The 72,089-nt window shown below is 42.7% G+C and overlaps 1 long non-coding RNA gene across 1 annotated transcript; it reads right to left on the bottom strand.

The window, feature by feature from the left end:
* Window positions 1-14,520: 14,520 nt before the first annotated feature.
* Window positions 14,521-51,293, bottom strand: LOC140104713 (uncharacterized). The gene is made up of 3 exons (XR_011850391.1): window positions 51,202-51,293; window positions 49,600-49,746; window positions 14,521-14,663 (listed from the first exon to the last, which is right to left on the bottom strand). It is a non-coding gene; the product is annotated as an uncharacterized lncRNA (long non-coding RNA).
* Between the last annotated feature and the right edge of the window lie 20,796 nt (window positions 51,294-72,089).

Raw genomic sequence — 72,089 nt, 5'->3', positions numbered from 1 at the left:
TGCAGCGCTGCGTAATCTGTGTGCGCTATATATAAATAAAGGAATTATTATATTCAAGGTAAGTAAATCATACATACCTTGCCCATTCCCATGCCCACCCCCCCCCAGCTTACTGTCCACACTACAGGCTGGGTTGGAAGTGTAGGCAATGACGGTGACGTTGGTGTAAATAATGAGCCATGGGAATGGAGAGTCAGAGCAAGGAAAGTAGTGTAGTAGTTGTTGACCTTCCATAAATAGTTAAATAGCCCTTTCATTTAGTAAGGCCCTCTACGACCATCCAGAATATATACTGGACTGTGGATAGAAGATTTCCATCAGTTAGAAAATCACCCAGTGGGATTGAAGCTGTAGGTGCTATTTGGGGCATCCCAGTGGGTGCAATTGCTTGATCTCTAAGTGTTAAACCAATACCTTCTGCTGCCTACATTGGTGAGAATAGCTTGTGTTGGTCTGAATTGCTCTGTAACCCTAGAATTATGGTATCACAGTGATCTAGTTGTACTCATGAATGTATCTATATAATATCTGGGTAAACACCTATCTATCTATCTATCTATGTATCTATCTATCTGTCTATCTATCTATCATCTATCTATCTATCTATCTATCTATCTATCTATCTATCTATCATCTATCTATCTATCTATCTATCTATCTATCTATGTATCTATCTATCTATCTATCTATCTATCATCTATCTATCTATCTATCTATCTATCTATCTATCTATCTATCATCTATCTATCTATCTATCTATCTATCTATCATCTATCTATCTATCTATCATCTATCTATCTATCTATCTATCTATCTATCTATCTATCTATCTATGTATCTATCTATCTATGTATCTATCTATCTATCTACCTATCTATCTATCTATCTATCATCTATCTATCTATCTATCTATCTATCTATCATCTATCTATCTATCTGTCTATCTATCTATCTATCTATCTATCTATCTATCTATCATCTATCTATCTATCTATCTATCTATCTATCTATCATCTATCTATCTATCTATCTATCTATCTATCATCTATCTATCTATCTATCTATCTATCTATCTGGAGATATACTATGTTGATTCATAGCTTTCTAAATAACAATTGATCTATCTATCTAGTCAATCTATCAATCCCACTATTGATTCTAGCTCTATCGGTCTATGGGGGAGATTTATCAAGGTTTGTACATACAAGGCAGCGTTGATAATGTCATGATTTCTGGCTCAGGGTTTCCCCAACTTACGGTACTTTCCGTGGAGGGGCATTTAGTTGGGGCGTGCTGGACTGTGGGTGTTCCTGCACACTAACAATTAGCTGAGCCCGTTCCTGGCGCAGGTTATAGGGCAATTCTAAAGCAGGTCCTGCCATGGATGATCGGTGGATAAATCAGGAGGATGGACCATTGAGCTATAACCTTGTCCTGCCTGGTGATGATAAATAGATTATAGATAGAGATCAATAGAAACATCAACGTATATATATATATAAATAAGCACTAGACGTTAACATCTACTATACGTTAACATTCTATCATTATCTATCCATCAATTTGCATACGTTGATCTGTATCTATCTATCATCTATATATCTATCTATCTATCTATCATCTATCTATCATATATCTATCTATCTATCTATCATCTATCTATCATCTATCTATCTATTATCTATCTATCTATCTATCTATCTATCTATCTATCTATCTATTATCTATCTATCGATCTATCATGTATCAATCAATCTATCTATCTATCTATATCTATCTATCTATCTATCTATCTATCTATCTATCTATCTCATATCTATCTATCTATCTATCTATCTATCGATCTATCATGTATCAATCAATCTATCTATCTATCTATCTATCTGTCTATCTATCTCATATCTATCTATCTATCTATCTATCTATCTATCTATCTATCTCCTATCTATCTATCTATCTATCTATCATCTATCTATCTCCTATCTATCTATTTATCATGTATTGATCTATGTGTATGGTCTATGTTGACCTGTGTCTATGGATATCTATATATTTCATATCAATGTATAAAAATCTTCCGACCCCCCGGGGGACACATAACTCAGTACAGAACCTGATATCATTTCCATCACTTTCTTGTATTCCCAGGATATTTTCTATCCTCTCCGTGTATTTGGGGAGAAGGAGAAGCTTTATATTCCTTTCCCTTATTGCTAAGTATGACTTCTCTAAAGAACAGATTCACAAAGAAACATGACACAGACGGGATTAGTTTCTAGTATCTAAAGCAAGAAACCATATGGGCTGAAAACAAACGATATAATAAAATCTCGCAGCAGGGAATATCATTCTGAGATCTGTATTCTCTTGTCTGGAGGAGAGAATGAGACGCGTTTCGGTCGCCTCCTCCGGTCGCACAGGAACCGGAGTTATTTAAACATAATCATAATGATAAACACAATAGAGAAAAGTCTCTTATTAGAGTCTGTGCAGAATCCCGAAATCTTACACCACATGTAATGGGTTATTCTATACAAAATATTCCCTTTTATGTGCTGAGATGTTCCGCGCTTTACCTGTGCGGCTATTTTACATTCTGATAAGACATTAGCAGCATTCTCTATGTTCAACCACCAGCGGCTCCTGTATTATACACTATTGGATCTGATGGAACAATCGCTAAATCTGGATGAGCTGCAATACCTGCCAAGACCTAGGAGGTTAGTTCTCTTTATAGTGGGTGGTTAAGAGGAAATGCAGCGTAACTTCTGTGCAGGAGCTGAACGGATTGTACATGCAGGCAGCACGTTATAGAGCAGGAGGAGCTGAGCAGATTGTACATGCAGGCAGCACGTTATAGAGCAGGAGGAGCTGAGCAGATTGTACATGCAGGCAGCACTTTATAGAGCAGGAGGAGCTGAGCAGATTGTACATAGTGTCCTATCTATAGGCAGCATGTTATAGAGCAGGAGGAGCTGAGCAGATTGTACATGCAGGCAGCATGTTATAGAGACGGAGGAGCTGAGCAGATTGTACATAGTGTCCTATCTGCAGGCAGCACGTTATAGAGCAGGAGGAGCTGAGCAGATTGTACATAGTGTCCTATCTATAGGCAGCATGTTATAGAGCAGGAGGAGCTGAGCAGATTGTACATAGTGTCCTATCTGCAGGCAGCATGTTATAGAGACGGAGGAGCTGAGCAGATTGTACATAGTGTCCTATCTGCAGGCAGCACGTTATAGAGCAGGAGGAGCTGAGCAGATTGTACATAGTGTCCTATCTGCAGGCAGCATGTTATAGAGCAGGGGGAGCTGAGAAGATTGTATATAATGTCCTATCTATAGGCAGCATGTTATAGAGCAGGGGGAGCTGAGCAGATTGTACATAGTGTCCTATCTGCAGGCAGCATGTTATAGAGCAGGAGGAGCTGAGCCGACACATGCTGTATGTTATAGAGCTGTGGTTGCAGAACAATTTTTGTATTTTTTATTGTAATAAATGACAAGAATTGTGCTTGGATGCTGAGATAGCAGGACTCTCATTTACAACCCACACTTAGATGTCTGAGATAGGGATCAGCGGCCATAGAAGGTTTTGCAGTGTGCGGACCCTCCAGAACACAGTAGATACATAAGAAGCCCTAACCCCTATTAAAATATATTGCACCGTGTCTTGGAATATTAGAAGCAGGAGAAGAATCTATGAAGTCTGTAGCTTTAGGGCCACTTTAAATGATTTTTGGCGTCTCTCTACGAGAAGCTTGTGAGAGCGGCGAGTGAGTCTTTCATATACAGAAACTTCGATTTGAGGCTTAGCGTTGCCTTTACTGAAAAATGATTATGAAATGAGAATCCTCCACTCGAGCATCGCTGCCGAGCCCGAAATTGGCACCAGCTCCGTTTCCCTGATTACCGTAACGCACATTACACTATGTTACAAAATTCATCCCGCATAGAAACCAGAAATCTGACTCTCATACACACAACGCCCCCCCTCCCCTCCACTCACTTTCTATGGAAAAATCATTTTATCCAGGTCCCCGAAAGTCGATTTCAAGCGATTGAAAGCGGCAGCTACCTGCGAGCTCTAGAGAATGGCGTTTCCATCCACTGCGTTGTGTGGGATACATTTCATCCATTGCTAGTTTATAGAGTTATGTTCGGGACCCAGAATTCACCTCTCCCTTGATATTTGGATGAAGCTTGAAACTCAATTATATCCATCCTTCAGAAATCAGCTTATTTCTGCAAAAAAAAAATTCTCTTTGTTCTTTACAAGTCCAGGAAAGCGGCCGCAGAAAGCCAGGGTTTTTTTTTCTTCCTTGGGTTAATATTGAGGAGTTGTTATTTGGGATTTCTCTGGCTGCCGAGGATAAAGTTAATGCAGACCATGTGTTTGCTGATTCGGCAAAGAGGGCAGAATATGGGAGGTTGGGGATCGTCGCAGACAGGAATAAAGTGGACTGAAAAACAAAGTATTTATCCTTTAGGATTTAATCTTTCAAATGCTTTCGTTGTAATTCAATGTTCCCTAATACTATAAGTACTAACATTGTGCTTCTTATAAAGGGGGGGCCGGAGGATACCGGCGAAGTCTCCAAATGAAGTATCAATCTTTTGGATGATAATAATAATAATTCTTTATTTATATAGCACAAACAGATTACGCAGCGCTGCACACAGCTTGATAAATCAGTCCCTGTCCCAAATGGGGCTCACAATCTAATCAACCTCATGTTTTGGAGTGTGGGAGGAAACCGGAGGACCCAGAGGAAACCCACGAAAACACGTAGAGAACATACAAACTATTTTCAGATGTTGACCTGGGTGGGACTTGAACCCAGGACCCCAGTGCTGCAAGGCTGTAGTGCTAACCTTTCAGCCACCGTGCCACACTAAATTCCTGGGGGGTACATGATATTATTTAGGGCTCATCCTATTAGGGCATTGTCAGCAGTGGGTGTCTCGGGGGGGTTGTTCACTTTGAGCTCATTCCAGCAAATAATTGATATTGTTTATGTAATGGAAAGTTATATAATTTTCCAATTCCTTGTGGTTTTCCACATCTCCGCTTGTTGTCTGCTTGCTGTTATGCAAAAGGTGGTTGTCCATCTGTCAGCTTCAGTTTTAGGTTTTGTAGATTAAGGACTTTTAGAGGACCTTCATAGGTCCTGGAAGGGCTTATATACTTGTGTGTTGAGAGCCAAGACACATGTACTAGGATTACAGAGCTGGAGCTCCCTCTCTTATCTCAAACTCGGTGGATGAATTGGGTGGCCATGGACAACTAGAAACCTTAAAGGGGTTGCCCACTTTATAGTACAACTATATAGTACAACTATAAAATGGAGCACTATAAGAGTGCTTTTCAGAGGCTTGATTATTGGGATATTGGTGTAGCGATTGCCCAAAAGACCCCAGTATTAGAGATGCCACATGACACGTCCTTGTTACAGATTTTGCACGGGGGGCCCTGGAGCTACATGTTGCGCCTCTGTACCTGTAGTTGTTGCTTCTCCCCCTTTGTGACCTCTGCTAAATCTATGATCTACATCAGGAGTTACAGGTTTAGGATACGGAGAGAAGATTCAAATTGCAATAAAAAATGCTGAATACATAAATGGCGCCTAGAGGCAGGTCTCTCCTCGCCTCCAGCCATGTGCACTCAGCGCTCCATTTAACTGTTAAGTAGAGAAATATATGTAGAAGAAGCGGAACTGCGGCTGACATGGAAAATGTGATGAGAGAGAGAATTTCTCAAACAATCGGATCGAATCTCCCGGTATTGAATATGTCACCTAAACTGTCCATGTCCCGTATCTCCGCCCATACTAAGAGGCTTGCAATAGAATTTGACATGAAATTTGCTAATATTTAGCACAAAATGCCCCACCTACTTTTTCCAGTTGTGGGTGTGGCGTAGATTAAAGGGCTGTGGTTTATTGAAAAGAGAGTGGGGCAAATGATCCCCGATCCGGACAGTCTGACGAAGATGAAGTCCGGCGTGATTCATGTAGCTTGTGCGCCCGAGTTCCTGCATCCATCGCTTCCCCGCCGAGGGCCGCCGGAGTTCACCTTCTTCTTCCCAGTGCTTGTAAGTGCGTGTCTTGCGGCACAATTTGAAATGTTAAATCCCGCGCGTAGTCCAAATCCGTTGGGTTGTCTGACAGCCCGCCCCTGATTTGTGCCGCGTGCAAGCCGGCGCCAATGCGCCAAAATCCGATCGTGTGCGACACAATACCCCAGCGCGATGCGGCGCGGATTGGAAATCGGCGGAACAACCGACCAAAGTGCGGTCGCAGGACCCTTAGTAAATGAGCCCCAGTGTGTGCAACATTTTGTGCCGAATTTTTGGAGATGTAAATTTTCATGCCAACAGCCTATGCATCTGCATTTTCCCTGCAAGGCTCATCCAGCACCACATTAAAAATATAACACTGTTATGTTGAGGCTCAGATTGGATGAGCTAGAACATGCTGCCGACCTCCTGATCCTGCATGTTTTCTACCTGATCACATCTGAATTCGTCCCAACGACTCGTCGATGTAGAACTTTATGTAACATAAAACTCAAATTTTGTCTCAACCATGTGTCATTTTATCTGAACTTACGACGCCATAGTGAAAATGTGCACAAGGGATGGTAGAAGCACATTTGGGCTGGAATTTACAGCATTGAAGATTACTATGATGTAGAATGTTAGAGGAAATCTACCATCAAAATCCATCATGATAAACCAGGGGCACTTACTCATAGATCCAGACACTGGGGACTGTGGTAATCTCCTTGTATTTGTCATCAATGGCCTCCTTCCTTCTAAAGTCAATGTGTAAAATTATGCTAATGAGCCAGAAGCTGTTACACCATACAGGAGTACTCCGCCCCTCCCATTGTAGGAGATTACAGCAGACAGAAGGGAGGAGGGAGGGGCTGAGGAAAAAGGAGGAGACGCACACCTACACAGTGTAACAGCCTGTGAAACTACAGCATGGAGGGGCTCTGGTAATGCCTCAGATAGCCCATCCTGCTCATTGACATAATTTTAAAGGTTAATTTTAGAAGGAAGGAGGCCATGGATAACAGATCTACGAAGATTACCATAATCACGGTGCTGGGATCTATGAGTAATGTCCCTGGATTTTAATGGTAGGTATACGATAAGGTTGGAAGAATTATGATTCGTCTGGAAAGTGCTACCTGTATATACTAGCAAATGTAGACTGATGTATGTAGTGTAGAACACACGGATGGTGGGTTTCAATACAATTGTTTCTGATTTAATTAAAACAGGATATTCATAAAGTGCAATAATCTGATGAATAATAGCGGGATGTATCTTAAGAGAACATTAAAAGGAGTATCCCGGAATTTACAATTCTCGTCAGCAGTGACTGTGTTATATGCAAATGGAAATATTTGCTAATACATGGAGAGGCTATGGGGGGGGGGGGGGAGGGGGGCAATAATACTTCTGCATGGCACCTTATATATGACGCCTGTACTACAAAAATGATACTATAGAGCAGGATGAGCTGAGCAGCTATAGCCATTTTGCTGTATTTCATAACATATAACTTGTCATTTATTTAGTTATTAATAATAATGTGCCAAGACACTTCAGTCTTATCTACCAAGAACAAAGCGGATTGGGCAGGCGAATTCCAACATGTCCAATCCTATTGTTCTCCAACATCTTCTAGAATAAGAGAATCAGGAGATTGTTGGGAGGCCCCATGCACATTAGAAGGTTCCCCATCCGTTCAGTAGGAACGGGTGGACCCGAACCGCAATGTTTGGGTCTGTTCCAATAACTGCAGGTTCGAGTCTGCAACCATAGGAATTATTAATATTATTTATTTTTAGAGCAACAATAATTCCATGGTTAGTACAAATACAAAAACTACAGAGACCGGAAACAAGCGGGAGAAGGACCCTGCCCGTGAGGGCTCACAATCTATATGGGAGAGTAGATGGGGACATGAGATGAGGGAACGGAGTATTTATTGTGTGTTATAGGGGATGCTAAACAGGTGGGATTTGAGGTTACGTTTCAATATTTGGAAGGTGGGGGACAGTCTTACTAGTTTTGTTAGAGAATTCCAGAGTATGGAGGAAGCACGGGAGAAATCCTGGAGAGGGCTGTGAGAAGAGCGGATGGTAATAGAGTGAAGAGCGGATGGTAATAGAGTGAAGAGTGGATGGTAATAGAGTGAAGCTGAAGGTCCTGTGAAGAACGGAGATTACTCATGGGATGGTATTGGTTGATCAGTTCAGAGATATATGGAGGGGGCAGGTTGTGGACGGCTTTGTTAGTCATGGTCAATATTTCAAATTGAATTCGCTGTATAATGTGTAACCAGTGAGGAGAAGTGCGGAGACTGATGGGTTAGAGTTAAAGATGGATTTGAAGAGTTATCTGGAATAATAAAACAGATAATTCACATTCGGCATTCGGTCTCACCGGTACACCCGCAAGCAGGTGCAAGCAAGAATATCCAAAGTTCACTCCCAGCGCTTGGATCAACAAAAGCCCCAAGGACAATGTACAATCTTAGGCTACATTCACACACATGTATGGGGGGACGTATATACGGCCAATATACGTCCCCCATACATCGCTATGGGGTCTCGACCATGTATAGGAGCGGTGCAACGGTGCAACACACATGCGGCACCATACCGATCCGTACCCTGTAGAAAGATAGGACATGTCCTATCTTTCTGCATGATACGGCGCCATGCGCTGTATACTCCTGTGGAGAGGGGCGGGGTGAGCAGCAGGGTGATACATCGTGTGCATGTAGTGTTAGAAGAATTACCAGCTTGAGCAGACTATTGTTCCAAATCTTCTCACTTTATTATGTTCCCACAAAAGCATATTTCATGGCAATGTGCATAGATGTACATGACACGGCATCTCAGGATAACCACCTACGCGTTTCACTTATGCAAGCTTAGCCATGGTCTGGTCGCAAGAGGTGGAGCATTTTTCCTTGGGACCGTCCTTCCCTAAGGACGTCACAGAAAGTGATGATCCTCTGGAAAATGGCGGTGGTGTTTTGCCAGCTGGCACGATCAGTGCCGGTCCAATTACAGGTGTAATTGAACTTTTGTTCGAGGTCTTCTCATCACTACTGGACACCTCTACTCACAATAGGCCGATTTGTCTTCACACCCTTTTAAAGGGGTTGTCCAAGACTGTAATAAAAACCTTGGTAGCCGGAAGTGCGCTGCTTAAAAACATGAACAGTTACTTACCTCCCGGTGTCCCACGCTGCCATCTCTCAGGTCCATGCCACATGTAAACAAACAGGGGCACGGAAGTTGCACTGCTCTCAGCTTCCGGCCGAACAAGGTGGTCAATCACACCCATCCATCCGTAATCCCAGCACTGTATATGCGGGATGGGTGGGCATGACACCTTCGGCTGGCCGGAAGCTGAGCACAGCGCAGTTTCTTTGACCCTGTTTGTTTGCATCGGGCACAGACCCGAGAGATGACTGCGCGGGAAGCCATAAGGTGAGTAAATGTTTAGTTTTTGTAAGCAGCTCCCTCCCTGCCTGCAATGTTTTTTTTTTACGGTCTTGGAGAACCCCTCTAAGGATTGAAACTTTTAAGGATCCAATTCTTTGCTGAAAATATTCTGTATAAACGTTTATTTGCATAAATTTCCCAGGGTAGATTGCTTGAAAGTCTCCCCCATCTTTACTCAATGTTCTACTAAACTACATGATCAACTCCCGATACCATGTACTCTAATAATTAAAGTATTCATTAAGTCGTCACGGCTTTGGTTGTTCTGAGACAGATTAATTTACTACTTGGCTGTATAAAAGTGACTGATTTCATGTTACTATCTGTCTGTGTACGGAGCGGTGGGTGTTCTCCACCTTTACAAAGCATTGACAGCCCCTTTTGAACATATGACAAATGTCACATCTCTCTGAGCCCCACGTATTATTATTTTTTTTTATTACTTTTTACAAAACTTTTTTTTGCACTTTTTTTTAAAAATAGAAATTACAGCTCAGATCAATTATTATTAAGGCGGGAAAAATATACATTCACCTTCTCGCCATTATTCTAATTATTTTTGATTCAATAATTTGTGACATTTACATGACTAAACACTGGTTTTATGGCTCTTAAATGATATTAGGTGGGAACCGGTGACGTTAATTGTTGTGTTTTTTTTCTTTGTGCTGCAAAATACAAAAAGCTCCTTGGACTGAAGTTACCTGTAGGGAAAATAAGATATTCTGTAGATGAATTAAATATAGTAATTGCTGACAAAAGAACAGAGACTGACATAGAATTTTTTGTTATATCCTTAGAATAATAATAAAAAAAAAATCCTTGGTTATTAAAAAATGCTCCTGGACATGTTAGATTGCATTAGGTCCCCAGGGGTCTGGGTTTAATTCTTTGTTCAGCAGCAGCGGACTCCTGAATTATAGGCTCTTTTGTCTTTATATAGGAAGAGCCCGGCTTAACTAATACACATCGGGGGTCACATAACAAAAAGAACTTTGTACAATATTTTTGCTTCTTTTCCAATACTTGTATTTTTTTTTTTTTAATGTTTAAATCAGGTTGCAGAACATGTCGTCCACGGCCTGACGATTGTTTGCTCCATTTCATTACGAGAAATGGTATAGGATAAATATTATAATTTTACCTGTTTAGCCTCGCCCCCTTATTATCACAATGAAAAAAATAAAATAAAAATTGTTAATGATTTAATCTATAAAGACTTTATTGCATGAATACTTTTCAGATCATTTTTAAGGCTTAAACATGCACATATTTTCTGAAATGTAATGTGAAGTATGTTCAGAAAATTGCAACCCCTGTAGTATATAGCCTGCCAGCCCCTGTAGTATATAGCCAGCCAGCCCCTGTAGTATATAGCCTGCCAGCCCCTGTAGTATATAGCCAGCCAGCCCCTGTAGTATATAGCCTGCCAGCCCCTGTAGTATATAGCCAGCCAGCCCCTGTAGTATATAGCCTGCCAGCCCCCTGTAGTATATAGCCTGCCAGCCCCCTGTAGTATATAGCATGCCAGTCCCTGTAGTACATAGCCTGACAGCCTCTGTAGTATATAGCCTGCAGCACCCCTAGTATATAGCCAGCCCCCCTGTAGAATATAGCCTGCCAGCCCCCTGTAGTATACAGCCAGCCCTCTGTAGCATACAGCCAGCCCCACATAGTATACAGCCAGCCCCATGTAGTATACAGCCAGCCCCATGTAGTACACAGCCAGCCACCCCCATGTAGTATATAGACTGCCAGCCACCTGTAGTATATAGCCAGCCAGCCCCTGTTATATATAGCTTGCCGGTCCAGTTGCGATCCCGCGGCGCGTTGACCTTCTATTTACAAAACAATCTGCAAAAACCTCAGCTCAGACCAGGACAGGAGAGAAGTTTGTAGGATTTTGCAGATGCTATAGAGAAGTGTAGCAGGGTGACCACACTGATGTCTGGCCAGAATTACAGGGGGGCAGCAGGAGACCAGCACTGGGGGATCCCCTCTAGGAGAAGCCCCTGCTGAGGAGATCACTGGGTGCTGGGTGTCACACACCTGGGTGCTGCTGTGAGTGTTATCTTTATTCTGGGATGTGGGAGAAGCAGAGAGGAGCTTGTAGGAGGATCACATGTAACTGCCCAAATCTCACATTGCGGCCATACTGTGCCTAACGTAAAGTGATAAATAAGAAGCAGGAACTCAACTCATCACAGATGGTTGTAGCTTGTGATAATTCTGGCGCAACAATGTGGCTAGGAGCTGCTCTAGGAGTGACATGTACCCTTCTTCTACATGGCATGACCCGCCTCCTCCACGCCCAAGTGACGTAGAAGCCTGAGAAGTGACAATTCCCTGTCCCGGTCACTGGGAATTGCGATAAAACCACAGGGGGCGTGCCTGTTGTCAGGTGTACATGCTGTGATACATATGGCCTACTATCTGTCATTCTTATACATTATCTGTCATTATCTGTCATCTATCGCTCTTAGGTGCATGAAACCATATGGCGATGCTTTAGTAATTTATCTTATATATAAATAAAATAGATATAACATAACTAACTAAGAGAACACCATATGGCTTCACACACCTAGGAGCTATGAGCTGGGGGCTGTACATGGGCTCTCCTGTGGCTCCATAGTGCGGAGACTCCATATGCCTCCATATGGGACTTGTGAGGTGTTGAATGTCAAATATGTAGCCCCCAAAAATATTCTGTGTGAAGCATAAGGAGGAACAGTAGTGAACAGTAGGATTGCATAAATCCTAATTCTGCCTGCCCTTTCATAGCTCTGCACAATTTGGAGGTTGGAGATGGCTAAAGCCACCATGGGGCACATTTACTTACCCGTCCGGAGGAGTTCACAGAAAGTGCATTGTCCGGCGATAATGCACTGTGCCGCAATTTACTAAGATCGTGCGCCCGATATCCTGCATGTGTCGCTTCCCCGCTCAGGTCCGACAGAGTTCACCTTCTTCTTCCCGGAGCATGTAAGTGTATTGTCTTGCGACACAATATGAAAGTTATATCCCACACTCAGTCCTACGAAAGTGCACCCATATGTCTAGGCGTATGTGAGGCGCCCTCTTTTAGCTTTTTATTACTGTATGTGTCCATATGATAGTAGAAGCATGTAGGGCAGTGATGGCGAACCTTTTGGAGACAGAGTGCCCAAGCTACAACCAAAACCCTCTTATATGTCACAAAGTGCCAACATGACAATTTAAGCGGTAACTTATTGATCCTGCTGTATCACAAGTTTTAATCGTATTGGCCTCCTGAGTTCACCAATGCAATAGAAAGATAATGGAAAAATTTGGATTGTAGCCACCGTCCAGGGTGCCCTGAATAGGAAGAATCAGGAGACCCAGAGCAGGAGCTCAAATGACAATCCATCTCTATCCAACCCTTCCCGCTTCTCCTGTAGTCCTGGCAGCCAAATAGCTCTGAGCATGGTACGCCCTGGGCTGTATTGTATCCCCATTAAAGTCAATGGGAGACCCGAGCATTTTTTTAGTAAAAGAGAACATTAAAAGAACAGTGCATATCGGGAGACACGCGCGCACACCTGCAATGTGAAGAATAGTGTTATTTAAATGTGTTCTGCCCTTAAATGTTCGTGTTTTCACTGTTTTTAATGTTTTAATTCTATTCTTCACATTGCAGGTGTGCGCGCATGTCTCCCGATAGGTTCGGAGATACGCGCGCACAGCTGCAAAGTGAAGAATAGAATTAAAACATTAAAAACAGTGAAAACACGAACATTTAAGTGCAGAACACATTGAAAGAACATTCTTCACATTCCAGATGTTCCGAACATCTCCTAACTTAGCGGGAGACACGCGCGAACACCTGCAAAGTGAAGAATAGTGTTATTTCAATGTGTTCTTACAAGTAAAACATCTGCAAACATCTGGGATATTTTATTATGTAATAAAAATACTGTTCTTCACTTAATTTAATGCTCGATCTCGAGCCGGCGAGATACTCTTCCGAGTAACGAGCCGGTCCGAGTATGCTAATACTCGACCGAGCAGTATACTTGGACGAGTATACTCGCTCATCTCTAGAGTTTACCCTTTATAAGAAAAATACAGCAAAAATAATATAAACTAATACATAATAAAATTGATATAGTAACTGAAATCTCTTTATAGAAGCACAGTACATATATATAATTTTTTTTTTTTTTTTGGTTGCTATATGCCTGGAACTTGGACTGATTTGTATTAGATTCCTCAGCTATTAGTGTTTTTGCTTCTCTTTCACTCCTTTCCTTCCTCTCGGTATGGGATAGAAAAGCTGTGGCCTACGTCTGGAATCAACATATATAAAACACTCAGTTGCTGATGGCTAAAGAGAAAAAAAAAATAATAATCACGGGAGAAAATTGTTTTTGGCCGCCTTATCTTGTCCGTTCCCTTGTACTTATCTGTCACACACAGCTGTAAGGTGTCCCATTTATCAACAGTTTATATTAAGGTTACCTTTCAATTTTCACCAACCACATATTGTTCCGGCAGTAATTAGTAGGTACAAGTCAATCCACCTAACTGGGACGTGCGGAAAGACGGAATGACTTACCCTCTTTTCAAAGTCAGATTGTTCCGCCTGGACGCTCTCCGCTTGCCGTGATTTATCTGGTGGGTGAGACACCACTTTAGTGCACATGATAAAGTGTCTGTAAATTACAGCGGCAGGAACACTTTAAGAAATGGGAGAATCATCCATCTTGTCCATCACTGTCTCCGGCTTGTGGAAATCCGACAAAATGTGTCTTTCCCCCCTCCGCCCACGCTGTGTCCTGCACATGTTCAGATCAGAGTAATGGATATCTTACAAATAGAAACATCAGAGACAGAGAGGTTCTTACATAAACTCAGTGTCCATCACATGCAGGGCCCGATTAAAGGGGTTGTCCGAGAGCATAAAAAGAAACATTGGTGGCCGGGAGGGGGGTGGTTACAAAAATAAACATTTACTTACCTCCGGTGTCCCGCGTTGCCATCTCTCTGATCCGTGCCACTATTTGTTAACCTGCCGCACTGTGTTCCGCTTCCGGCCGCCTATGCCCACCCGTCCCGCATTATATATTGGCGTGGGAGAGAGCCCCCCACAATCTCTGGACTCTTGCACTGAGTGATAGGAGCAATAAAACTGATTAAAATTGTAAAGTTAGGGGGTCAACAATTATCTTTATTGTGTAAACATCACTAGGGGATTGAAATTTGAGAACTTTCTTTCATGGGTGGCTCAGTAGTTAACACTACAGTCTTGCAGCGCTCGGGTCCTGGGTTCGAATCCCATGCAGGTCAATATTTCCAAAGAGTTTGTATGTTCTCTCATGTTTGTGTGGGTTTCCTCCGGGTCCTCCAGTTTCCTCCCACACTCCAAAACATACTGGTAGGCTGATTAGATTGTGAGCCCCATAGGGGACAGGGACTGATTTGACAAGCTCTGTGCAGCGCTGTGTAATCTGTGTGCACTATATAAATAAAGAATTATTATGGGCAAAACCCTTTAAAGGGACACTGTTACCAGCTTTAACACCTCTAAGCTACCAGTGCTCTAAGGAACTTCTTCTAGAAACAAGGGATGAGTAGACCAGTTTAGATCCCGGTTCGCTGAATTTGGTTGAACTTAAAGGTTTGGGTGCAATTTTTCCAAAGATCGTCGGCATCCATCAAAATTATGCTCCCCCCTTTATAAAAGTGACTCATCTCAGACAAAAAGTGGCTCATCTCAGACAAAAAGTGGCTCATCTCAGACAAAAAGTGACTCCTCTCAGACATTTGTGAGATTTTTTAATAGGTAAACGCCAGAGTTTTAACAAAAGGGAGGGAACTCTAGAAAGGACATTTCATCCCCTACCTGAGGGGACTAGTAGTTTAATGGTGTAAAAGTTGGTGACAGAGTCCCTCTAAGCTTCCACTATCCAACAATAGTGGGCATTTAGAAGGGGGCACATACATATAGCCAGCACTGTGTTTAGTAGGTGTTTGGTTTCATCATCATTTTCTCCCTGGAGGAACATAAAGCTCCTATTTTTCCATTCTGAAAAGATCTAGAAGTGCAGGCATCTGCGGAAGAACGTAAATGCTCCTTCCTACTTAAAATGGAACATATTCAGTCAAATGTCTCTTATAAAGCTGCGTCTTATTACATCATTAAATTTAAGTGCAATTTTGTGCACCTCTGTTCTGTAAGGTAATGAGGCAAGAAACTTTCTTAATGATGTGACGAGTGCATTAAATCTTAGAAATATACTCCAGGTATTAAGCATCGGGGCTGACGCTAATACCCCATCCTTTATGCCCTGCTCCATAGACTTTCATTCTTGTGCTTTTCACTGACCTAACACTGCAATTTATATGGTAGAGTCTGTAGCGGGACAGGATTGTGTGTAACTTTGACTACGTATCCACATGCCTGTGTGCTGTTGAAATCCAATTTCCCCACCGATGTCCATAAGAAGTGACCGGTGGTGCCGCAAGTCCAGGCAGGGATTGGGTCTTCTCTATAATTTGTGGTGTTGCTGGTTGGCACATTCACGGCACGGTAACACACCCGATGGGGCAGATTTACTTACCCGGTCCTGTCGTGATCCAGCAGGGCGTTCTCTGTGGAGGATTCGGGTCTTCCGGCGTTTCACTAAGGTGGTGCACCCGATGTCCACCAGGTGTTGCTGCTGATGTGCTGAAGTCCGTCGGAGTTCACAATCCGTTGCTGGGTGCAGGTAAGTGCGTGTCAAGCGACACTTTTTTCTTTAAATACGGCGGTTTTTCCGAATCCGTCGGGTTTTCTGATGGCCACGCCCCCCCGATTTCCGTTGCGTGCATGCCGATGCCGATGCGCCACAATCCGATCGCGTGCGCCAAAAACCCAGGGCAATTCAGGGAAAATCGACGCAAATTGGTAATATTCGGGTACCCCGACGGAAAAATGCGATTCGTGCCCTTAGTAAATGATCCCCAATGCATGTACCGTGGCCTCACTGCACCCTGAACATACACAATGGGGGTCATGAATTAACCACCATGGGCTAGCTTAGAGCCCCCACATACAGTCGTGAGCATGAGGATTAAATTTGGTGCATCCTCAAAATAACTCAACATACAGCCATCAATGTCTAAACTGCTGGCAAACAGTGGGAACTCCTCTAACTAAAAGTGGCCGAATTCTACCCAAAGTGCCGATATTTTGTATGGCCACCATTGTTGTCCAGCAATGCCGACATGGAGTTCATTGGAGCTTCACAGGCCACAGTCTCAGGAATCCCCTGATGACATCGAGCTGCTCCTCCACCTTCTGTTTGAGGAGGCCCCACAGATGCTCCATAGAGTTTCGGTCTGGGGACATGTCCTATCCAGCACCTTCACCCTCAGTTACTTTAGTGAGGCAGGGGTGGTCTTGGAGGTGTTCGGCACTGAAATCATGTTGGATACTACCCTGTGTTAAGTTTCCGAAGGGAGGGGATCATGCTATGCCTTAATATCTCACGGGACATGTAGAGATTTATGGTTTCCTCAGTAGCTCCTCACAGCTGGCAGTACTCATGGAGCCCCAAACCATGACAACCCCACCATCATACTTGGGTGCCGCCACAAACACTTGACCCAATCTGAACCTGATAAGTTTTAATCTTGCTCTCGTCAGACTGTATATTGGTGTATTAGTATATCACGATACAGAGTTGCCATTCAGAGGATACGGAAGCAATGGTAGCATCGTATGGATAACTGGATTTTCAATGATATGACTCCAGGATTAAGAGCATAGATAGTATGTGACGCTGGGTTTATACCATCCATCATGACAATGAGTAGAGGATCTCATGTCATAGATCGGGATTATAAAATGGCTGAACACGAGAGAGCGGACAATCCAGTGTTATTCCGGCTTCTTATATAAATCAGATTATTTTACATTTGTTGATGGTGTCACTGCACAAGGGCATAGCACGTAGTCACCTTCAGCACTGGCATTGACTAGTTGTCTGCTGCCCATAATTTATACACAGGCTCCAGCCTGGCACGGGGCCATGTTTGTAGAGAGAACCCAATGACTGTCTGTGGATCAGGACATGACGGGGCTAAAAAACCTGGTGAAATCTCCAAGTCTCCGGAATTATAATGTAATAATGTGTAGTAACAGAGAGGCCGTGATTCCTTTACTGCTGCGTTACTCCTGTGGTATCACGGAAAGTCATTTCTAAGCCCCCACAACGTTGGATTTCATCTCCAGATTAAAATAGAAGAGATTGTTTTTTTCAGAAAGAACGCCGCTCTGTCTCACAGGTTGTCTCTGGTATTGCAGCTCACGCAGATCCATGATGATAAAGTTTCCTACATATGGCACTTCCAGTGGGGGTATTCTAGTAAAAAATTATGCGGATAAGAGATAGCTTGTGGATCAATGGACACCCAATGAATTACCGTATAAGATTAGGAGTGAACTGTCCTCCTTAAATGAACAGAGCACCTGGTCACGCATGCGCCTCATCTCTATGACATTGATGGAGACAGTCAAGCGCACTACTACCACTTCCATCATTGCCATAGACAGTGAACTAAGTGCCTGTGGCTCAACCTGCTGCCCCTTTGATTAGGAGCACATGTGATCCATGGGGGTCAACTTTTGGGTCCCCACTAATCAGCAAGTTGACCCCTAGTCTGTGGATAGGAAATAACTAATTGTTACTGTAAGACTACAACTTTGTGCCCCCAAACTCTCTGTTTCTCTGCAATGAACTGCTCCGTAGCTCCATGGCAGGCTTCTAGTTGACTCGTGGTGCACCAGCCATGAAGTGAGTTGAGCCTCTTGCATCAGGCAGCACCTCTTGCAGCAACATGTGGGGACAGCATGAGGGGTTGAGGTTTACATCTGGGTTGAATACTACAGCAGTCAGAGCAGAGGGGAGGGGCTGTTGAGCAGTTCCTCGCAGAGAGCCAAGAGCAGTGTGGGGGGCTTTACCCAATGCACTCAGAGAAGCTACAATCCTGGAATGTAAATCCATTTTTCACAGTCCTGCTACTACCAACAACTCACACAGGTATAATGCAGCAGTCTATCAGGACTATTACCATCTGCATGGTCTAAACTGTGGGCAAATTCCCTTTAAGCTTTATTTATATCCTACAAGAAAACTCCTTTAAGATCACGCATGCTGGTAAAAGAAGTGATTTTACTAGCTGGAGGGTAATTACAGATAATGGAATTCTCATTATGTTGTCTAATCCAATGATACTAATGACCACAAGATAAACAAAGTCACAAATAACGACCAAATAAAAGGGAAAAAGGGTCAGCGGAACAGATTTGTATCCATGGATAGTGACTAGAGATGAGCGAACATGCTCGTCCGAGCTTGATGCTCGGTCGAGCATTAGGGTACTCGAGACGGCTCGTTGCTCGGACGAGTATTTCCCCTGCTCGAGATCGAGCATTTAATTAAAAAAAACACAGTGAAGAACAATGAAGAATAGAATAAAAACAGTGAACACAGGATCATTTAAGATAAAAACACAGTGCAGAACACAGTGCAGAATAGATTACAGATGTTCGGCACATCTGCTTACTTGTCGGGAGATACGCGCGGAACGGCGCGAACAAAATAGCATGTGAAGAACAATATATATGTGTGAAGAACACATTGCAGATGTATTTAAACATCTGCAATGTGTTCTTCACACAAATATATATTGTTCTTCACATGCTATTTTGTTCGCGCCGTTCCGCGCGTATCTCCCGACAAGTAAGCAGATGTGCCGAACATCTGTAATCTATTCTGCACTGTGTTCTGCACTGTGTTTTTATCTTAAATGATCCTGTGTTCACTGTGTTCACTGTTTTTATTCTATTCTTCACTGTTCTTTACATCTGCTAACTTGTCGGGAGATAATATACGCGCGGAACAGTGAAGAATAGATCGCAGATGTTTGCAAATTATCAGAAGACATTATTTTTCAATTAAATAACACATTTTATTCCTGAACCATGGTCCCTTTGAAAAATGCTCGGGTCTCCCATTGACTTCAATGGGGCTCGTTACTCGAAACGAGCACTCGAGCATCTGGAAATGTTCGGCTCGAGTAACGAGCACCCGAGCATTTTAGTGCTCGCTCATCTCTAATAGTGACCATTATGTCACTGTATAGAACAATGATAGAAGTTTTCCATTAATAGTGACCATTATGTCACTGTATAGAACAATGATAGAAGTTTTCCATTACCCGTGCAGTCCTGCATCATATACCGTATATCTATAACTTCTTTTATTTTTATTATGAAAAGATATTGCAATATTTTTTCCCTTTTTCTATATAACCCTATTACCCTACTATAATAATTAATAATAATAATTCCTTTATTTATATAGCGCTCACAGATTACACAGAGCTTGCCAAATCAGTCCCTGTCCCCAATGGGGCTCATAATCTAATCAACCTCCCAGTATGTTTTGGAGTGTGGGAGGAAACCGGAGGACCCGGAGGAAACCCATGCATACACGGAGAGAACATACAAACTCTTTGCAGATGTTGACCTGAGACTTGAACCCAGGTTTCCAGCACTGCAAGTCTGTAATGCTAACCACTAAGCCACCGTGCTGCCCAATAATCATGTGAGTGGGAATTACTTTATTTAGTTATTGCTTTCCATCTAAAAATTTGTCATTACTTGCCTTTCTGTATATGACCAGAGGTCTCATTTCTCTCTTCCTGAAAAAAGCACAAACTTCTATTACAGCTTAAAAGCTACACAGCTACAATGATGGAGATGACAGATCAAAACACAGATATTCTCCACATATGATCTGTTGTAGGAGAATATCTAGAGAATGGTGATCACACTGTCCTACCAGCAGGCACAGAGGGCACAGTCTCTAGTTGCTCATGTGATGCTCTACTGATGCATCATGTTTAGTGTAACTGACAGAAGTAATAATGGTGTCTAAATACAGCAGACAGGACTAGTATCATATTTTTATTTTCTTTGGTGTATCATTGAAACTATTGGAAGATCTTTTTTACACCTTTTTTCTTGTGATACAGGTTTAGTTTTTTCTTTCCTGGTAGATGCAACTTTTGGCTTTATTTTGAGACTTTTTGTTGCAAATGTCTCAAATCCACATGGACCCAAGCCATGTGAGGGGGCTATATACTGGAGTGGATACTACAGTAAATTTTGAATTTGAGGCCATGGCCTGCATTTTTAAGTTCTCTAGCCACACCCCAGGGAGATGACGGCATATAAGGGTGTGGTCACATGCGTTTTACATCGCTTTTGTTGGTTTTAATTGTAAGCAGCAGTGTTATCATTTTCACAGCTGCTTACACTACCAACAATAAAGAAAAAACACTTTCTAACAAGCCAAACGCACCCCTGGACCAGGTGGAGGTATGACCTAAAAATTTTTAAAAAACAGAGAAAAAAGATACATAAGTGAAAAGTTGCATGGAACATCTGGAAAATAAAGATAAGGCACAAGGTGCAGACAAAGGTGCACCTGAGAAACAACAGCAAAAGTTGCAGTGAAAAGTCACAAAAAGGCAAAAAGTGGCAAAAAAGAAAGAAAAAATAAGTAGAAATAAAGATACATATCACCCTAAGTATTTCTTATATCTACTCTGTGCAATCTGGTAAGGGGTCAGGAAGTTAGAGTTCTCCTTATGGAGACTTTACCAATTCAGGCCACCTTGTAGGTGTGTGGAGACTTACAGCCATTGATGCTTCGCTAGGAGATTCTGGGAAATATACAAATACGTTTTCCATGCTGAAACAAGGAAAACAATGGGGGTCATTTACTAAGGGCCCGATTCGCGTTTTCCCGACATGTTACCCAAATATTTCCGATTTGCGCCGATTTCCCCTGTTTTGCCCCGGGATTTTGGCGCACGCGATTGGATTGTGGCGCATCGGCGCTGGCATGCACGCAACGGAAATTGGGGGGCATGGCCGAACGGTAACCCGACGGATTCGGAAAAACCGCCGCATTTAAAAAAAAAAAATTGGTCGCACGGGCCATACTCACATGCACCACGATGAAGACGATGAACTCCGGGGCATCTCGGCGGACCTCGCCGCAGCAGCGCCACCTGGTGGACATCGGGCGCAGGACCTTCATGAATCGCCGGAAGACCCGAACGCTCGTCAGAGAAGCCACCGCTGGAACGCGAATGGACCGGGTAAGTAAATGTGCCCCAATGTGTCCTTTTGGTGCTGCCTTTCAAGTTAGGACAAAGAAGCATTGTTATTTTTCCAGCATGGGAAACCTATTTGCATATTTCCCAGAATCCCCTAGTGAAGCATCAATGGCTATAAGTCTCCACACGCCTACAAGGAGGCCTGAATTGGCAAAGTGTCCATGAGGAGAAATGCCTGTCAAATGTATCAGTTAAGAGGAGCAGGGATAGAAAAAAAGTTTTTTTTTTGCTGAATTGAAACTTTAAAATGATCCTATTACTACAGAGAATTATAAAGAATACATGATACATGCTCCCAGTATGTGTCCCAGACCCTCTCCAAATTCTTTAAAAGTTTGGAAAACTTTTCGATACCAAAAACAATATCACATTCTGGAACAAAAAAAAATTCTCATGCTACAGAATCCAATAAGGTTTTCCAAAAATGCAGAAAGGACCACAGAGGGCCAGGGAGAAAAAACTGAGTAAGTCTTGTTCGTGAATAAGTGGAGAGGGTGTTCCTCAGCGAAGCTGGATTCTGTTTGTATTGAGGCGAAATAAGACGCTCAGTGCAGACAGAAGATTGTACACAGCATAATAGATGTACAAGATGCAGGACTGACATCTCAAGACACCGCAGGCAAAACCTCCAGAGGAGCAGACATTATCATACTACACTTTGGGCCACATTTATCACTTTTGTGCGCCTAAGTGTAGTAGTTGCGCCTAAATTCTGGCGCACTGTTTTTCCAGAATTATCACCAACTGTGATAAGGTAATTTCCTGCCTCTTATTAATCACTTTTCTTTAACACAGTTTAGGTGCAGTTTTGGCGCAGTTTAGGCGTAATGTTAGATTCAGGCACTTACATGTGATCCTGCTACAAGCTCCTCTCTGCTTCTCCCACAGCCGAGGATGAAGATAACACTCACAGCAGCACCCAGCTGCAGCACGGCTAGTTTGGCGTTTAGTCGAAAAATGGCGCAAAAACGGTGCGCCTGAATGAAAAGGCGCAAAAACAACAGAAAAAACGAGTGATACATGTGGCCCATTGTTACTGAGAGTCAGAGAGATAGATGATAGATAGATAGATAGATAGATAGATAGATAGATTTTCCTCCGCAGGGGGTGTGGTTTTACATATCAAAACAGGGATTACAAACATCATATTATAATAAAGTGCAAAAAATTGATCCAACAGGATCCACTGCTGGAGTGTCCAATGATAATGCACATCTGCCGCGATTCACTAAGATCGTGCGCCCGATATCCTGCATGTGTCCCTTCCCCGCTCAGGTCTGACGGAGTTCACCTTCTTCTTCCTGGTGCATATAAGTGATTGATCCCACGCTCAGTCCGAATCAATCAGATCATCCAACAGCCACACCCCCCTGATTTCTGTTGCATGGAAAGCTACGCCAAAATCAGATCACATGCAACACAATCCCAGCCCCAATATCTATTGTATGTATATTTTAAAAAGAAACCTTTTTGCATGATAAATAATCTCGCATATGTTGAATAATTGGATACTTTCCCATTGGAAGAACACCCCACACCAGCCACTGAGCTGCTGGCCGTGCCCCCCTGCACCCATTTGATGTGGAAAAATTGGTGCAATTCCTGTAGGGAGTTTGGTGCCCCTGAATGACAAATTTTGTGGACCTCTCCCTCACCTCACAGAATGATCCAGGGGGTTTTCTGTGACTTGGGGCCCCTTCTCTTCCTTGGCCCCCTGAACACAGTCACATGAAATCCCCCCTGATGGCGGCCCTAAATGTGTCTATAAAGAGAGGCTGCAAGAATGACCGACATAGATAATACATAGATAACATGTGATCTTACTCCATGGTTATGTGCACTGAGTAGATTATGATTAGAGATGAGCGAGCACTAAAATGCTCGAGTGCTCGTTATTCGAGACGAACTTTTCCAGATGCTCGAGTGCTCGTCTCGAATAACGAGCCCCATTGAAGTCAATGGGAGACTCGAGCATTTTTCAAAGGGACCATGGTTCGGGAATAAAATGTGTTAATTAATTGAAAAAGAATGTCTTCTGATAAGTTAGCAGATGTATGCAAACATCTGCAATCTATTCTTCACTGTTCCGCGCGTATATTATCTCCCGACAAGTTAGCAGATGTGAAGAACAGTGAAGAATAGGATCATTTAAGTGAAAAACACAGTGAAGAATAGATTGCAGATGTTCGGCACATCTGCTTACTTGTCGGGAGATACGCTGTCTCCGTGCCCCGCTGTCTCCGTGCCCCGCTGTCTCCGTGCCCCGCTGTCTCCGTGCCCAGCTGTCTCCGTGCCCCGCTGTCTCCGTGCCCAGCTGTCTCCGTGCCCCGCTGTCTCCGTGCCCCGCTGTCTCCGTGCCCCGCTGTCTCCGTGCCCCGCTCTCTCCGTGCCCCGCTCTCTCCGTGCCCCGATGTCTCCGTGCCCAGCTGTCTCCGTGCCCCGCTGTCTCCGTGCCCCGCTGTCTCCGTGCCCCGATGTCTCCGTGCCCCGCTGTCTCCGTGCCCCGCTGTCTCCGTGCCCCGCTGTCTCCGTGCCCCGCTCTCTCCGTGCCCCGATGTCTCCGTGCCCAGCTGTCTCCGTGCCCAGCTGTCTCCGTGCCCCGCTCTCTCCGTGCCCTGATGTCTCCGTGCCCAGCTGTCTCCGTGCCCAGCTGTCTCCGTGCCCCGCTGTCTCCGTGCCCCGATGTCTCCGTGCCCAGCTGTCTCCGTGCCCCGCTGTCTCCGTGCCCCGATGTCTCCGTGCCCCGATGTCTCCGTGCCCCGATGTCTCCGTGCCCCGATGTCTCCGTGCCGCTCCGTGCCGCTGCCTGATGTCTCCGTGCTGCGCTGCCCCATGTCTTCGTGCTGCCGCTGCCCCATGTCTCCGTGCTGCTCCCCGGTGTCTCTGTGCTGCTCCCCGGTGTCTCTGTGCTGCTCCCCGATGTCTCCGTGCTGCTCCCCGGTGTCTCTGTGCTGCTCCCCGGTGTCTCTGTGCTGCTCCTCGTTGTCTCTGTCCTGCTCACCATGTTCTGCAATGTGTTCTTCACACATATATATTGTTCTTCACATAGTATTTTGTTCGCACCGTTCCGCGCGTATCTCCCGACAAGTAAGCAGATGTGCCGAACATCTGTAATCTATTCTTCACTGTGTTTTTCACTGTGTTTTTCACTTAAATGATCCTGTGTTCACTGTGTTCACTGTTTTTATTCTATTCTTCATTGTTCTTCACTGTGTTTTTTTAATTAAATGCTCGATCTCGAGCAGGGGAAATACTCGTCCGAGCAACGAGCCGTTTCGAGTACCTTAATACTCGAACGAGCATCAAGCTCGGACGAGTATACTCGCTCATCTCTAATTATGATGTATACCGTTATATTTATGACACAGCTTCTTACCCCTCGGATGTAGCATCCTGTAGACCCTGTAGAGTACAATGGGGGCAGATTCTAACCATAGAGTAATGTCTAGACGTCCCCTTCTCCTGCAGCAGTAAAACAGGCATTTCTGGGCGATTTTGCTTACTGGGAAAGTAGACAAAACTTTCTGGATGTTTTCTGCCAATACTCACTTAAGAAAGCCCAAACTTTTATTGCCAGACTATAAAATTCTTCTGTTAGTAAAAGTCAGTGATTCAGACTCGGTTTATATTCTGTTTTCCAAATGTACACTTTCAATCTAGTTCCCTTTAATCTGAATCTGGATGGATTTTACCCAATTTTGCTGTCGGAGTAGATAACATATTACTAGTCAGGACATAATTCTACAAATGGCTGCAAGTCAAAGCCGCAGAATGAAATCCACACAAGGTACAACAACACAATAAACAGGCAGCAGAGATCCTCCAGGTAACATGACCTTGATTGCCCTTCACCCTATAAATCCACTTCTCACAACATCCTGGCTGTTACCTTCATCCGACCCTCACAGATTGGTCTTCATAGACTGAACATTGGGAAACAAAAGCTTCTTTTATTAAGTGAATTTCAACTAGAGCTATCTATCTATCTATCTATCTATCCATCCATCCATGCATCTATCTATCTATCTATCTATCTATCTATTATCTATCTATCCATCCATCCATGCATCTATCTATCTATCTATCTATCTATCTATCTATCTATCTATCTATTATCTATCTATCCATCCATCCATGCATCTATCTATCTATCTATTATCTATCTATCCATCCATCCATGCATCTATCTATCTATCTATCTATCTATCTATCTATTATCTATCTATCCATCCATCCATGCATCTATCTATCTATCTATCTATCTATCATGTATCTATCTATCTATCTATCTATCTATCTATCTATCTATCCGTCTATTATCTATATAACTTATATATATGTCTATCACAGAAAACAAATACTGTGCAGTTGCCCATCAGGATTTCTCAGGAGCTTCTGATAGACCTGGTGAGGGGTCGGGGACACTATGCTACGCCGGCGTAGTGTGCCCCAATCTGTTCCAAACATAATTACATTTAACATTCAGCAAATGGCAAGAACATAAATAATAACAATTACCATCAATAGTTGTTTTTTTTGCAAATTAAAATGCATATTATTCCGGTGAAATGAACCAAAAAGTTTTATGACACCACAAATCCCCCTAGAGATGTAGAATTGCAGAGAATAATTGCTCTAAGTTTTATCCACTGATAAAAAGAGTCAGAGTTTGCAGCCAAGATTTCAGAATCAAATACAATAAGACACTTTAGATACTTGGCGAGTATTCGGAGACGCCGCGCTTATTGTTTACTGACCTATAGTCCCATATCTTGCAAACAATTCTGTTGTTAAAAGAGTAGGCTTGCTTTAATGAGCGCACGTCATATAAATGCTGTTATTGGGTGCAAGGTTCACTAAAGCTTGTGACTGATTTCAGCTATTTGGTGCCTATTCTTAAAGGTATAGTCACCTGATCACCCCATGTTAGGGCTACCTCTGAAAAGTTCTCCTTCATAGAGAGGGGGTCGCTAAATTTTTCCTCCACTTAGGGAACTACTTATTCCCCCCATGACAAGAACAAGCAACCTATTGGCCTGAATGAAAGGTTCATACAAGTTGTGCAACTGAGGCTAAAACCAGCAAAGGTTTTTGGGTAAGAATAAGTATCCTACAGCAGGGGTTAAACTTCTAGATCTGAGCTGACCCAACTGCTGGGACCCCTCATGATTTCCAGAACAGAAGGTCTGGTTTACCAAAGTTTTACCAAACCCATGTGTCATCGGCCTCTCAGATCTCCTCATGCTACGATGCCGGTACACTCCCCGTTGATGGGCAGGAATAGGACCTGCTCTGAGCGCTGTAGCTCGGTAGTCAGTTGACTTGTGTCCATTGAAACCTCAGCCCTATATGAGCCCCTTGAATTACATGGGGACATGTGCTTGTCTTGAAACAATGGCCAGTACATGGCCCAAAAATATGTTTCTGCCCCACTTCCACATGGGAATCAGTAAGTGGTCTAAATGGTCAGATAGATAAGAACTTGTTATAACTAAAATATCCCTTTAAGGTGGCCTTATATGAGCGAAATCATGTTGCTGAGGAAAGTGGAAGTAAGCTGCTCATATACATCTTTTGGCAGCTTGTTTCTCTTGAGAACGAAAAGACTTGGTACAATAAATAAAAAAAAAAACATGCCCTAGCTTCCCATTCCCATACATTTTCCTATGCAAGTATTCACTCTATGCCCAATACACAATAACCTACCTCACCCCTAATAAAAACGCATAAAAACTGGACAGACAAACAGTATGTATGTATATAAATATTAGAATAAGTCTGGCCCATGAAGGATGAGTAGACCCAAACCACAAAGTTTCATTAGAAGTTTTGGGCCAGTACCAGCTTAACCCCTCTTGTCATTAACCAATCACGGGTCATAACTTTACTCCTTTGATGTTTAAATTAAAGTGCTCGTGCACAATGGCACCCACCTACTGGAGGTGCAGGGCTTCGTCATTTTACATCCTTGCTCCTCTGTGACACCTGCACCATTCGTGGTTGTTACTGGTCCCTACATGGACCCTACATGGATCACTACATGGACCCGAACAGCTATTTAAAATTTGGGTTCAGACAAGGTTCGCTCATCACTAGGTGAAACTACATCTATTATATAGTAGTAGTTTTTAAAATATACTTTTTATGGTTAGAATGCTCTCAAATTACTAAGTGTTAAGAATGGCCCCAAAGAGAATCAAAGAGTCATATGATGGGTCAAGCAACCATGGAGACCCTGAGGACTATCAGAAGTCAGCATATTTGATCACTACTAGAGATGAGCGAGCACTAAAATGCTCGGGTACTCGTTATTCGAGACGAACTTTTCCCGATGCTCAAGTGCTCGTCTCGAATAACGAACCCCATTGAAGTCAATGGGAGACTCGAGCATTTTTCAAGGGGACCAAGGCTCTGCACAGGGAAGCTTGGCCAAACACCTGGGAACCTCAGAAAAGGATGGAAACACCACGGAAATGGACAGGAAACAGCAGGGGCAGCATGCATGGATGCCTCTGAGGCTGCATAATCGCACCATTATGCCAAAATTATGGGCAACAGCATGGCCATGACAGAGTGACAGAATGAAGCTAGATAGCATCTAAAACATGCAATAATTGACCCTGACACTATAGGGGACGGCATGCAGAGGCAGCGGCAGCAGGCTAGAGAGTGGCATGGCGACATACCCTAAATGGACTCAGGCTTCAAACCAATGGGTGTCAGAGAGGAACCAAAGGAGGTGAGCAAGAAGCGCTCAAATAATATCGGTACATGATAAAAGTTTGCCAGTATATTTTGTGGATTACACAGCAGGGTGGCGACAAAGTTAACATGGAAGCCATGAAAACAACCCAAAATTCTGCCTGACACAGCTCGTTTGATAAGGGGACCATGTATGGAGGCAGTGAACTAGTAGTAGATTAAAGGTGCTGCAGTTAAAACTATGTTAGTTGGATCTTGGCATGGAGCTGGCGCTCCGCTGCCAGGCGAGCTTTCGCCAATCCAAGCCCCTGTCTCTAGGCTACTCCCCAAACAGCACTTCTAAGAACCTTTTATATAAGATCAAGTGTAGTAGCGTTCTTATAAGTTTAGGATATGCCGGGTGAGGGGAATGTAAACAGATGCGCAAGAAGCGCTGAAATAATATCGGTAAATGATAAAAGTTTGCAAGTATATTTTGTGGATTACACAGCAGGGTGGCGACAAAGTTAACAAGTTTGATGTGGAATGCCCTGTAATAGCTCTTGGGCGGTGTGCCTTTTATCGCCTAGGCTCAGCAGTTTGAGCACCGCCTGCTGACGCTTAGCGACGGCACTGCTGCTGTGCCTAGAGCTACCGACTGATGGCGCCGTGCCCACGGATGGTAGTTCGGAGGAGGAGGTGGAGGAGGGGTGGGAGGAGGAGGAGGCATAGTAGGCCTGAAACACCTGGACCGAGGTAGGCCCCGCAATCCTCGGCGTCGGCAGTATATGACCAGCCGCAGGGTCAGACTCGCTCCCAGCCTCCACCAAGTTAACCCAATGTGCCGTCAGCGATATATAGTGGCCCTGCCCGGCAGCACTCGTCCACGTGTCCGTGGTCAGGTGGACCTTGTCAGAAACGGCGTTGGTCAGGGCACGGATGATGTTGTCTGACACGTGCTGGTGCAGGGCTGGGACGGCACATCGGGAAAAGTAGTGGCGGCTGGGGACCGAATACCGAGGGGCGGCCGCCGCCATGAGGTTGCGAAAGGCCTCGGTCTCTACTAGCCTATAGGGCAGCATCTCCAGGCTAAGCAATCTGGAGATGTGCACATTAAGGGCTTGGGCGTGCGGGTGGGTTGCACTATATTTGCGTTTCCGCTCCAGCGTCTGGGGTATGGAGAGCTGAACGCTGGTGGATGCTGTGGAGGATCGTGGAGGCGACGATGGGGTTTTTGTGGCAGGGTCCTGGGCAGGGGGCTGACTATCAGCTGACACAGGGGAAGGAGCAGTGGTGTGCACGGCCGGAGGTGAACGGGCTTGTTGCCACTGAGTGGGGTGTTTAGCATTCATATGCCTGCGCATACTGGTGGTAGTTAAGCTAGTAGTGGTGGAACCCCTGCTGAGCCTGGTTTGGCAAATGTTGCACACCACAGTCCGTCGGTCATCCGGTGTTTCCTTAAAGAACCTCCAGACTTCTGAAGATCTAGCCCTCGCCGCAAGAGCCCTCGCCACGGGAGCTTCACTAGTTGACACATTTGGCGCTGATGCACCAGCTCTGGCCCTGCCTCTCCGTCTGGCCCCACCACTGCCTCTTCCAACCTGTTCTGGTCGAGGACTCTCCTCCGTCTCAGAAGCACTGTGTTCACCCGGCCTCTCAACCCAGCTTGGGTCTGTCACCTCATCATCCTCCGATCCCTCAGTCTGCTCCCCCCTCGGACTTCCTGCCCTGACAACAACTTCCCCACTGTCTGACAACCGTGTCTCCTCATCGTCGGACACCTCTTTACACACTTCCACTACGTCAAGAAGGTCATCATCACCCACAGACTGTGACTGGTGGAAAACCTGGGCATCGGAAAATTGCTCAGCAGCAACCGGACAAGTGGTTTGTGACTGTGGGAAGGGTCCAGAAAACAGTTCCTCAGAGTATGCCGGTTCAAATGCCAAATTTTCCTGGGAGGGGGCAGACTGGGGGGGAGGAGGCTGAGGTGCAGGAGCTGGAGGAGTGGCGATTTCGGTGACATGGGTGGACTGCGTGGAAGACTGACTGGTGGACAAATTGCTCGAAGCATTGTCAGCAATCCACGACATCACCTGTTCGCACTGTTCTGGCCTCAACAGTGCTCTACCACGAGTCCCAGTAACTTCAGACATGAACCTAGGGAGTGTAGCTCTGCGGCGTTCCCCTGCTCCCTCATAAGCAGGTGGTGTCTCACCCCGCCCAGGACCACGGCCTCTGACCCCTGCAGTAGTTGGACGCCCACGTCCCCGCCCTCGTCCTCTACCCCTAGCCCTCGGGTTAAACATTTTTAAAATGAGAGTTATAACTTTAATTTTTTTTTAACTTTTTTTTGTGTTTTTTGGTTTTTTTTGTGTTTTTGAGTTTTTAAAACCAAACGATGCTATCCTATTGCTATGGCTATTTTCTAGCCAAGTATGAAAGCACACTACTATGCCAGATGAGATGACGCAGAGTTATGAAACAAAATAAACGTAAAATAAAAAAGGAAAAATGGCAGACTGTGCCTAATTGAAATCCAACCCCTACTAAATTTTCCCACTTCGGTCTTTGCAATGGATATGTGCGTCACTAAGCGCAAAACACACCGGTCGCAAGTCTCACTACAAATTGCTCACAATTGGCTAGTAGATGCACTGCAGTAAGTACAGCCACCAGCAGATCAACCAGAAATCAAATATATATAACGCTACTGTAGGCGTAAGTAAGCCGTTTAGATTCTCCTATGGCTATTTTCTAGCCAAGTATGAAAGCACACTACTATGCCAGATGAGATGACGCAGAGTTATGAAACAAAATAAACGTAAAATAAAAAAGGAAAAATGGCAGACTGTGCCTAATTGAAATCCAACCCCTACTAAATTTTCCCACTTCAGTCTTTGCAATGGATATGTGCGTCACTAAGCGCAAAACACAGCGGTCGCAAGTCTCACTACAAATTGCTCACAATTTGCTAGTAGATGCACTGCAGCAAGTACAGCCACCAGCAGATCAACCAGAAATCAAATATATATAACGCTACTGTAGGCGTAAGTAAGCCGTTTAGATTCTCCTATGGCTATTTTCTAGCCAAGTATGAAAGCACACTACTATGCCAGATGAGATGACACTGAGTTATTAAAAAAATAAACGTAAAATAAAAAGTAAATGGCAGACTGTGCCTAATTGAAATCAAACCCCTAATAAATTTTACCACTTTGGTGTTTGAGGTGGATATGTGTGTCACTAAGAGCTAAACACAACGGTAGCAAGTCCCCCTGCAAATTCCTCACAATATGGTACTAGCTGCAAATAAAAAAAAAAAAGTATAACGTTATTGTAGCCCTAAGAAGGGCTGTTGGGTTCTTGGAGAATCACTCCTGCCTAACAGTAAGCTAATAGAACACCCTAACGCTTTCCCTGACCAGCAGCAGCTCTCTCCCTAGCGGCATCCAGACACAGAATGATCCGAGCAGCGCGGGCAGCGGCTAGTCTATCCCAGGGTCACCTGATCTGGCCAGCCAACCACTGCTATCGACGTGTAAGGGTACCACGTCATGCTGGGTGGAGTGCAGAGTCTCCTGGCTTGTGATTGGCTCTGTTTCTGGCCGCCAAAAAGCAAAACGGCGGGAGCTGCCATTTTCTCCAGCGGGCGAAGTATTCGTCCGAGCAACGAGCAGTTTCGAGTACGCTAATGCTCGACCGAGCATCAAGCTCGGACGAGCATGTTCGCTCATCTCTAATCACTACCATTCATTTCAGAACAGGAAGACATGGGAATCGCTAGCTCGTTGTCCCTTCCCATACCTGAAAAAATAGATTGATCCATGTGGTAGTTTCCTTCTTCCTTTTTGCCAGGGCTCAAAAGAGATGATCAGGCTATGTACACAGTAGCTATGAGGAAGTTCTTAGAGGAAGTCGGTCTACTCAGTCAGTTTCTCCTTATTTGACCCCATAGCAGTTGTTGGAACTAATTCTATTGAACAGTAGGTATGTCTATAATTAATATACAACTAGTAAAATTTACTTTTTACTATAAAAATACTCTCAATTTTTTCTATGACATAAGTTGAGAGGTTTTGAAGGCCATTAAGAGAATCAAACGGTCAACTGTTGGGTCTAGCAACCATTAACGTCTACACATCGGAGGTCAACAAACTGGAAGGTGGATGTGGTGCAGATCTCTTATGCTCGGGATTGAAACTTTTGAGATGTCATCCAAGATAAGTGATAACGACAGAGTTTATGATATAATTAAAGCGTAAATTAACTATGAGGGATGACCCGAAGATGGTCCACCACTAGTGGTATGCACAATAACAAAGCCTTAAATAATTCCGTGCCGGCTGTGATCATCGGAGATGAAACAAAGGCAGACGTTTTATTGACTTGACAATTGGGAGAATGAAGGAACCATCTGATGACATCATGTGTCTCAAGTACAACATTATTTTTCTTAATGTGGAAAGTAAAATTAAAAAAAACAAATTGTATGATTCAGGGTTGCTTAAATTATGATGTCTCATAAAAAACACAATTAGCAAGCAGTTGTTTTAGGATACTATTAAATTGTGTTAAAACACTCATAAAAATGGTTTATTTCACTCACATAAAATTAGTCTCTCCATAGTAATAATACTACATATTATAGTGTCGGGTTGGATGTTTCTTAATGATAAAACATGTTGTTCTTTGATTCTTTATAAAATTTGCGTTTGACGTTTAGGCATCTTGTGTCTTGCCTTGACTCTGTATTTAAAAAGGAATGTAGTATTCTGGTCAATAAGATATATAGGATCTCATGTGTAAAATGTGTAAAAGTGACCCTCATCCTACAACCATCAACCAGAGATAAGATTATCCTAAAGGGGTTCATAATAGATTACCATTGATGGATTTAGTAGCTGATATGTGGGGTTTCTGCATTGATCAGTTCTCTGGAACCATGTAAACATAGATACATAGATATGAAGGCTATTGGCTCCATATCCCTTTAACAGCAGGAAGGTATTCTTAAAGCTACATCCCCTCACTTTTAGTTGAACACTACAAGAACCTGGAGTCAAGTGCTTCAAAATCTGTTTCCTAGATCTGAAAAGCTGAGTGCTATGGTGGCCTGCTGTTGGTCCCCCATAATCAACTATTGATTGTCTATCCTGTGGTCACTCTAGGCTGGGTGGCAACTGATCAAGGATGCTAATGATGAAGAAGATTTTATCTACAAGGCCCTATGTTTAGCTCAAATGTGACCCAAGGGTCTACAGGCTGAAAGGGTTGAATGCTACAGTTGTTCAACCTATAGATTTCCCTACTAGCTCCCGTCATAGTACACAGGTGTGCTCTGCTTGGCCACACTTCTGGAAGACCCTTATGACAGTGGATTACTGTATATCCCCTAAAAGCAAAAGGATTTGGCATGTTTAGGTCCAATAGCCTAATTCTGCTTAGGATGAGAAAGTTGGGATATGCTCACACCGAAATGAGTTGGCATGTTTAGGTCCAATAACCTAATTCTTCCTAGGATGAGAAAGTTGGGATATGCTCACACCGATTAGACGGTTGGCAGCCATATCAAAATCGAATGGATTGGCCAATGAATATCTGACGTATATCTGCATGGACATCCCCCTTCTTTATGCTGCACATTTTAAAAAAGTGTCTATGTTGATGAAGAATGTTGACAAAGGAGATTTGGACCGTGAAATTCTGTTGATAGGTTGATTCATTGACTTCAATAGAGCAGTACATATTACACATTACTCCTGTACTACTTCTTCTTCCTTACAATTTGCTTTATGGCTTCCAATGCAAAAAATCTTTTGCTGATCAACTAGAGCATTTCCAAAAACACTGCATACTTAATGTGTGTTATAGGATTAGATGACTAAATGAATCATGTTCGGTTCCCCGATGTCTTAGCAAAACCATGAATAACAAATTTACTTCTCGAAGTACTTTGCGATTTATGCAGTGCCAAGTTCTTTTCCAAGTGTAAAGTTTGGATCCCGTTGCGCTGGAGAAACAATCATTAGTGGCGGCTTATATTGTATGTGACATTTTCCTATAGTGTGCTTTGTATCGTTACTCTTCCATCCGAGATGTTTTGATGTCTGCGTTTGATGCCAGTTGAATGATGGACTTAATGCTTAACATTCGACGTCTCTGAACATATGTTTTGCCTTGCTAAGACAATCACAATATTTTACGTTGGCCGGGTGTCTGAGCTGATTTATAAACCCCAATTTTGGCTAGGTAGATTGATTTCACAGTGAGAGATCTATTCATGAGAAATGTCTTCAGTAGCTGGTTTTACAAAAAATGGTGTGAGATTATGGTTCTGTACAATCTCAGAATTCAATGGAACCATATAATGGAACCAGGGAAGTCTATGGGGCTTACTGTGTGTCCGTATGCCTCTGACTTCATACACAACTATGCAGAGGTTTTTTGCTCTTTGAACATGGTGGTTTTCCAGGGAGTTCGGAGAGTAGCCTCTTCAGCCACTGATTGACCATTTGGACCACAGGAAAGTACTTCCTCTGACCACGGGATGCCATTTTTTTTGCATTCACCTCGTCTAAGCAGGCCACTCATTAGCCAAAGCAAATCCTATGACCTTGTGGAACTCCAGGCCAGGTGCAGGGCTAAAAAGCAGAAGAGCTGGAGCATGATGGGAGCTGGAGCAGGGTATGTATGTATTCATTTTATTTTCCTACCAGGGCCCTGCAGTCCCATTAAATCCAGGATTGATGGCAAACACCTTCTAGGTATTATTTTTCTCTATCAATGTATGGAATTTCATTAATTAATGGGCGTCTATGAGGCCTAAAGTGTAGATAAGGTCCATCCCGATGAGGATTTAGCCACATAAGATGGTGGGAGGAACATTGAACATCTTCAGGACTCAAGGACAACTCTTCAGACACTGACTGGCCACCTTTGAAGAGCACTTCCTGTGACCACCGGATGTCACCTTTTTAGCTATCAACAGGTCCGAGGAGGCCACTCATTAGCCACAAAGCTGTAACCTTGTGGAAGTTATGTTCTGAAAATCAGAATAACTTCCATATTTTAATGTTCTTCTGTTGACAACCCTAGAAGACAGAACCAACTATGGTGATGGGATATAGCCTGTGCGGTCTGTTCAGATACACGTTTCCAAATAGAAGCCAATATGGGGGCCCACACAGACTAGAAATCTGTTAAGTGCCCTACACATTGATGTTTTATGTGTAGGTAGCTGAAGGTTTAAAAATAATTCTTTGGCCATAAATCACAATATATTCTTTGTGTGCACATTTAAAGCCAAAAAATAGATCCAGACGTCGACCATGAAATGTACATGGAAATATAACTGAGTGATACAACATGGTCCCGTAGTTGATAATAATCTCTGTAGGGAGCGAGTTAAATATTAGACAAGGAATGTCTGTTTCCTGTTATAAATGCAGCCCGATTATAAATATCAACTTTTTATTTCACGGTCTAATGAATTAGGACAATCATCTTGTGAAATGAAAGGTTAGTAAACATTTCGGGTTAAGTAGAGCAAAGGTTGAGTCGTTTGTACAGTAAGAGGAAGAAATATTTCTATAACCTTCTGTAACCAATTACAATTTTTGATTGGGGTTAAATTGTGCCAGTCACTTAGCTACATGGACTGCAGTTCTGTGAGTGGAACCGATGTTCAACAGAACGAAACCAATTGAAACAGCAAAGTATGAACAAATAACCTCGGTGAGGATCTTGGCACATATCTACTTTATTTTCGATTACAAAAGGGTCAAGGTGGTCCAAGACCTAAGTAAAAGCCCTCAATTGACCTTGTAGAATCAAAAAACAACTAATTTTTCAAAAGTTTAAAGAGGACCTTTCACCACCTCCATTGACTCCCACTTTTTGTATCTTATAAAAGACAATTCTCCATTTTAGTGTCGGTGGAATTTTCTCTTTGTCCAACACTATAAGGGACAAATGGACTTGAACTGCAATATTCGGGACCATAACTGGACTTCAGCCAGAATTCGGGTTCGGCGTTTAAGCTCACCCCCAGTGGAAACACTTTAATTGCTTCCACCATTTTCATTGCTTTCCCGCTCCCCGATGTTGTCACCATTTATTGTCCGCATTTAAATGGGTGTTTGGGTTCAGTTACCTGAATCAAACTTTTGTTTGTCGTTCAGTCAAATTCAGGAAACCTGGACACAAACAGGTCCACTCATCACTACTCCAGAATAATCAATGCCATTATTTTCAGATCTCTACTGTTTGCTATCTACTACAGCCATGGGAAATGTGTAACAATTCCGCCAGCATGTCCCCCACAAAATATCTTGAATCAGATTTATTTTATGTTTTAGACATGTTTTGCCTATGAGAACGTTTATTGAGAAAGAATTGAAAAGGGGGTTGTGTATATATATAAAACTTCAGCAAAAAAAATCAAAAATTCCTTTTAACCCACACCAACCCTGAGCAACAATCCCAATATTTTCAATATCTATGGAAGATGGATGATTACTGGCCATTGGCTCCCTACATGGAATATCTATGTGACAAAAGTGAAGCTTATTACCTTATTAGCTAAACTATGCTATTTAGGCTATCTACTGTTAGACAGGTGGTACTTGTCTGGAAAAGAAGGTCTTTCAGAATCAGTGGATCAAGGCTTAGTACATGATGAAAAGTTGGGGTTGGTGGAGATGGTGAAAGAAACCCTTTAAAATTAGATGAATTATGGAACATTCACAGTGCAGATTTTGTGCATCTTGCTCAATATTTTATGCCACATATTAATTAGTTTATTGTGTTTTATTTTTATTTTTTTAATTTTGTACATCCCTTTCTTCTAAGACAGCCCCTTTGACACATCCTTTGTCTAATAATCAAAATGAAGTGTCTAGAACATTAAATAAATCTAACTCACAATACTGACACCATTTTGCCTTTATCATGCATTTATCGTAGAAAAATACCAAAAATTACAACATCAATAAAAAAAAAATGATGTAGGAACTTTTTCGTCAATTTACTTGACATTGGCTTTTGACTATTGTCATTGCTAATCATTGGCTATTAAAAATAGTTTTTATGTCGATTGCATATATTTTTGGACAAATGGAACATCACTCTACTGGTTGATTACATTTGAACTCTCTACTATATCAACATTCGAAGAGAGCAGGATCCGGACATGGATCTATTGCCACTAGGCTGCATTAACAAAACTTAACTTGAGGTTCTTAGTTAGATTTTGATAAATTTTAATAAACTCACTTCACCGTGACCTCTTCCTATTGGGTTGGGCAACGCATGGTGTACACTATTACTGCAACAAAGCTCCAACAGGGACCAAGACCCAGCAGTCCCCAGCACCCATACTGGCAAACTAAGCCCCATGGCTCTAGGCTCCGGGTCCACACATGTGCCACACCACAAAAAAAGTGGACACCATCCAGTACGGCAGTGTGTGATCAGGTCTTGAATGCTCATCATTTTAAGTGGTCTTAGAAACTGATCTTTTATCTCTTAATTCTATGGCCATCCGAAGTTGGAAAAGATCATGTCAGCATGAAACAAAACAGATCTCTCGACCTATTCAGAGCTAGACTTATGTTTACCCAATTTTTTCTTTAGTCTGATAAACTTGAGTGAGTGGCATACAGGATGGTTGATGTGGAAGGAATGCAACCAGGTCTTTCCCCTACTTGAGTTGTACTTACTTGAGCTTTGTTGAAGATAAAATCTTCTGTCTCTGACATGCTTCAGGATGGCAGTACACCCTACAAATCAGGTCATATGAGGAAAGACTCTTTTTTGTGTGAAGACAAGATACAAGTAGACCTGTTTCTCAAAATGTCACTTTCTTCCCCAGTGTTGGACAAGGGTTACCTGTACATGCCAGCTCAAATCATTTGTGGAGCACATCATCCATCCATAACTAGAAAATAATTTCTAGTAAACATTTTGCTGGACTTCTCAGCTATTGGCTACTGGCCAAAAGACTGTCTCTTGTTATGGAGAGTCTACCTTATTGTGCACAACACAGACAATCCATTGATGCAGATGGATTGCATCATGTAATGCTCTTTTTTCAGTTGGGGTGCTTTAGGGAATTTGAGAACTTTTTTAGCTGACTTGTTGGATTCCCTGGATGGCAACATCTTGGGGCAATTTTACTTACCTTGTCCTGTCACGATCCCTGATTCTGACGGTCCAACGAAGAGGAAATCCGTCGTGATTCACAAAGCTCGTGCGCCTGAGTTCCTGCATCTGTCTCTTCCCTGCCGATGTCCGCCGGAGTTCACCTTCTTCCTCCCGGTGCTTGTAAGTGCATGTCTTGCGACACAAGACAGCCCACCCCCGATTTGTGTCGTGTGCAAGCCAGTGCTGATGTGCCAAAATCCGATCGCATGCGCCAAAATCCCCTGTTAAATGCGGTGCAAAACGGAAAACATCGGGGAACCCGACGAAAATGCGCTCCGCGGACCCTTAGTAAATTAGCCCCATTGTGGTCAATGATTCTTTAATGAGTCAATCTTAGTGTCAATGGATCCTTTAAGTAAGTAAGTAAGTATTGTACCTGGTGCTGACTACCAAGTACATGGGGCTATAGGTTGCAGATGGAGGGGTCATGAAATCTAAATGTGCCTAAAGGTTACTCTGCCACATAAGAACCTACCAGTACTATGAATGACAGACAATAGATGGGGCCCCATTATAGATTTCTGCATTGGGATACAGTTACACTTGAGTCCCTTTTAAGCCCAAAGATGTTTGAATCCTCTAGTGTAGACCTAAAATCCTCTAGTGTAGGCCTAAAACCAAAAACATCCATCCCTAATCCCTTATAAGAATATTTGTGCATTCATTTTTTCAATTTTCTAGCAAATTTTTCCCATTTCAATTGCTCATGAACAATAGTATTGTGATTACCGTAAAAAAATTTAATTATTCTAAAATCTATTAGACACAAATCTGACAAATCTCAAAATTTAGAACTTATCAAAATGGAGAATTTTTTGTTATCTTTACATCAAAAAGTAATTCCCGACCTTCCCGTCTTATTTTTGGAGTAACATAGTAGTAGCCTCTCTGTAAGACTACAAGGGTATATATACCATTCGGAGGTTTTGTTCTCTGTGTGCAGTCTCTAAATAAGCAAACACTTGAGAGCCGGCCCTGTGTCTATTCTATATTTTCCTATTATCTTTCAACACGTCAGAGCTGGAGCCCATTAGTGTGACACCACACAAGCTCGCTGCTAATTCGGTGGTGACGGCAATTTTTGGAATTCTTCGCTGCAACTCCAGCGTGGAAAGCATCTGAAAACAGAAGTCCGTCTTAACAATTATTGCTGAATAAACCATACAGTTATCAAATTTCCTAGGTCATTAGCAGTGGAACACTGAGCATATTCTTCTCTTCCTCTTTTGTATTCAGAGCTATGGAAATAACAAAAATGGCATTTTCTTTCCATTTGGGAGAAGGATGGAATTTACCATTGTGCAGTAAATATCCAGGGAAGCTAAGTAAATGGTAATAGTTTAATATTCTTTTGTCCGTAGGGATCCAAACTGCTAAATACAATAGATCATCGGCTTGTCGCTGAATATAATGAATTATAGTACTTTTGGAGAAAAGTACTTAGAATGCAAAAATAGGAGCGGTGGATTTTTATTCGGGTTGAATCATAGTTTATCCAAGTGTTTCACCGAATTTAAAGCATTGTATTATTCATATTCTCATACCTACAATGAGATTTTAGCTTCTTTTTTTTTTTAAGCACTACCTCCTATTTTCCCCCAATGTTTGACTATAGAAAGGTCCCCCCAAAAATTTGATAGGACTGACTGGCTATCTAATAGTGTATGGGATTTGACTTTGTTCTGCCAGATGAAAGGCAAAATTGAAACAAAAATTACATTTTCTCCATGTATTGGACCATAGGTCCTTAATAGAGATGAGCGAACATGCTCGTCCGAGCTTGATGCTCGGTCGAGCATTAGGGTACTCGAGACGGCTCGTTGCTCGGACGAGTATTTCCCCTGCTCGAGATCGAGCATTTAATTAAAAAAAACACAGTGAAGAACAATGAAGAATAGAATAAAAACAGTGAACACAGGATCATTTAAGATAAAAACACAGTGCAGAACACAGTGCAGAATAGATTACAGATGTTCGGCACATCTGCTTACTTGTCGGGAGATACGCGCGGAACGGCGCGAACAAAATAGCATGTGAAGAACAATATATATGTGTGAAGAACACATTGCAGATGTATTTAAACATCTGCAATGTGTTCTTCACACACATATATATTGTTCTTCACATGCTATTTTGTTCGCGCCGTTCCGCGCGTATCTCCCGACAAGTAAGCAGATGTGCCGAACATCTGTAATCTATTCTGCACTGTGTTCTGCACTGTGTTTTTATCTTAAATGATCCTGTGTTCACTGTGTTCACTGTTTTTATTCTATTCTTCACTGTTCTTTACATCTGCTAACTTGTCGGGAGATAATATACGCGCGGAACAGTGAAGAATAGATCGCAGATGTTTGCAAATTATCAGAAGACATTATTTTTCAATTAAATAACACATTTTATTCCTGAACCATGGTCCCTTTGAAAAATGCTCGGGTCTCCCATTGACTTCAATGGGGCTCGTTACTCGAAACGAGCACTCGAGCATCTGGAAATGTTCGGCTCGAGTAACGAGCACCCGAGCATTTTAGTGCTCGCTCATCTCTAGTCCTTAATAATAATAATAATCAAAATAATAATAATAATTCCTTTTTGTTATATAGCACACACAGAAAACGCAGCGCAGCACAGAACTTGCCAAATTGGTTTCTGTCCCCAATGGGGCTCACAATCTAATCAACCTACCAGTATATTTTTTGAGTGTGGGAGGAAACCGGAGGACCCGGAGGAAACCCACACAAACACCTTCTGGAAAATTACTGCTCCACTCATATAAGATTGTTGGAAATAGCCAAGTACTAAATTTGCTATGAATTCAAGTAGGGAAAACCTAACACCTATTTTCTTGATACTGATACTACCAAGCAGATCTGTTTTGAAGAAGACGCTGTTTGAGAGTTGAAACATGATCCTTGATCCTAACATTAGCCTGCACAGACCCAAAACATAGTTAATAACATTTCATCTTGAGAAAAACTTTAAAGGTGTATTTTAAACTTGGATATTTATGACAAACCTACTATATTTTACTATGAAGCCATGATAGATATGTCAGCGCTTTCGGAGGCCCTCCTATGTTACAAATGGTTGTCCTCCAATCCACCACACGTGGCAGCTTATGGCCACAGCATCCGGGGCAAGATGATCTACAGTGACTTTTAAGAAACTTCTAGAATCACAAGGTCAACTTTCATGCAAGTGAATGGCCAGGACTCATTTATGGCATATAAGCTATATTGTAAATAATATTTTCCAAGTATGACTTAACCCATTAACTCCCTGACCCAGTTATATAGAACATTGGGCCACATTTATCACTTTTGTGCGCCTAAGTGTAGTAGTTGCGCCTAAATTCTGGCGCACTGTTTTGCCAGAATTATCACAAGCTACAACCCTCTATGATAAGTATATTTTCTGCCTCTTATTAATCACTTTACTTTAACACAGTTTAGGCGCAATTTTGGCGCAGTTTAGGCGCAATGTTAGATTTGGGCAGTTACATGTCATCCTGCTACAAGCTCCTCTCTGCTTCTCCCACAGCCCAGAATGAAGATAACACTCACAGCAGCACCCAGGTGTGTGACACCCTGCACCCAGTGACCTCCTCAGCAGGGGCTTCTCCTGGAGGGGATCCCCCAGTGCTGGTCTCCTGCTGCACCCCTGTAATTCTGCACAGTATCCCCCTCAGACACTGTGCAGAATTACATGGGGGACACTTGTTTGTAGTATCTGCAAACTTCTGCAAGCTTCTGCAAACTCGTGCAAAGTTCTCTTCTCTCTTGCTGTGAGCTCAGGAGTTTGCAGAATGTTTTGTAAATAGAAGGTGATGAACTGTAAATAGAGTCTGCAGCTCCTGTCTGCAGAGTATCTAATGTCTGTATGTTCTGTTCTAGTGTCTGCAGTGTCTGGCTGAGCTTTGCTGCTAGAAATAAGCTATTCTGCAAAGGGGCTCAGTGCTTTCTTCTCAGATAACGCCACCTTCGGGCTGGAGTGTTTTTGCGCCCGTTTTTGCGCCTAAATGAAAAAGTTGCAAGTGATGAATATCATTAGGCGCAGCAAAACATCTGGATTGGTAAGATAGATGAGGGAAAGCTGATTATTTTAGCTGCACGGCTAGTTTGGCGTTTAATCGCAAAAATGGCGCAAAAAACGGTGCGCCTGAATGAAAAGGCGCAAAAACAACAGAAAAAAACGAGTGATAAATGTGGCCCATTATTCTTCTACAATACCATTTCAATTTGAGGCATCCAGTATAGCAGGGGTTAATCATGACAGCTATATACACTCAATGCAATATTTTCTCTGAGTTACTCCATATGTTATATGATCCCGGACCTCTGGTGTAATGGTTTAACAGGAAGACTGTGGCATGTGATGGAGAATTCTAGAATACAGACATTTGTCACACAGGAAGCATTTTTCTGGTCGTCCAGATGTGCGCATTTGGGAGCAATATATTTTTAATTTGTATTGCAGGAGTATTGTCCGTCACAGTCCAGTCCACGCGTTTAGCAGAAAACAGCCAGAGCATAGCACATCTACTACATGCTACATAATAAGGATGCAAAACAGCTGATGGCGGTGTTCCAGGGATAACTTGGCCATCGGTTATGCCATTACCCTTTTTATTAAATTTCCACTTTATCTAACAATGTACTATAGATTTTATATCCAGAAATCTGCCATTTCCTTTAAGTGGATTGTAAAGGGTCGCTAAATTTCATCACATCCTATTTCATAACCCAATTTTTGGGGGGTTTGGCACGTCTAATGAGATGTCTACTGGCGTTGGCATTGATTAATGGAGCTTTCATAGATTGGATGGAGCAATGACTGGATGTTGAGGAGTTTTTTCACCAATTAGAGAGGTTGTCTCATGAGTGACAACCCCTTTAAGGAAATTACAGCTGATTGGCTCCTTAGAATGGTCATAGAGAGCAACACAATCTCTTAAGAAGCTAAATGGAAAACAATGCCTCCTTTTGCTACCTTGAAAGGCAGCCCTTTTAACATCAAGTATGACCTACAAGAAGTCTAAAAACATGATGTGGGATTAAGCCAAACCAGTATATCTATTCCATAAGGAACAGACTCCCAACTGTAGACAGCGCTGTTTCGACCTGATTGGGTCTCCTCAGTACAGCGTAGGGAACTGATTTGGCTTTTCAAGGTAGCAAAAGGAGGTATTTTTTTCCATTTAACACCTTGGAAAACTTATTTGCATTCTTCCCAGAATTCCCTAGTGGAGCATCTATGGCTTTAAGTCTCCACACGCCCTTAAGGTGGCCTTAATTGGCAATGTCTCCTTAAGGAGAACACCTACTGTCTGATCTTAAGAAGCTAGAAACACACAAAAAAATATCTCACCAGTCAAGGAGACATCTCATCAAGTTATCCTGACTCAAGAAAATCTCTTTGGTTTATATTGAGCCCTTGTGGTTTTAAAAAGTTTTCAGTATCTCTACATGTCCCTACTAAGCTCAGACTTCAGTGGCAATCTTCAGTGGCAGTTTTTAAAAATTCGGCCAATCAGAGATATTAATTCAATAATGGTTTAGTCAACTCATATTGGTGGGATCAGCCGGCGTTCCAATATGTTTTTCCCAACTCTCCCACCATGGCCAATCAATTTCATCTTTGAAGCAGATGAGCAACCACCAGAAGAGACTTGATGCAATTTACCCCCCTGCCCCCACATGCACATTCGGTCAAATAAGTATGTGTATGACATTGGGGCAGATTTACTTACCCGGTCCATTCGCAATCCAGCGGTGCGTTCTGTGTGGAGTATTCGGTTCTTCCGGTGATTCACTAAGGTAGTTCCCCCATTGTCCACCAGGTGTTGCTGCTGCGCTGAATTCCGTCGGAGTGCACTGAAGTTCACCAAGCCAGGCCGGGTGAAGGTAAGCGCGTGTCAAGCAACACTTTTTAAAAAAAATATGGCGGTTTTTCCGAATCCGAATTGTACGGCCACGCCCACTGATTTCCGTTGCGTGCATGCCGGCGCCGATGCGGCACAATCTGAACGCGTGCGCCCAAAACCCGGGGCAATTCAGGGAAAATCGGCGCTAAATGTAAAAATTCGGGTAACCCGCCGGAAAAATGCGATTCGGGCGTTAGTAATTGACCCCCATTGAGTCAAGAGGAATGGGTTTTTGGCCAACAATGATACTTTCTCATACGTTTATGAGGTCTTTTAGAGAATTATTCAGAATTTTAGACCTCAAAGACAGTTTCTCTAATTCATGGAGATTCTGATCCAATTAATGTATAGCATTCATGACTCTAAAACAGTAAAATGTTCCTCTCCATTCACCTTTATGAGATGTGTCAAGCCTTGCCAATTTGCTAATCTTCAACCCAATATTCACACACTATACTAATCTTCAACCATTGATGATTGATCCCACAAAGATAACCTGTTACAGTATCTCCTTGTTTTTTTGGAAATTTTTCCTTCAAAGGTCTCAAAGGTTTTTTTTATAAATACGTGGTCTAGACCCTTCACAACACCTCTGACCTTTCTCTTAATCCCATGGGTCCAACGTTGTTTAGCTTCTTAATAGGTCAATCCCAGGGAAATGGAGATTCGAAACATACTTTCATTAGTCAAAAGAACTCCTGTCATGTTGAGGGTTGTAGTGCCCTAGGTCCTATGAAATGCCACAGTGTGTTACATGCACAGATGTTCCTGCCCAGAAGCAAATTTCCAGGGAAAACTGAGATGATATAACTTCTGCTCAATTAATTTGCTGTTATCAGCAGAAACTACAGGTCTAGTTTAGATAATATCTCTTCTTCCCAGAATGTATGAGTGACATTAGACATTCGAGGTGAAGCTTCATGTTAGGATGTTCATTTAGAAGATAATTGTCCACCTAGGTCAACAAGGGCTTCCAGATTCTTGGGTTTCTTTGTTATGCTGCAGGCTACTAGGTAAGCTAGACATTAGGACAATGCGATAGTCAGGAAGAAAGATTATATAAAACTCCACTATTCTGCAACGGCATAGAAATAGTATATACTATGAGTGTCCAGTTATAGGATTATTATGGGGATAGAACAATAGATAAATGTATCAATCCTAATGTGGTCTCCACATACCAACTGATTCGTAATGAGAGTTGTATCATGATGGTTGGGCTGGGGTCTTGAATATTTAGTACAGGCAGTCCCCGGGTTACGTACAAGATAGGTTCTGTAGATTTGTTCTTAAGTTGAATTTGTATGTAAGTCGGAACTCTATATTTTATAATTATAACCCCAGACAGAATTTTTTTGGTCTCTGTGACAATTGGATTTTAAAAATGTTGGGTTGTCATAAGAACCAGGATTAATAATAAAGCTTCATTACAGACGCCTGTGATAAGTGTTACAGCTGATTATTGTAGCCTAAGGCTAAAGTACAGTAAATTACCAATATCCAGAGGTCCGTTTGTGACTAGGGGTCGTCTGTAAGTTGGGTGTTTTTAAGTAGGGGACCGCCTGTACTGGGGTCCTGGAGCTTACCACTAGAGTATAGCTGAGTCTCTTGAGTTGAATTAATCTGAGCACATCAATTCTTTCTGGAATATCCAAGTGTTTTTTCATTTTTTATACCACTGTTTAATGTTCCCGCAATAACAGTCACCTTCCAATTAATAAGGGTACATTTACTTTTAGAGCTTTTGAGTTATTTTTTTTTGGTGGGTTTTTGGTATTGTTGTGTTCTACAGGAAAGGTATTTGTGCTTTAGATGTAAAAAAAAATATTTTAGCTTCAAAATTTTAGTTTTTAGAATTATATATCTGTAAACATTATCAAACGTTTTCTATGGCACTACGCACAACCATTTCAATGGTGCAACGTTCTTCATGTTCCTCTCTTGGCTTTACATGTTTGAGAAGATAGAAGTCCAAGATGGAGGAGTTCCTGCACCAGGCAAAAAAATTGTGAAGACATCACCCAAGTTTTTTACTATTCCATTGGTAATAAAGGTGACATTTTAAGTTTTTTTTTTACCTGGTGTTGGAGCTTCTCCTGCCTTTTGGATTTAAAATTTCATATTTTGCATCTGGAGCCACTCAATTGTTTCCTTGTTCCATGCATCAGCATCAGCATCAGTATCAGCATACTTCTACATAACCCAGACCCTGGAAATGGGAGCTGAAGCCATTTTTTATCTTTTTGTTCTTTATTTACATGTATGGGACAGACTGAACTTAGATGCTCCTGATAAGTCTGTTGGACACTGACGCTTTCCCCAGTTTACCTGGTGTTGACTTCATATAGTGTGAGACCATCTATGACTTCTCCACTAGTTTTCTGGTGGATAAAACATGTAACAGGCCCCCTTTCCAAATTCTGGCCCTGCATAACACTTGTCCGCCAGGTCTGCATGACCTTGACTTTAGCCTGTTAGCAGACCCAGACTACAGAGACTGTCAAGGGAGAACATGAAGACGTGTTCAAAATGCCATTCTCAATATATGCCCCCCATAGTGTTTAAGACACTGTTCTATGTACTGTTGCTAGTATTATGCAGGGCAGTTTCTAGGTAACAGTATATAGGTAGCCCCAGCACAATGCAGCCATCCCTCCCTAATATATAGGTAGCCCCAGCACAATGCAGCCAACCCTCCCTAATATATAGGTAGCCCCAGCACAATGCAGCCAACCCTCCCTAATATATAGGTAGCCCCAGCACAATGCAGCCAACCCTCCCTAATATATAGGTAGCCCCAGCACAATGCAGCCAACCCTCCCTAATATATAGGTAGCCCCAGCACAATGCAGCCAACCCTCCCTAATATATAGGTAGCCCCAGCACAATGCAGCCTCTTTCCAGTATATAGGTAGCACCAGCGCAATGCAGCACCCCCCCCCCCAAAAAAAAATATAGGTAGCCCCAGCACAATGCAGCGTTCCCTCCCAGTATAAAGGTAACCCCAGCACATTAGAAATATAAGCTAAGTACTCACCTTCCGGTGCTCTTCGAGGCTCCTCTTCTATCCTCTACAGCAGCCTGACCCAGCTCTGTGCACACGGCCCACCCCCACACTATGTCGTCACAAGGCCCCGCGTAATAGTGTGCACAACTGGGTCACATTACTGCAGAAGATAGAAGAGGAACTGCGGGGAGTGCCCCAAAGTTAGCACTTTTTGGGTTTTTTTTTGTGGGGGCAGTGGGTGGCTTCAGGCGCCCCTTGTTTCTTCCACTTTTGCACACTGGCCACTTTTTCTCCCCTCAGTGGCCTCTATAGGGTTCGATCCAGCACAAAGTATAGTATACTTAACAAAAAGCATTATATTCATGACATTGCAATGCAGAATTATTTTTCAATTTTTGTGGAAACAAATTTAGAAAATACCTAAAATTGTTGCCAAATGTGAAGTCCATCAAGCTTGAAATACAATAGAAATGCTGGAAATGAATTTCCTGCCATTTGTCTCTTGTGATCTCAAGCCGACCATGTTTAGAAAAATATAATCCCCGTCTGCTTTCACATTTTTCTTAGAACTGACCCAAGGACCTTAAAAGTGACCTCATAAGATGTTTCTACCCTGAAGGCAGCTCGGTGTGAGGAGGGGATTGCCCCTTTAATGCCCTCACCCATCACTTACTTCGGCTCAGAACTTTTTCTGTTACCGTTTTTCTTCCTTTTTCTTCTATAGTCTGTGACATCTGTCATAAAATGGCAAGAAATATATATGTCACAGCTGCCAGCGTCATGTGATATACTGCGTTGCGGCTATCCTGATGCCACCGTTCTCCCTCACCTCATGTTTCACTGTCACCTTCGATCAGAGACCTTTTCACCAGTGGTACACATCCATTTGTCACTGAATTATTTACTACTCATCTACAGTTCGATGTCTTTGCCAGCAGAAGCGTCCGACTTTTACCTGCAAAATTGTTGCTAGTATGACAAAGGTTGTCTCAGGTCACCCCTTGATGAGACGTTTGTATAATATGCCACCGATGTGCAATAGTGGAGGTCTAACCACTGAGACCTTCAGTGACTACTTTAACAAAATTGCAGGAAAGCGCCCTACGTCTTTTCATATTGGTCCATGTCTGGCCATATGGTTGGTTATTAACAATATTAGGACATCATGTCTGAAAAGCGCAGGTAAGTGTCATTGGTGGACCTCCATCTGTCTTATGGAGGTTGTAAGACACAGAGATATCACAAAAAATATCACAAAAAATCCTCATGAGAAAGTGTGAAAGTGAACCAATGTTCTGTAGAGCTACATAGGAAAGGATCTATGTAACACCACAGGCTCACCTCTCCTGACATGTCGGTTTAATAATTCATTTATTTATGTAGTGCACACAGATTACGCAGCGCTGCACAGACCTTGCCAAATCAGTCCCTGTCCCCAATGGGGCTCACAATCTAATCAACCTGCCAGCACGTTTTGGAGTGTGGGCGGCAACCAAAGGACCCGGAGGAAGCCCACGCAAACACAGAGAGAACATACAAACTCTTTGCATATGTTGACCTGGATGAGACTTGAACCCAGGACCCCAGTGCTGTTTCCATTCCCAACGAATCAGGAGCGTCTATTCCTAAAATTCTGCATTCTGTAATTTCTTGATTACTCCTCATTGCAATGTATGAACAAAACCTACTACCACTTTACCTTGTCAAAGGAGAGTGTCCCTGCGGAGCCTTGCATGGTGGGCACTGATTGTACAACATCCAGCCCTTATTGTTAACACCCAGTTGTCAATTTATTCTTGTATGAATAACTAAACAACAACCAAAATTTCCAGAATTGTCAATTTATGGGAATCACTGTAATCGACAAATGGGTGTCATAAGTTGTTGGTGGTGGTGGAGGGAATTGGTATATTCTTATACTGTTCAGTGTGAGCCATGACCCCTTGAGAATGGTCACGCCCAGTTGTCAAATAATAATACATTTTCTTTGGCAGAGTAACAGAGCTCAAAAATTGTAATTTCAGAAAAAAATACAATTATGTACTGAAACAGACCTGTCAGGAGAGGTGACGGCTCCTCTTTAAATGCCCTTTTCCAGTAAATCCTAAAATCCTTCATCCAGTAGGGTGCACTGAGTCGTTTGGTTCCATAACAGCTGGAAAGCCTCCGGTTCTATGAGTCTTGTGCTTTTCACATAATCTCTGCAATAACATGTAAAGAGGCTTAGATTTGGATAATGCTCCGTTTTAAACATACACTAAATAAGTCAGTCCACAATTTATATCCCGCTTCCCGCTAAGCTCAACAGGAGGGTGACTCATAGCCCCATGGTTACTGAAAATTATGGAAACGTATGAAAATTGTTTTTTTTTTCTCATGCAAATGACATAATAAGAGAACTAATGACTCCCAATCAACATATTGATTCTCGAAAGATTTTCTTGTTTTGCTGACTATGAAATATGTTTATTCAATATTCATTTATGTTTTTTTTATCTCCTTCGGAGCAGAAGTCTTGTTGTGTCTCGTGTCCCTCAAGAGCCATTGTGAGATACGAGCGGTGCCCTCAGTAATAGCTTAATGAGCACAAGGTCCCGTGAAGACAACCTGTCTGTCAGGATCAGTGGATCCTCTGGACCACCGCGGGAGATGGAACTAGCCGACACCTGGGACCGGAATCCAAGTGCCACCTGGTTTTCACCAGAGCCCGCCGCAAAGCAGGTTGGTCTTGCTGCGGCAGGATACCACCAGGTCGTTCCCAGGCGCGACCAGCCCGCGGTGGCAGCCGAGGTCGAGGTACCTTAGCAGAAGACAGTCTCGTAGTCAGGTCCAGGCTCGGGGTCAGGGTAGGCGGCAGAGATGCAAGGTCAAGTCCAAATCCGGGGTCAGCAACGGGAGGTCCAGGCAGGTGGGAACGGGAACACAGGCACATGGAAAACAGCAACACGGAGGAACTTGGGTAACACACAGGAACGCAGGACTCAGGAGCGGAGACACACAGGAACGCAGGAATACACAGGAACGCAGGAATAATCACCAGGAAGCTCTCTTTTAGGCTGTGAGGCACAAAGATCCGGCAGGGGACACAGGATTCTTAAAGGTGAGGTGTTCAGCCAGTGCACCAATTAGCGGTGCGCTGGCCCTTTAAATTTTCAGCAGGAGCCGCGCACGGCAGTCCAGGGAAGAGCAGGAGCCGGGAGAGGTGAGTGAGGAGACCGGGTTGCAGCGGGGGCACACGGAGGAGCACGGATGCGCCCGCGATCCGAGACAGGGATCACGGGGGCACCCGTAACACTGTCACCTCTCCGGACTTGTTTAATGTAGTAAAAACTTGAAACGAAGAATTCTGGAGCAACTTTTTCTTGTAACTCTATGATGTACTCTTCCCCTGTTATTCTCCCTTGAAGGACATATACCACCAGGATGAAGGCTTTAAAAATCATACAAATGAACCCGAGGGGCTCCAGGTTCCAATAACCCATATTTGTGGCTATTTTTGTAAAAACCAAGACATAAGAGGCTAAAAGAAGAGTATATCCTGGCAGAAGGGGCACACACCAGTATGTCAGTGTGCTTGGTTTACAATCCTTCATCCTGTTGTAGATTCCTTTTTTCAGGAATCCAAAAATGTGGCAAAATACAAAGAGTACACTAACCCTGCTCTGGTTTCCGCCTGTTTGGAAATTTTTTAGGGGTCGGCATCTGGCCAGAGGTTCTAAGCAGTCGCAGGACCCTCTACAGCCAATGAGTGACCTATTTGGATGACAAGGAATTAATTTTCTATGTTAAACCCTGGTCCTAGTAGGCCACAAATTGGCTAAAGCCGATCCAGTAATCCCTAGGAAAACCAAAAGCACAAAAGCAACATGGGAACTTGGGAAGACTTTCATTTTCCATCCTAGTTCTCTTTAAGGAGGTATGAATAAATTCATAACTGGGTATTACCAGTTGTGGAAGTATCTCTACATAGTATGACACCATACAATCAGCTTGTTGTGCAGTTCAGTTGTTGGGTCTATCAAAATCCATCATGATAAATCAGGGACACTTACTCATAGATCCAGGCACCGAGACTGTGGGAATCTTTTTCTATTGTTATCCATGGCCTCCTTCCTTCTAAAAACTTTTGCAATTATGCTAGGGAACCAGAAGGGCTTTGGGGGTTGTTACCAGAGTCCCTCCAAGCTGCACCTTCACAGGCTGTTACACTATTTCCCCTCCTCCTCTGCTCTCCTAGCATTTCCCCCTAATTCTGAAAACAGGCCTACAAGCCTTAAAGGGGTATTCCAGGAATCAGCATAATTCATATGCAAATGCATACTCAAAATATAAGCTAATGTGTAATTAGTTGTTATTTAAAATTTTGCTCCAGTTAGCAGAAAATGCTGGTGACATAGACTGTAATGAAGAATTAAAATGCTACCGGCCCTTTAATCAGTCCGCTAATTTCCTCCGTGCGGTCCGTCGCAGAACAGAAGATGGCCGCTGGTCACATGTCCACATCACATGTCCTGCACCTGCCTGGGCAGGTCATGTGATCACCACTATGTTTGGCTGTAGTCGGTTGGTTGCAGTGCATCCAGTATGGTCAGTGTTATTGTGATGGCAGTTACACATCATTACTATGGTAACAGAGCAAGAAAACCTGTTACATCATCACTGGGAGCAGAGCCTGAGAGGTAGGAGGAGTTACTGAGAACTAAAGGATCATGGGACTTGTATTTTCCAGTGGCGGCCATCTTGGTGATAACTCCACCTACTTTAGAGAGGCCATAAAATGTTGTGAATCATAAAATCAAACTATTTAAGCTCCGTTTTGTGACTAATGACATTGAGTATTGCTGTATTCATTTATTTATATCATCATGGGTTTTTGTGTCAGACATTCATATTCCTGGAATACCCCTTTAATCTTATAGAAATTTTTGGTGCAGAGCCAGGAATTGGGATTTTACGACCCTCTAGGGCAGTTGAGTGGGGAAAAGGAGGTGCTTCACGGTGCAGTGGGCTGTCGCAGGGCGTTCTGCCCACTCCTGCGCACTGCCAGTAGCCCGCATTCAGGTACTAGCTATGGCACAATACTACACGAGGTCAACCTGGCGTACAAGAGCTTTGGCAGCTCTTCACCACGCTTCACTGGCAGCCACTGGGATTTATAAGGAGGCCGTAGCCTCGTCGTAGATCCGGCAAGTGTCGGAGGGCAGGGGCCGGCGCGAGTGTTGGAGGGCCAGCGCACTTAATGCCACCCTATGATTAATGTGGCACAGAGTGTCTTCCGTTCTTCTCATCATCTGTAGGTCCCAGTGGATAGATCTTTGATCCTATGGAGTAACATTCATTAGACTAACCCCACAACAGTCTGTCGCGTGCAAGCCGGCCACAATGCACCGAAATCCAATCGCGTGCGCCAAAATCCCGGGGCAATTTGGCGCAAAATGGAAATCGTCGGGAAACCCGACGAAAATGCGTCCGACGGACCCTTAGTAAGTGAGCCCCATTGTATCTGTTTAGAACTATATGTAGATAACAATCCAAAACCATTTTTTGCAGAAATTCGACTTTTTTTTCCACGGTGTAAATATTTACTAAACCAGCCGTTTTATACACTGACAGGTGCCCTTTAAGTGAAAAATATGATGTTTTGGCAGTCACGACTAATGGCCTGTATTCTTCCCATCACACACAATGGATGTCTCATGCCGGGCCCCGGAGTGTTAGTGACATTACATAATGCGGTTTTCCTACCTGTTTATACTCCATTGCCAGGAACATCTTTATCCACATGTCATCTGTTTATATAATTTTGCAATCCGACCACAGACGCATCAAACCGTCCATGAAGAGGAGGAAAATGCTTCTCCGGCTCATTCTAGCGACATTAACTTTACATGTCTCGGCAAGTCGCTGTCTCTTTATAGGACGCTGTAATATCGTGGCTGAATACAAGAGATTATTATGAGGAGCAGGACTTCTGTTTTCTCCTGTGTGATCCCAGTGGGTTGTTCTGTGACCACCCGGTGAGGAATGCATTAGGTAGAAACATCAACGCTCTTAAATTCTGTGTCTTGTCACTTAGAAAATGCATTTTTCGTTTTCTACGACTGTATTTATGCGCACAGACTCGCCGGAGATCATCGGTGAATCATTTTATGGAGAATCACAGTGTAATTACGGACCAAAATGTAGAGAGAAATAGACTTCTGGGTAATGGCCACTATTAAAGCTTCTGATGACTTCCCACTCAGCTTTCCCAGGCTCCTTAATGGCAAAAAATGCTTCAACACATTCTACGTGTCCATGTGCTATAGCAAGACTAGATACATCCATGTATTTATCTTAAAAGGTCTCTCCAGGAACTCTTTTGGGGGTTAGGGACGGGTGGCAATAAGAAATATTATGTACCCTGCTTGGGCTTCTATTTACCATGTTGTGTTGAAAGTGTGTGTGTGTGGGGGGGGGGGGGGTCATGGGACATAGTTGGATCAATCAGTAGTCTCCTTAGACCAGGGGACATCATCAGGGAACAGAATGGCAAATAATGTGTGATCAGATTCTACTTGTCCGTGTGCTACAGCAAGACACTCCGGATTGTATACACTACAGAGACACAGTGATCCAGAGGTAATACACAGTGATGTCACAGTACAGAGATAATACACACAGTGATGTCACAGTACAGAGATAATACACACAGTGATGTTACAGTACAGGGATAATACACACAGTGATGTCACAGTACAGAGATAATACACACAGTGATGTCACAGTACAGGGATAATACACACAGTGATGTCACAGTACAGAGATAATACAGACAGTGATGTCACAGTACAGGGATAATACACACAGTGATGTCACAGTACAGGGATAATACACACAGTGATGTCACAGTACAGAGATAATACACACAGTGATGTTACAGTACAGGGATAATACACACAGTGATGTCACAGTACAGAGATAATACACACAGTGATGTCACAGTACAGGGATAATACACACAGTGATGTCACAGTACAGGGATAATACACACAGTGATGTCACAGTACAGAGATAATACACACAGTGATGTCACAGTACAGAGATAAAACACACAGTGATGTCACAGTACAGAGATAATACACACAGTGATGTCACAGTACAGAGGTAATATACACAGTGATGTCATAGTACAGGGATAACACACACAGTGATGTCACAGTACAGGGATATACACACAGTGATGTCACAGTACAGAGATAATACACACAGTGATGTCACAGTGCAGGGATAATACACACAGTGATGTCACAGTGCAGGGATAATACACACAGTGATGTCACAGTACAGGGATAATACACACAGTGATGTCATGGTACAGGGATAATACACACAGTGATGTCACAGTACAGGGATAATACACACAGTGATGTCATGGTACAGGGATAATATACACAGTGATGTCACAGTACAGGGATAATACACACAGTGATGTCACAGTACAGGGATAAAACACACAGTGATGTCACAGTGCAGGGATAATACACACAGTGATGTCACAGTACAGGGATAATACACACAGTGATGTCACAGTACAGAGATAATACACACAGCGATGTAACAGTACAGGGATAATACACACAGTGATGTTACAGAGTACAGGGATAATACACACAGTGTTATCACAGTACAGGGATAATACACACAGTGTTATCACAGTACAGGGATAATACACACAGTGTTATCACAGTACAGGGATAATACACACAGTGATGTCAAAGTACAGGAATAATGCACACAGTGATGTCACAGTACAGGGATAATACACAGTGATGTCACAGTACAGAGATAATACACACAGTGATGTCACAGTACAGGGATAATACACAGTGATGTCACAGTACAGAGATAATACACACAGTGATGTCACAGTACAGAGATTATACACACAGTGATGTCACAGTACAGGGATAATACACACAAGAATATCACAGTACATGGATAATACACACAGTGATGTCAGAGAACAGGGATAATACACACAGTGATGTCACAGTACAGGGATAATGCACACAGTGATGTCACAGTACAGGGATATTACACAGTGATGTCACAGTACAGAGATAATACACACAGTGATGTCACAGTACAGAGATTATACACACAGTGATGTCACAGTACAGGGATAATACACACAGTGATGTCACAGTACAGGGATAATACACACAGTGATGTCACAGTACAGGGATAATACACACAGTGATGTCACAGTACAGAGATAATACACACAGTGATGTCACGGTACAGAGATTATACACACAGTGATGTCACAGTACAGGGAAAATACACACAGTGATGTCACAGTACAGGGATAATACACACAGTGATGTCACAGTACAGGGATAATACACACAGTGATGTCACAGTACAGAGATAATACACACAGCGATGTCACAGTACAGGGATAATACACACAGTGATGTTACACAGTACAGGGATAATACACACAGTGATATCACAGTACAGGGATAATACACACACAGTGATGTCACAGTACAGGGATAATGCACACAGTGATGTCACAGTACAGGGATGATACACAGTGATGTCACAGTACAGAGATTATACACACAGTGATGTCACAGTACAGGGAAAATACACACAGTGATGTCACAGTACAGGGATAATACACACAGTGATGTCACAGTACAGGGATAATACACACAGTGATGTCACAGTACAGAGATAATACACACAGCGATGTCACAGTACAGGGATAATACACACAGTGATGTTACACAGTACAGGGATAATACACACAGTGATATCACAGTACAGGGATAATACATACACAGTGATGTCACAGTACAGGGATAATGCACACAGTGATGTCACAGTACAGGGATAATACACAGTGATGTCACAGTACAGAGATTATACACACAGTGATGTCACAGTGCAGGGATAATACACACAGTGATGTCACAGTACAGGGATAATACACACAGTGATGTCACAGTACAGGGAAAATACACACAGTGATGTCACAGTACAGGGATAATACACACAGTGATGTCACAGTACAGGGATAATACACACAGTGATGTCACAGTACAGAGATAATACACACAGCGATGTCACAGTACAGGGATAATACACACAGTGATGTTACACAGTACAGGGATAATACACACAGTGATATCACAGTACAGGGATAATACACACACAGTGATGTCACAGTACAGGGATAATGCACACAGTGATGTCACAGTACAGGGATAATACACAGTGATGTCACAGTACAGAGATTATACACACAGTGATGTCACAGTGCAGGGATAATACACACAGTGATGTCACAGTACAGGGATAATACACACAGTGATGTCACAGTACAGGGATAATACACACAGTGATGTCACAGTACAGAGATTATACACACAGTGATGTCACAGTACAGGGATAATACACACAGTGATGTCACAGTACAGGGATAATACACACAGTGATGTCACAGTACAGAGATAATACACACAGTGATGTCACAGTACAGAGATTATACACACAGTGATGTCCCAGTACAGGGATAATACACACAGTGATGTCACAGTACAGGGATAATAGACACAGTGGTGTCACAGTACAGGGATAATACACACAAGGATATCACAGTACATGGATAATACACACAGTGATGTCAGATAACAGGGATAATACACACAGTGATGTCACAGTACAGGGATAATGCACACAGTGATGTCACAGTACAGGGATATTACACAGTGATGTCACAGTACAGAGATAATACACACAGTGATGTCACAGTACAGAGATTATACACACAGTGATGTCACAGTACAGGGATAATACACACAGTAATGTCACAGTACAGGGATAATACACACAGTGATGTCACAGTACAGGGATAATACACACAGTGATGTCACAGTACAGGGATAAAACACACAGTGATGTCACAGTGCAGGGATAATACACACAGTGATGTCACAGTACAGGGATAATACACACAGTGATGTCACAGTACAGAGATAATACACACAGCGATGTAACAGTACAGGGATAATACACACAGTGATGTTACAGAGTACAGGGATAATACACACAGTGATATCACAGTACAGGGATAATACACACAGTGATGTTACAGAGTACAGGGATAATACACACAGTGATATCACAGTACAGGGATAATACACACAGTGATGTCAAAGTACAGGGATAATGCACACAGTGATGTCACAGTACAGGGATAATACACAGTGATGTCACAGTACAGAGATAATACACACAGTGATGTCACAGTACAGAGATTATACACACAGTGATGTCACAGTACAGGGATAATACACACAGTGATATCACAGTACAGGGATAATACACACAGTGATGTCAGAGAACAGGGATAATACACAAAGTGATGTCACAGTACAGGGATAATGCACACAGTGATGTCACAGTACAGGGATAATACACAGTGATGTCACAGTACAGAGATAATACAAACAGTGATGTCACAGTACAGAGATTATACACACAGTGATGTCACAGTACAGGGATAATACACACAAGGATATCACAGTACATGGATAATACACACAGTGATGTCAGAGAACAGGGATAATACACACAGTGATGTCACAGTACAGGGATAATGCACACAGTGATGTCACAGTACAGGGATATTACACAGTGATGTCACAGTACAGAGATAATACACACAGTGATGTCACAGTACAGAGATTATGCACACAGTGATGTCACAGTACAGGGATAATACACACAGTGATGTCACAGTACAGGGATAATACACACAGTGATGTCACAGTACAGGGATAATACACACAGTGATGTCACAGTACAGAGATAATACACACAGTGATGTCACGGTACAGAGATTATACACACAGTGATGTCACAGTACAGGGAAAATACACACAGTGATGTCACAGTACAGGGATAATACACACAGTGATGTCACAGTACAGGGATAATACACACAGTGATGTCACAGTACAGAGATAATACACACAGCGATGTCACAGTACAGGGATAATGCACACAGTGATGTCACAGTACAGGGATAATACACACAGTGATGTCACAGTACAGAGATAATACACACAGTGATGTCACAGTACAGGGATAATACACACAGTGATGTCACAGTACAAGGATAATACACACAGTGATGTTACACAGTACAGGGATAATACACACAGTGATATCACAGTACAGGGATAATACACACACAGTGATGTCACAGTACAGGGATAATGCACACAGTGATGTCACAGTACAGGGATAATACACAGTGATGTCACAGTACAGAGATTATACACACAGTGATGTCACAGTACAGGGAAAATACACACAGTGATGTCACAGTACAGGGATAATACACACAGTGATGTCACAGTACAGGGATAATACACACAGTGATGTCACAGTACAGAGATAATACACACAGCGATGTCACAGTACAGGGATAATACACACAGTGATGTCACAGTACAGGGATAATAGACACAGTGGTGTCACAGTACAGGGATAATACACACAAGGATATCACAGTACAGGGATAATACACACAGTGATGTCAGATAACAGGGATAATACACACAGTGATGTCACAGTACAGGGATAATACACACAGTGATGTCACAGTACAGAGATAATTCACACAGCGATGTCACAGTACAGGGACAATACACACAGTGATGTCACAGTACAGGGATAATAGACACAGTGGTGTCACAGTACAGGGATAATACACACAAGGATATCACAGTACATGGATAATACACACAGTGATGTCAGATAACAGGGATAATACACACAGTGATGTCACAGTACAGGGATAATGCACACAGTGATGTCACAGTACAGGGATATTACACAGTGATGTCACAGTACAGAGATAATACACACAGTGATGTCACAGTACAGAGATTATACACACAGTGATGTCACAGTACAGGGATAATACACACAGTAATGTCACAGTACAGGGATAATACACACAGTGATGTCACAGTACAGGGATAATACACACAGTGATGTCACAGTACAGAGATAATACACACAAGGATATCACAGTACATGGATAATACACACAGTGATGTCACAGTACAGAGATCATACGCAGTGATGTCAGAGAACAGGGATAATACACACAGGGATGTCACAGTCCAGGGATAATACACACAGTGATGTCACAGTACAGGGATAAAACACACAGTGATGTCAAAGTACAGAGATAATGCACACAGTGATGTCACAGTACAGGGATAATACACAGGGATCTCACAGTACAGAGATAATACACACAGTGATATCACAGTACAGGGATAATACACACAGTGATGTCAGAGAACAGGGATAATACACACAGTGATGTTACAGTACAGGGATAATACACACAGTGATGTCACAGTACAGGGATAATGCACACAGTGATGTCACAGTACAGGGATGATACACAGTGATGTCACAGTACAGAGATAATACACACAGTGATGTCACAGTACAGAGATTATACACACAGTGATGTCACAGTGCAGGGATAATACACACAGTGATGTCACAGTCCAGGGATAATACACACAGTGATGTCACAGTACAGAGATTATACACACAGTGATGTCACAGTACAGGGATAATACACACACAGTGATGTCACAGTACAGAGATAATACACACAGTGATCTCACAGTACAGAGATAATACACACAGTGATGTCACAGTACATGGATAATACACACAGTGATGTCACAGTACAGGGATAATACACACAGTGATGTCACAGTACAGGGATAATACACACAGTAATGTCACAGTACAGGGGTAATACACACAGCGATGTCACAGTACAGGGATAATACACACACAGTGATGTCACCGCAAAGGGATAATACACACAGTGATGTCACCGCACAGGGATAATACACACAGTGATGTCACAGTACAGGGATAATACACAGAGTGATCTCACAGTACAGGGATAATACACACAGTGATGTCACTGTACAGGGATAATACACACAGTGATGTCATAGTACAGGGATAATACACACAGTGATGTCACAGTGCAGGGATAATACACACAGTGATGTCACAGTACATGGATAATACACACAGTGATGTCACAGAACAGGGATAATACACACAGTGATGTCACAGTACAGGGATAATACACACAGTGATGTCATAGTACAGGGATAATACACACAGTGATGTCACAGTACATGGATAATACACACAGTGATGTCACAGTACATGGATAATACACACAGTGATGTCACAGTATAGGGATAATACACACAGTGATGTAACAGTACAGGGATAATACACACAGTGATGTCACAGTACAGGGATAATACACACAGTGATGTCATAGTACAGGGATAATACACACAGTGATGTCACAGTACTGGGATAATACACACAGTGATGTCACAGTACAGGGATAATACACACAGTTATGTCATAGTACAGGGATAATACACACAGTGATGTCACAGTACATGGATAATACACACAGTGATGTCACAGTACATGGATAATACACACAGTGATGTCACAGTACAGGGATAATACACACAGTGATGTCACAGTACAGGGATATTGCACACAGTGATGTAACAGTACAGGGATAATACACACAGTGATGTCACAGTACAGGGATAATACACACAGTGATGTCACCGCACAGGGATAATACACACAGTGATGTCACAGTACAGGGATAATACACACAGTGATCTCACAGTACAGAGATAATACACAAAGTGGTGTCATAGTACAGGGATAATACACACAGTGATGTCACAGTACAGGGATAATACACACAGTGATGTCACAGTACATGCATAATTCACACAGTGATGTCACAGTACATGAATAATACACACAGTGATGTCACAGTACAGGGATAATACACACAGTGATGTCACAGTACAGGGATAATACACACAGTGATGTCACAGTACAGGGATAATACACACAGTTATGTCACAGTACAGGGATAATACACAAAGTTATGTCACAGTACAGGGATAATACACACAGTGATGTCACAGTACAGGGTTAATACACACAGTGATGTCACAGTACAGGGATAATACACACAGTGATGTCACAGTACAGAGATAATACACACAGTGATGTCACAGTACAGGGATAATACACAAAGTTATGTCACAGTACAGGGATAATATACACAGTGATGTCACAGTACAGGGATAATACACACAGTGATGTCACAATAAAGGGATAATACACACAGTGATGTTACAGTACAGGGATAATACACACAGTGATGTCACAGTACATGGATAATACACACAGTGATGTCACAGTACATGGATAATACACAAAGTGATGTCACAGTACAGGGATAATACACACATTGATGTAACAGTACAGGGATAATACACACAGTGATGCCACCGCACAGGGATAATACACACAGTGATGTCACAGTACAGGGATAATACACACAGTGATGTCACAGTACAGGGATAATACACACAGTGATCTCACAGTACAGAGATAATACACACAGTGATGTCATCGTACAGGGATAATACACACAGTGATGTCACAGTACAGGGATAATACACACAGTGATGTCACAGTACATGGATAATACACACAGTGATGTCACAGTACATGAATAATACACACAGTGATGTCACAGTACAGGGATAATACACACAGTGATGTCACAGTACAGGGATAATACACACAGTGATGTCACAGTACAGGGATAATACACACAGTGATGTCACAGTACAGGGATAATACACAAAGTTATGTCACAGTACAGGGATAATACACACAGTGATGTCACAGTACAGGGATAATACACACAGTGATGTCACAGTACAGGGATAATACACACAGTGATGTCACAGTACAGAGATAATACACACAGTGATGTCACAGTACAGGGATAATACACAAAGTTATGTCACAGTACAGGGATAATATACACAGTGATGTCACAGTACAGGGATAATACACACAGTGATGTCACAGTACAGGGATAATGCACACAGTGATGTCACAGTACAGGGATAATGCACACAGTGATGTCACAGTACAGGGATAATACACACAGTGATGTCACAGTACAGAGATAATACACACAGTGATGTCACAGTACAGGGATAATACACACAGTGATGTCACAGTACAGGGATAATACACACAGTGATGTCACAGTACATGGATAATACACACAGTGATGTCACAGTACAGGGATAATACACACAGTGATGTCACAGTACAGGGATAACACACACAGTGATGTCACAATAAAGGGATAATACACACAGTGATGTCACAGTACAGGGATAACACACACAGTGATGTCACAATAAAGGGATAATACACACAGTGATGTTACAGTACAGGGATAATACACACAGTGATGTCACAGTACATGGATAATACACACAGTGATGTCACAGTATAGGGATAATACACACAGTGATATCACAGTACAGAGATAATACACACAGTGATGTCACAGTACAGAGATAATACACACAGTGATGTCACAGTATAGGGATAATACACACAGTGATGTCACAGTACAGGGATAATACACACAGTGATGTCACAGTACAGGGATAATACACACAGTGATGTCACAGTACAGGGATAATACACACAGTGATGTCACAGTATAGGGATAATACACACAGTGATGTCACAGTACAGGGATCATACACACAGTGATGTCACAGTACAGGGATAATACACACAGTGATGTCACAGTACAGGGATAATACACAAAGTTATGTCACAGTACATGGATAATACACACAGTGATGTCACAGTACAGGGATAATACACACAGTGATGTCACAGTACAGAGATAATACACACAGTGATGTCACAGTACAGGGATAATACACAAAGTTATGTCACAGTACAGGGATAATATACACAGTGATGTCACAGTACAGGGATAATACACACAGTGATGTCACAATAAAGGGATAATACACACAGTGATGTTACAGTACAGGGATAATACACACAGTGATGTCACAGTACAGGGATAATACACACAGTGATGTCACAGTACAGGGATAATACACACAGTGATGTCACAGTACAGAGATAATACACACAGTGATGTCACAGTACAGGGATAATACACAAAGTTATGTCACAGTACAGGGATAATATACACAGTGATGTCACAGTACAGGGATAATACACACAGTGATGTCACAGTACAGGGATAATACACACAGTGATGTCACAGTACAGGGATAATACACACAGTGATGTCACAGTACATGGATAATACACACAGTGATGTCACAGTACAGGGATAATACACACAGTGATGTCACAGTACAGGGATAACACACACAGTGATGTCACAATAAAGGGATAATACACACAGTGATGTCACAGTACAGGGATAACACACACAGTGATGTCACAATAAAGGGATAATACACACAGTGATGTTACAGTACAGGGATAATACACACAGTGATGTCACAGTACATGGATAATACACACAGTGATGTCACAGTACAGGGATAATACACACAGTGATGTCACAGTACAGGGATAATACACACAGTGATGTCACAGTACAGGGATAATACACACAGTGATGTCACAGTACAGAGATAATACACACAGTGATGTCACAGTACAGGGATAATACACAAAGTTAAGTCACAGTACAGGGATAATATACACAGTGATGTCACAGTACAGGGATAATACACACAGTGATGTCACAGTACAGGGATAATACACACAGTGATGTCACAGTACAGGGATAATACACACAGTGATGTCACAGTACATGGATAATACACACAGTGATGTCACAGTACAGGGATAATACACACAGTGATGTCACAGTACAGGGATAATACACACAGTGATGTCACAGTACAGGGATAATACACACAGTGATGTCACAGTACATGGATAATACACACAGTGATGTCACAGTACTGGGATAATACACACAGTGATGTCACAGTACAGGGATAACACACACAGTGATGTCACAATAAAGGGATAATACACACAGTGATGTCACAGTACAGGGATAACACACACAGTGATGTCACAATAAAGGGATAATACACACAGTGATGTCACAGTACAGGGATAACACACACAGTGATGTCACAATAAAGGGATAATACACACAGTGATGTCACAGTACAGGGATAATACACACAGTGATGTCACAGTACAGAGATAATACACACAGTGATGTCACAGTACAGGGATAATACACAAAGTTATGTCACAGTACAGGGATAATATACACAGTGATGTCACAGTACAGGGATAATACACACAGTGATGTCACAATAAAGGGATAATACACACAGTGATGTTACAGTACAGGGATAATACACACAGTGATGTCACAGTACAGGGATAATACACACAGTGATGTCACAGTACAGGGATAATACACACAGTGATGTCACAGTACAGAGATAATACACACAGTGATGTCACAGTACAGGGATAATACACAAAGTTATGTCACAGTACAGGGATAATATACACAGTGATGTCACAGTACAGGGATAATACACACAGTGATGTCACAGTACAGGGATAATACACACAGTGATGTCACAGTACAGGGATAATACACACAGTGATGTCACAGTACATGGATAATACACACAGTGATGTCACAGTACAGGGATAATACACACAGTGATGTCACAGTACAGGGATAACACACACAGTGATGTCACAATAAAGGGATAATACACACAGTGATGTCACAATAAAGGGATAATACACACAGTGATGTTACAGTACAGGGATAATACACACAGTGATGTCACAGTACATGGATAATACACACAGTGATGTCACAGTACAGGGATAATACACACAGTGATGTCACAGTACAGGGATAATACACACAGTGATGTCACAGTACAGGGATAATACACACAGTGATGTCACAGTACAGAGATAATACACACAGTGATGTCACAGTACAGGGATAATACACAAAGTTATGTCACAGTACAGGGATAATATACACAGTGATGTCACAGTACAGGGATAATACACACAGTGATGTCACAGTACAGGGATAATACACACAGTGATGTCACAGTACAGGGATAATACACACAGTGATGTCACAGTACATGGATAATACACACAGTGATGTCACAGTACAGGGATAATACACACAGTGATGTCACAGTACAGGGATAATACACACAGTGATGTCACAGTACATGGATAATACACACAGTGATGTCACAGTACTGGGATAATACACACAGTGATGTCACAGTACAGGGATAACACACACAGTGATGTCACAATAAAGGGATAATACACACAGTGATGTCACAGTACAGGGATAACACACACAGTGATGTCACAATAAAGGGATAATACACACAGTGATGTTACAGTACAGGGATAATACACACAGTGATGTCACAGTACATGGATAATACACACAGTGATGTCACAGTATAGGGATAATACACACAGTGATATCACAGTACAGAGATAATACACACAGTGATGTCACAGTACAGAGATAATACACACAGTGATGTCACAGTATAGGGATAATACACACAGTGATGTCACAGTACAGGGATAATACACACAGTGATGTCACAGTACAGGGATAATACACACAGTGATGTCACAGTACAGGGATAATACACACAGTGATGTCACAGTATAGGGATAATACACACAGTGATGTCACAGTATAGGGATAATACACACAGTGATATCACAGTACAGGGATCATACACACAGTGATGTCACAGTACAGGGATAATACACACAGTGATGTCACAGTACAGGGATAATACACACAGTGATGTCACAGTACAGGGATAATACACACAGTGATGTCACAGTATAGGGATAATACACACAGTGATGTCACAGTATAGGGATAATACACACAGTGATATCACAGTACAGGGATCATACACACAGTGATGTCACAGTACAGGGATAATACACACAGTGATGTCACAGTACAGGGATAATACACACAGTGATGTCACAGTACAGGGATAACACACAGTGATGTCACAGTACAGGGATAACACACAGTGATGTGTAGTTTTCTCTCAGGAATTATCCAGTGATCTCAGGCCTTCAGCCATCACTAGCTGCACCTTATTCCTTGGTGTGATGGGTCTTTTATTGCTGGTGTTTCCGCTATGCTAATAGTCACCTTGTCACCATGTTATCTGTGGGTGCACAATTTGATAATATGGCTGATAATTGGTTGCTATGGACAACACCTCGGTGTCACGTCTGCTCCAGCTGTTATATAGTTTGTGGCCGTACAGTGAGAGCTGAGCCCGCGATGTGGCGCGCTGACAATTCACACCAAATCTTGTTAAATTAACACCTCATCCGGCTCAGGGGGAGCACCAGAGGTGAATTAGTCATTCATTTGCAAACCCATTAACAAATTACAGGACAGGGTCACAAAGGGATTCTTGCTTTTCCACTGTCACAAAATCCATTCTGGAAGTGACCCAAATGAGTTACGTGTGAGGACCAGCATCTGAAAACCTTCTAAATCATTCATTCAGCTGTTCTGTTTCCTGGAAAGCTGGGTGTGCTGAAAAAAGACTCCTCTTTCCTCTCTGAGGCTGGAAAGTTTTCATGTGAAGTTTCAAATTCGTGGTCCCGAGCCATGGAAAAACTACAACTCCCACCATTTCATTATATGCTAGGAGTTTTGTTGAACCTGGAGATTTGCCCGTTGAAGACCACTGTCCTAGAAGAACATCTAACACTCACAGATTGGAAACTCAAGGCAGGGGTGGTCTTGATAGGAGGCAGGGGTAGCTTTGTAGGAGGCAGGGGTGGTTTTGTAGGAGACAGGGGTGGTCTTTGTAGGAGGCAATGGTGTTCTCTGTAGGAGGCAGGTGTTGTCTTTGTAGGAGGCAGGGGAGGTCTTTGTAGGAGGCAGGGGAGGTCTTTGTAGGAGGCAGGGGAGGTCTTTGTAGGAGGCAGGGGTGGTCTTTGTGGGAGGCAGGTGTGTTCTTTGTAAGAGGCAGGGGTTGTCTTTGTAGGAGGCAGGGGTGGTCTTTGTGGGAGGCAGGCATTGTCTTTGTAGGAGTCAGGGGTGGTCTTTGTAGGAGGCAGGGGTTGTCTTTGTAGGAGGCAGGGGTGGTCTTTGTGGGAGGCAGGCATTGTCTTTGTAGGAGTCAGGGGTGGTCTTTTTAGGAGGCAGGGGTGTTCTTTGTAGGAGGCAGGGGTGGTCTTTGTAAGAGGCAGAGGTGTTCTTTGTAGGAGGCAGAGGTTGTCATTTTAGGAGGCAGGGGTGGTCTTTATAGGAGGCAGGGGTTGTCTTTGTAGGAGGCAGGGGTGTTCTTAATAGGAGGCAGGGGTTGTCTTTGTAGGTGGCAGGGTCAGGTCCCTTCTGGTAGGGTGAGTGTATTATTATTTTCAATTTCCCCCTAAATGCTTTCTTCAGAAGCAGAAAACCCCTTTAAGTCCTGCCGTTAATATATTTTTGACTCTGAGTGGTCGTCTCTTGAAGGTTTTGCTACATTTGTGTCTTGCAGTTGATATATTTTTGAGTCCAGAATCGGGCTTGTACTGGGGACGTAGGGCCCACCAGTGTAATTGATTTTGGGGGCCCACCTACTGCTACATAGAAATGTAATGTATAAAGCGGGAGTTGTGGATTAGAGAATTTGTAGGCACTGGTCGGGAAGGCAGTGAAATAAAAATAATGTAATCCCTCTCCTTCCCTCTCTTCCAGTGCACGACTGTTGGATTGTGGTGATAGTGGTGGTGCCATAACTGTATGCCAGGGTATTAATGTTGTGGATGAAGACAATGTTGTGGTGCCTGGGTTTGTTTTGGGGATGTGTCAGCAAAGAGCTTTAATGTTACTATTACGAAAATGCAGATGACAATAACCATCCCCCACCCAGGACTCAACGCAGAACCTACAGAAGACCTGGCTGATTTATACTAGCCCTTTAGGCCCTCCAAATCAATAATATACTGTACATTTAGGCCCCCAAATGGATAATATACATATAGCCACCCACTCAATATTATACAGTACATATATGCCCCCAATCGACAATATACTGTTAATATTGCCCCCCCCCCCAATGGATAATATACTTATAGGCCCCCCAATCAGTAATATACATATAGGCGCCCAATCAATAATATACAGCACATTTAAGCCCCCCAATTGGTTATATATGTATAAGTCCCCAATCAATAATATACATATAGACCCTTAAATCTATATATTCATATAGCCCCCCCCCCAAAAAAAAAAAATGTCCAGGGCCCATTAGACTTTCACTGTCCCCCAAATGGTGTGTATTTAAAAATTTAAAAATAACTACTCATCTTTTACTGTCAATATTATTGACAAGGTCCTCCTATGAGGACAGAGGCCACTACGATGGATTCACTGGTCCACCAGTGGGCCAGTCCGACCCTGTCCAGAATTTTGAGTGGTCTTCAGTTGAAGATTTAATTACATTGGTGTCCTCTAGTTGATCTATTTTTGACACCAGAATTTTGAGTGGTCATCTCTTGATAGTTTTGCTATATCTTTGTCCTGCAGTTGATATATTTTTTTGACGGCACTTGAAAGAATGTAACATTTTTAATGAAGAACTTACGGAGAGCCCTTGAAGTTCTGCCTGTAATTGAATGGTAAGCCATGATTGATCGAGATGTATTGTATTGCACAGAGCTGTGCAGCTATTTTGCAAAAAAAAAAACCCTTACATTCCCATTATGTTAATTTTTTTTTCTATTACGATTTAGGCAACGACTATGAAAGGTCACCTGAGCGCGTAAGATTATTCCGGGAACATTCGATTTGCGCACCTCGAGCAATGTATTCAAAATAAGGCGAAGAACAAGTAAATTTGATGCAAGTTCTGACGAGGTTTTTTTCTTTAATAGCTCCGATAACTTCTCCATTGTCACTGCACTCACTGTCAAAACTGCTAAAAGGGTTAGATGTAATTACATCACTACTTGCTCGTTTCATCTCAATCTCTATAGCAACATTCAATTGCCTCAGCAGAAATGCAAACTTTAATCAGACGTCTCTTCTTCACCGGTATCTAGACTCCAACAAGGGAAAAGTCACCAGTTCCGGATTATCATGAAGCATCATAAGATGCTTCCTTCTCTAAGTCAACGGCTTTTCCCCCAACCAGATGTTCACAATTTTTGTAGAGTTTCTTGATGATACTCAATGGAGCTCATTTACTAAGGGTCCGAACGCCGCACTTTCGTCGGGTTTCCCAAATATTTCTCTTTTGCCCTGAATTCCCCCGGGTTTTTGGCGCAAGCGATCGGATTGTGGCGCATCAGCGCCGGCTTGCATGCGACAGAAATCGGGGGGCGTGGCCGTCGGACAACCTGACAGATTCAGACAAACCGCAAAATTTAAAAAAGGAAATGTGTCGCAAGATCAGCACTCACATGCACCGGGAAGAAGAAGGTGAACTCCGGTGGACCTCAGCGCAGAAGCGACACATGCAGGATATCGGGTGCACGATCTTAGTGAATCACGCCGGACCCTAATCCTCATCGGACAACGCACCGTGGAATCTCTACGGGACCGGGTAAGTATGCCCCAATGTTCCAAAATTGGCTGTGGATGAAACAATTCCTGGTTCTCAAAATATGACCTTACATGATCAAGAATGGAGACAAACATTATCTTGCCAAGAGGGCATCAGGGTTCCATTCTACTGCTGGGATCCTAGAAAATCTGGATTTTTTTTTTTTAGAAGGGAATCCAATGACTTTTTTACTATTGAGGTTTCATAATATGCGCTGAGTCCTATCAGGGAACAGGGTGAACATTTTAAGTTACATTTTAACCCCTTGGGACGTCACCAATTTTGGCAAAGCTAAGTGAGAAGATTGATGTGTCACATACCTATTCATGTCCTACTAGAAAATTTGCAAATGTGGTTAAGAATAGAGTTTCTGGCCTAAATGAAAGGGGTGTGGCTTAACGTGATCCACAATTAAGGTACTAATATTAATCTTAATGAGGTTTTGCATGAAGGATACATGTTTCCAATCAACAGTTATGGGACAAGTGTATGATAATTTGAGCTCTGACTGCTGTGAACCGAATGATCATGATATTGGGGGTCTTCAAGTACCCTGAAATGCCTCAAGCAAGTGAAGCAAGGGTGCATTGTATTAACTTCTATGGAACTTCTAGGAGATTGCATCCCAGAATTCCCAATAAAGGAAATCTTCCATCAAAATCCATTATGATAAACTAGGGACACTTACTCATAGATCCAGGCACCGCAACTGTGGTAACCTTGTTATATTTGTTATCCATGGCCTCTGTACTTCTAAAATCAACTTTTAAAAATATGCTAATGAGCTTGAGGGGTTACCCTTCTCCCTCTGGGATCTGGTTTTATAGACTGTTATATACAAAGATTTTTAGAGTTTAGCAGAAAACTCTCTTGGTCTGCTGGCTGGGCCAAGGGTCAAGGGACCAAGTGACTGATGATAGGAATAATTGGACTTACCAATCAGGTTTGGCAAGTTCGGCTGAACCTGGAACAAAAATTTTGTTGGGGTGCACCGAAACACCACTAATCATGGGTGTTAACCCTCTAAAAGATGTAATCAGGGAGCATCGATCCTTGAAAAAATGGCAGTGCGTAGGCACTGCCAAAATTTAAAGGCCTAACAAGCTTGATCTGTGGCTTAAGCAGTGGGTAAAAAGCTTGGTGCTCATCAACCATCTTTTCCAGGTGAGCCCAATTGCCAAAGCCGAACTTCTGGCTTAAGACTGGGGTCAGGAACCGGAATCCACAATGTTCGGAATGGATTTGAACATTGTGGCTCTGATCTGTTCACCATAAAAGTTATATGGCCACAGGGAGATGTAGGGCAACAATGGGGATCCAGTACTGGTTACATTTATATTTTGGGCTCCTAGGAATTTGTTTAGCTTTATTTTTATGTCTTATTTATGTAGGCCACTTATCTGCCCCCCTAGGCTGACATTCCCAAACTATTTGAACTTCATGGCTTCATTCCATTTAGTTTAGCTTCTGAAAGTTCCTTAAAGTTCCTTAAGGTTCCCATCACTTCTCTGCACAAAGCTTTGGTCGTTTAACAGTCCATTAACAATGCTACACTGCGTTGATTTTTTTTTCTTGGTGCCACTCCTATTTTACGAGGCTTCATAATGGAACCCAACCCAACTCAGGAGGCTTTGGGGCAGGACTAGTGTTAAGTGTAGCCTTCAAGTTAGAAAACAAGCAGTCATTTACTCTACACCCCCTGTCTCCGCAGAGTGATAATGTCCACCTTAATCTCTGCTGTTGGCCAGACACTTTATTGTTGGGATCCTACACTTACAAGTGGAAATATTTGCCTGAACAGTCTATACCTATAATGGACCATGAGCAGACTAATGGGAACACAGTTGAGGGCCCTGTCTGCTCTGTATCCTGTTCTACTGGTTTGACTCAACGGAGTAAGAGAGTCC

Source organism: Engystomops pustulosus, chromosome 10 (assembly GCF_040894005.1).
Source record: "Engystomops pustulosus chromosome 10, aEngPut4.maternal, whole genome shotgun sequence".
NCBI lineage: Eukaryota > Metazoa > Chordata > Amphibia > Anura > Leptodactylidae > Engystomops > Engystomops pustulosus.
Note: the sequence above shows the minus strand (reverse complement) of the source record. Positions and strands in the feature narration are given on the sequence as shown.